Raw genomic sequence first — 54,472 nt, 5'->3', positions numbered from 1 at the left:
TAACCCCTAAACACAGCAGTGGGCTATTCCTTGCGTTCCTGACCCTGATAAATTTAGAGCTGAATTTCTGTGCACCTGCCTGCTGCCTGTCAACATGAAAAACAGATGGCATCAAGTAATGAAAGTAAGGGAAAGACCTCACACAGTAGCTGAAAACACAGCTCAAGGAGGGCTGATACAAAAATACTGACAACAACCCTGTACAACCCTTTACACTTTAATGTGTTTCAATGGATTCTTAAATTTACAACTACTGATTCAAAACTACTGGAAGCCTCAGTATATAACTGAATATACAGCATATATTATCAGGATTCACTCAAGTCTTTTACAGTTTATCATTCCCTCATCAGTGTCAATATTAAGGCAAAACTAAGTCCTAAAACTATACCTTATATTGCAGCAAGATGATTTTTTTGGAAGATATATGGCGGCATGACGTAAGCCATATCATGTGACCAGGCCCCACAGGACACTCACCTAAGCACTGACTCTTCAGGACCTGCAGCTGCATGTAGAAGCATCCGCCCTTTTCTGTACACAACAAGAAAGACGTGTTTCTGTTTATGGTTGATCTCTAACACTGTCCCAATATTCCACGTCAAACATGTCCAATTTAATCGTTGTTTCAAAGCGATTTCACTTTAGATTATTAATCAATCCAACTCATAGTGTATATGACGGTAGCATTGAGACCAAGGGAATCACTGGATTTACGCGGTTCGGTTGACGGTTTTTCATCATAACGCGTCTTCATACCAGAATATAGGTTTACAGATTTCCTCTGCATAATGTTTTTGCCTAAAGAGTCCTACTAAAAATGCTGCAAGTGGCTTTTTTAAAGGTTTCACCAAGCTTAAGCCGGGCTGGAAATTAAGGCCGCCCTCTTGCCGGAGGCGAGTAATTTAGACTAAGTGCGAGTACAAAAACTAAACACTAACCTGCTGGCTAGTAAAATAAAATGCATATCGGACTTAATTTTACTGAACTTGTGATTGGAAGACGCCCAGTTTGTTGGTCAGGCGTACATAAGGTGTGAAGTGTGGGAACAAGTTTTTCAAGCATACGCCTTTATACTATATTCTCACATTTCCTTGTTCTTTCCTACTCAGTATTTGTCATGTATTTCATATTGTCATTCGTTATTTATCTAACATTTCATTGTCCTAGTGATATTTGAGGAATTGTTCGAGTTGTACTGTGGTGCCCTGGAAACGCATTACATTTCTTCCCATTTATGATGTGAATATGATGCGAAAATGCAAATATATTTTTTATTTAGTTTTCATCAATTTATGCCGATTTATCAGGGACCAATTTTAGTAAAGGAAAACAAGCAAAGGCTGTAATCATTTTGGTGCTGAACAGCCTTTAATACCCCCAGACTTTAAACACAAGTTAAATAGCCTATTTTATATAGGTTGTTATATTCGGTCTCCACAACTTTCTAGTGACGACAGTGTTGACTGCATGGATGTGACCAATTTAACATGCTGTCTTTATACTGAAGAAGTATGCAGTTATTTTCCAAAGCAGGTGTATAAGAATAGTTATATGAGTTCATGTATAACTAGCATGCACCGTACTGCATTTAAACAGACATGCACTGACTTTATAACTTTTTAACTATATAAAAGTAATGATGTATACAGCAATATCATAGTTTGGCAGCTGCAGGTTACAGATCGACATTATTACTGTATAATTTATATAATGGCTAGTAACGGCAAAAAAAAGTTTTCTGCCCTCTAGTGGATCAAAAAGCAACTTTCAAGATGCAGTTCCAGTTTATGACTAAAAATTAGTAGGAGAGGCAAGTTTCCATCAACTTCCATCAACTGCAACGTGACACAGTCAGTATGTTTAGATGCACAGCTAAGTCAACCTACAGTATGGTTATAGCTTCACTATGTCTTTTAATCAGACTACTGTCTTTGTCCCAGTATTCATGCACGGGAGGGGAATCGATTTATTGACTGAAGTATGTACAACTCTGCTACAATAGGTGGTGTTATGGCTCCTTTCAGCTTGTTAGTATTGGGCTTTATCTGGTTGACCTATGACAACTGACCTATTAGGCAGAGTGGTGGCTCTGAGGCTAGGGTTCTGTGCTAGTAATCAGAAGGTTGCTGGTTCAAATTCTGTGAATGCCAGGAATGATCCTACTCTGTTGGGCACTTGAGCAAGGCCCTTAACCTGTAATTGCTTTGTCCTGGGTATGACATTAATTTACATTTACAGCATTTGGCAGACGCCCTTAGCCAGAGCGACTTACATAAGTGCTTTAAGACTCTACAATGAATTAATTAATTAATGTACATCCAGCCCTGCAAGGACGTCCTCCAACTTACACAGAAATTTGGGGGTTGGTGGCAGGATAGGTACTCCAGCCACTGGGGGAAAAAAAACCTCACCCTGGTCCATTTGGACTAGTGTGGTGCTGAGGTATCACCTGCCACATGGCTGCTCTCAGGTTCTCATCCCTGAGGTGGTTTGTTGTACAGTGGGTGCAGCAACGTGCTGTCAGCGCATGCTCCTTACCACTCTCTGCTGTCACAGATGGAAAAATAAATAAAAAGATAACTGCAAGCAGTGACAATCGGGTCCAAAGCTAATGGAAAGAAGAAATGAAGAGGAAAGAAGTGAATGGCATAAAATTAGAAGTTCACTAATTATTTGAAATGAAGTACAGACTGTAATTGATGAGCAATGCATTTAAATTGGCAGAAAATATGAAATGCTACTATGAGATGATATCTAACATTTAAACATTACCTTGGAAATGTTTATTAAGGTACGATAAAGGGAAAAAGGTAGATGAGAAACAGAAGGGAAATGTGGTGACTAGCTGTTGGAGAAATATTGCAATTGCTGCAGTGTACACAGACTGAAGTAACATTGAAGATTGATAGATTTCTAAAAGTGAAATGGCAGTAATTTATAAGCAGATTAAAAATATGGACTTAGATGAAGGGAAAGGTGAATAATATTAATAATAAGGTTGTTGTTAGACATATTAGGACAGTGGCTAAATTGTAAAAGAAGTATAGACTGTAACTGATGGCCAATGCATTTAAATAGTCAGAAAATATAAAATGCTACTATGAGATGATAGCTAACATTTAAACATTATTGTGGAAATGTTTATCAAGGTATGATAAAGGAAAATGGTAGATGAGAAACGGAAGGGAAATGTGGTGACTAGCTGTTGGAGAAATATTGCAATTGCTGCAGTGTACACAGGCTAAAGTAACATTGAAGTTTGATAGATTTCTAAAAGTGAAATGGCATGATTCTATAAGCATATTAAAAATATGGACTTTGAAGAAGGGAAATGTGAATAATATTTAAATGTTTAAAAAAACAATAAGGAGATGTCAGCTGCATTAATCAAGGTTAGTCTTAGACATATTAAGACAGTGGCTAAATTTTAAATCAAGTACGGACTGTAACTGATGGCCAATGCATTTAAATAGTCAGAAAGTAGGAAATGCTTCTATGATAAGATAATACCTGACATTTTGAACATTGACTTTGATATGTTGATTAAGGTACGATAAAGGGAATATGGTAGATGAGAAACAGAAGGGACATGTGGTGACTAGCTGTTGGAAGAAATTGCAATTGTTGCACTGTACACAGCCTGAAGTATCTCTGAACTTTGATACATTTCTAAAAGTGAAATGAAATGAAAATGTCAATAATCTTTGAAGGTTTGATGAAAAATAAAGAAATTTCAGCTGCATTAACTATTAGTATTTTTTGACAGTGGCAGAAGCGCCCCCGTTTAACCGAATGTCACCAAAGTTAGATGGTCTATTCATAGTCCAGTGCTACAGAAGTGAGTCAAATTTTGTGAGAATTCGATGAAGTATGAATGAGGTTTAGCAGACTTAATGAATTCGGTATGGAAATAGTGAGGCCAGCAGGTGGAGTTAGCGCTACATTTGATAATTGGTATCATGCAGTCCCTGGAGTGGCAGTTTGACTACGGCCATTAGCAGAAGCAGCCATAGTACAATATAAGATACAATATATAACCATTTGCTGAAGTGCCTCAGCCCAAAAGAATTTGTTTTTTGTGTCAGATGGTCTAAGTAGATGGTAGAAATAGGCACCTGCATACCTAATATTTTAAGTCTGGATCATACAAGTTAAGCTTACTTTATACTACCTCAGTGAACACATGCTGTCTTGTATATTAAAAAAAACAACAGTGGCTTACTGCATTTGTAAAGTATTCTTCTAGACATAAGAAGCCCTGAAATAATTTAATGCCATTAATGAAATACAGGACAAACTACACCTGCTGGCTAATCCATAAAAAAAAATCCAAAAAACTTCAATATAAATAGAGCACCATCTCCACCTACTGGCCAATTTAATCAAAAAAGCCAAAAATCTGCAATATATACTGCCTGGCTTATAAATAAAATCTGATAATTTTCTATAAGTCAAATAGCAGAAAAATGAAAGGAGCTTAATAATATGGACTGAGGTGAAGGGAAAGTTAATTCCTTTAAAGTATTATGAAGGATATTTCAGCTGAATTAGCCAAGGTAGGTATTAGACATACTAGGAAAGTGGCTGTACCGCTCCAGATTGACTGATCGCCACCAAACTTGGAAGATATGTCTGTAGTCCAGTCATACAGAAGTGAATCAAATTTTGTAAGGATCAGATGAAGCATGCCTGAGATTTAGCTGCTTGAATGAAATGGGAATGGAAATGGTGTGGCCAGAAGGTGTAGTCAGCGCTCCATTTTAGAAATGATATTAAATGCTTTCTGACCTTCTCATTTGTAAATGAAGTCTGATAATGTTGTTTTAGGCAAATTGGTGAAAAATGAAAGGAAATTAAAAATATGGACTAAGGTGAAGGGAAAGGTAACAATTCTTTGAAGGTTTCATGAGGAATAAGGACATTTCAGCTGAATCTGTTAAGGTGGCTCTTAGACATAATACAACATTGGCTGTAGTGCCCACATTTGCCCGATCACCACCAAACTTAGATGGTCTGTCTGTAGTCCACTCCTGCAGGAGAGAGTCAAATTTTGTGAAGATTGGGAGAAGCATGCCTGAGATTTAGCTGTTTGAATGAAATGGAAATGGTGTGGCCAGCAGGTGGAGTCAACGCTCCATTTTAGAAATGCTATTTAATACTTTTAGGCCTTCTCATGTTTAAATTAATTCTGATAATGTTCTATGAGGCAAATAGGTGAAAAATGAACAGAAATTAAAATATGGACCTAGTTGAAGGGAAAGCAAACAATTCTTTGAATGTTTGAAGAGAAATAAGGACATTTCAACTGAATTTGCTAAGGTGGGTCTTAGAAATATATAGACAGTGGCTGTAGCTCCCCCATTTGACCGATCGGCACCAAAGTTGGAGGGTCTGTCTGTGGTCCATGGTTACATTAGCTGGTCAAATTTTATGAGGATTGGATGAAGAATGCCTCAGATTTAGCTGTTTGATTGAAATGAGCATGGAAATGGTGCAGGTTTGGTGTAGTTGGTGGCCATAGCATACAGATAGGTCAAGTTATTTTTATAAATTTTCCATAAGGGCCGTGTCATGATTGATCTACTACCAGAATTACCTTCTTGGGCTGGACATTGTAGTAGTTATAGCAATATGTTATTTATTAAGTTTTTAAATGTCACAAGGGAATGCAAATGACAATCATTAGGCATTGCATATTTCTTGATTTGGCATAACTAAGAGAACTTGCAATACAAACGATTTCAACCAGTCATATGTTACTGGAACAGAAATGAGATAAATGTAAGTTGTACTGATTTTGCAGGTTTATAAAGACATGTTATATTGCTGTAGCGCCCCCGTTTGACTGATTGGCACCAAATTTGGAGGGCCCTTCTCCAGTAATATCCTACATTACATATTTAAGTTTGGTGATGATTGGTTGAGGCACGCCTGAGATATAGCTGTCTGATTGAAATGGGTGTGGCACCACTATGGTTTGGGTGTGGCTGGTGGCTGTACCTCATGGAAAGTTTATGATTTTTTTAATAATTTTATATATGGACTGTCTCCTGATTTAAATGATACCAGATTTGTGTAGGTTTGGTGAAAATCCTAGGAGGATAAGAAAAAACCATGTTTTCAGACTGTTACAAAATAGGCAAAAACGGCAAGAGATATGATGAAGTTCATTATAACATTAAATTTGCCATGAGCGAGTAGATAGGATTCGCAACAATTCTAAATTCTATCTTTATCAGTTCAAGAGAAATAGACAGAAATGCAAAACTTGTTGCTGTAGCGCCCCCATCTGGCTGATTGCGGTGTCCTTAACATGGTATGCTAAGGGTAAGGAATCAAATGTGACAGCCTGTTTTGGTTGAGATTCGGTATTGTTTAGCCTGTCAAATGGCTGCTTCATTTTGATTGGCTGATGATGACCATGATTTTATGATCAATGACTGCTATGATACATGTCTGATCTCAGAATTGGTTGTAGTACATATCTGCCAAATATCAATTAGATTGGTCAATGCAGTCAGGAGATATTGGCAGTTTTTAGTTGTAGCGCCCCCTATTGATGAAATGGGGCCAGCTTTATAAATAGTCCCCAGAATGGCGCTGGGAGGAAGGATTTCAAATTTGGTTAAGATTGGTTAAAGCAGAGCCAAGTTATAGCAATCAGACTGAAACTGGCCAAATTTATGCAAAGTTTGGGCCTGGCTGAAGACCGTATGATACAGAAATTTCATGATTATTTTTGTAAGTCTTGATCAGCTCAGAGAACTGATTGGTTTGACACCTCATTTGTCTGATTTGGACAGACGGGGTAGGACTTGAAGGCAGAGGTCAGTTTTGCAAATTATGCAAATTAGCAAAAAATCTAAGTAGGCGGAGCTTCATAGTCCAAATGGCAAGTTGGTAGAGCAATGCTGTCTGTATCAGCAGAAAAAAAAAATTCAATTGTAGGACTAATAGGACAGGAGATATGGACTGAAACGCGTTGGGGGGCGCTGGAGCGCCCCCATCTGGCTGAAAGGCCTGGGTCGGAGAATCTGAGTAGCGGGTAGGAATTGACATCATATTACCAAGTTTGGTTGGTCTAGCTCTTACGGTTTAGGCTGTACATTCAGTTTTAGGGCAGGAAAAAAATAATAATAATAATAATAATCCTAAGAAAAACAATAATGGTCCATAAGCATTTCATGCTTTGGACCCTTAATTAAGGAAGAAAATGATTGTTTCAGAGAGCTCATGCAAAAGCAGTGGAGGTAAACTTTAAACTGGTTTTTAAACATATACTAGACAATCTTGAAAAGGGATAATCATTAAAATTGCTAAATTTGCTAGCCAGACTAAAACTCCTTGTGCTATAATATCCGTACCAAATTGAAGGTAAAAAAAAAAGCCTGATCTTAACTAGCTGACAAGTGGTGTAAGAATTGGATGTGCATAACGTGCAATATTTGTATTAATATTGTATGTGTCATATCCCGCTCCGTACGATCCCGATGTGTGCCACGCCCCCCTCATTACCTCGTGTTCAGCCCTGATGGTTCTCACCTGTTGCCTGTTCCGTTTACCAAGTCTTGTGTATATCAGTCCGCGTCTCCCCATGTCTGGCAGATCCGGCATTGTATTGTCATGTGCTGTGCTTCGTCCGTCAGTCTGCCTGCCTTGAATAAACCCCGTTTGCCCGTCAGTCCGGCTGCTTTCGTCTGCTTCCGTCTGCTTCCCTGCTCGCCTCCCTGGCGAGCGTGACAGAATGCCGGATCTCTCAAACAGCACATCGCGGGAGACCGAGCACCACCGGCTCGGTCTCCTGCAAGACTTTGTGTTCTGGCGCTCCCAACCAACAGTACTGGAGGATCCTGTAGCCCTGGAGCTGGCCACCCGGGGCGCGGACCTCCTCGCGGAAGAGCGCCCTCCCGGACAGCAGTACCCGCTCGAGCGGGCACGCAAGCTCCTACGCCGTCTCAGCAAGCGCCTCGCCCGGCTGAGAGGCGAACGCATCGCCCAGAGCCTGGACGAAGCGTTCGCGGTGGCTCCGCTTTTGCCTGACAGCGGCAAGAAGCGGAGGAACAGAGGGAGAGTGCATCAGGAGGAGGCTCCGTCGCTCTACCTGGGGGCTTGCACTCTGCTCCCAGCCTGGGAGTTAGCCAGGGAGCATGAGGGCTCACCGCTGCCCTGGGATGACTTCGCCGCTACCCGCCTGCTCGGCGTCCATGGTGAGCTGCCGCCACCGCGGTGGGCAGATCCGTACCGGCCGGAACGCCTGCACGGAAAAGGGATAAGCCCGGTGAGAGACGCGATTCCCCGGGTCTCTAGAGCCGGTTTTCCCGCGGCTGCGCTGCCGGCTGCAGCTGCCGCCGACCTGCCCGCGGCACCGCCTGTCCTGCCTGACCCGCCTGTCCTGCCTGTCTCGCCTGTCCTGCCGGACCCGCCTGTCCCATCTGACCCGCCTGCAGTCCCGGTGGCTGGTCGCGTGGAGGCTGCGCCCGCCGAGGCGCCCCCTGCTGGCCGCGTGCTGGTGGCGCCCGCCGAGGCGCCCCCTGCTGGCCGCGTGCTGGCGGCGCCCGCCGAGGCGCCCCCTGCTGGCCGCGGGGTGGCGACGCCCGCCGAGACGCCCCCTGCTGACCACGGGACGGCGGCGCCCGTCCTGCCGGCACTGGAACTGCCTGTCTTGCCTGTCCTGCCGGCACCTGAACTGCCTGTCCAGCCGGCACCTGAACTGCCCGTCTTGCCTGTCCTGCCGGCGCCTACACTGCCTGAGGCGGCCGCGGTTGCGCCCCCTGTTGGCCGCGTGCTGGCGGCGCCCGCCGAGGCGCCCCCTGTTGGCCGCGTGCTGGCGGCGCCCGCCGAGGCGCCCCCTGTTGGCCGCGTGCTGGTGGCGCCCGCCGAGGCGCCTGCAGTGGCCCCTGCTCTGCCTGCAGCGCCCCCTGCTGGTCGCGTGCTGGCGGCGCCCGCCGAGGCGCCCCCTGCTGACCGTACGCCCGCTGCGGCACTTCCTGCTGGTCGCGTGCTGGCGGCGCCCGCTGAGGCGCCCCCTGCTGACCGTATGCCCGAGGAGCCTACAGCGGTCCCTGCTCTGCCTGCAGCACCCCCTGCGGGCCACGTACCTGACTTGCCCTGCTCGCCTGTCCAGCCGGCTCAGCCTTGCTCGCCTGTCCAGCCGGCTCCGCCCACGGCCCCGCCTGAGGCCGCCGCTCCGGCTGCCCCGCCGGAGGCCGCCGCTCCGGCTGCCCCGCCGGAGGCCGCCGCTCTGCCCGCGGCCCCGCCTGAGGCCGCCGCTCTGCCCGCGGCCCCGCCTGAGGCCGCCGCTCTGCCCGCGGCCCCGCCTGAGGCCGCCGCTCTGCCCGCGGCCCCGCCTGCGGCCACGCCAACGGCTCTGACTGTCCCGCCTGCGGCCACGCCCGCGGCTCTGACTGCCCTGCCTGTCGCCTCTGTGAAGGCCTTGACTCCCTCACCCTTACCCCGGCAAAGCCGACGCCCCTTAGGACCCCGCCTGTCAGTGTCCCGAAAGGGACGGGGCCATAGGCGTGGGGCCCGGTTCCCGCCCGCCCTGCCCCCTGGCTCGCCCTCGCTCGCCTTGGCTGGGGCTCCGGGGCCGCCTGCGGGTCCTCCGGCTCGGGGTCGGCGGTCGCCGTCGGGTCCTCCCCTGGATCCTCGGTGCCGGTCCTCGGTCCCTCCTCCGGCTCCATGTCGGTCGCCTCCGGGCCCCCCTGCGCCGGCTGTGCGTCGGACGGCGCCTTCGCCGGCTCCGGCTGCGCCTCTGCCTGCCGCGGCTTCCCCCTCCTGCCCGCCTGCACTGGTGTTCCCTCCTGCTCCCTCCGTGTCCCCTCTGTCACTCCCTCGTCCCGTTCCCTTGGCCCCTGGGTGGTCCCCTCCTGCTCCCTCCTCCCTCTCCCCTGCGGCCCCTCCGGCTGCTGCCTGTCGCCCGCCTGGGCTCCCTCGTGCTCCCCTTGTTCCTCCTCCCTTTCCGTTGGTCCCGCCTGTCTCTGCTCCTCGTCCCTCTCTGTCTCCTCCGTTCACTCCTGGCCCTTTTGTTCCGCCTGTCTCTCCTTCTGTGTCTCCCTTCCTGGTTTGTCTGTCCGCCTTCCCTGTTCTGTGTCGTCTCTTGTCTTTCGTCTCGTCCCTGTTCTTGTTCTGTGTCTCCGTTCTGTTCCCTGGTTTTGGTTGTTCTGTTTTGTTTTCCAGGTCCTGTTTTCCCGGTTCGTCTCGTCCGTCGCCTCTCCTCTGGCGCGCCCGGTGTGCGCGCCTTTGGGGGGGGGTTCTGTCATATCCCGCTCCGTACGATCCCGATGTGTGCCACGCCCCCCTCATTACCTCGTGTTCAGCCCTGATGGTTCTCACCTGTTGCCTGTTCCGTTTACCAAGTCTTGTGTATATCAGTCCGCGTCTCCCCATGTCTGGCAGATCCGGCATTGTATTGTCATGTGCTGTGCTTCGTCCGTCAGTCTGCCTGCCTTGAATAAACCCCGTTTGCCCGTCAGTCCGGCTGCTTTCGTCTGCTTCCGTCTGCTTCCCTGCTCGCCTCCCTGGCGAGCGTGACAGTATGTCATCCAGTCATCGAACAGTCATTTTTCGAATTCAGTCCAAAATATCCCGACTTGCGTTATCATATAATTTGATGCAGGTACAAGTTTCTACGCCATTAGAAAACCAACACATTGAAGTACCGTCCTTTTAGTACATTCTTTAAGTACCAAAAGTACGGTACCTGGTGCGGTGGAAGAGCACCCTTCAGTTTTCCTACGTGCTGTATGTCCGCTGCTATGCTCCATGCTTCTAGCAGTGTGAAGCTGACAAGAAAAAGGGAGACTTCCGGTTGCTGTTTCCGCTGATTTCTTACGTGATTCATGTACATGTATTTAAATGTTAATTATATGCACAAATAATAGAAATTTCCGTAATATATCAATGTAAAACTGTGTTGCCACTAGGTGGCAATTATTGCACCCGTACCATTCGTGCTCACAACGTAAAAGATCTGTAAAAGATAACGCTTACTCCTAATACGCACAGTGGGCACACACACACACACACACACCGAAATGCTATATATTGTAATAGGAATTTATTGGCCCCAGCCGACAGAGCCCACACCCCAAACCCACCCACCCCAGGACAGCGGCACAGGCAAAACCCAGTTTTAATTAAAATTTTCAGTTCTAGATCTGTCTCAAGTGCTTTATCCTTTTTCTTTTTGCTGAATATGAAATTATTCTACCTCGTATTACAGCCTTTGCCGTCTCCCAGAATGTTGTCCAATCATTTTTAATAACTTCTAGAAATTCTGAGTCCATTAGTAATGATGTATTCAGTCTCCACCATTTAAAAGGTGGTGCACTAGCTTTTACAGTGACCGTCATAGTGACAGGTGCGTGGTTACTTATTGTGATAGGGCGAATTTGTGTGTCACATTCATAACTGAATTGCTGGTAAGAAAAAAGTCTATCCGGGAGTAGGAATGGTGGACTGGCGAGAAAAATGTGTATTCTCTGAGCATGGCATGAAAAGTACGCCAGACATCGCATAGGCCAAAATCATTCATATATTGCTTTAATGTTTTGGATGACTGGCAAGTACGGCAACTAGCTGCTGTGCTACATCTGTCAGATTCTGTATTACGTACTAAGTTGAAGTCCCCTCCCGATATAAGTTCTGTGTCTGAGTGCATTGATATTGCAGCAAAAAAGGTGGTGGAAGAAGGAGGAGTCATCACTATTTGGACCATATATATGGCAATACATACAGTCATGTGAGAAAATTAGGACACCCCATGAAATAATCAGCTCTTTATTAAGAAGTGTTCACATATCAATGTCCAATCATGTTTTTATGTATTTCTGGAAAAGAAAGTGACTTAATTGCAATTAAACAACAAAAATTCAAATTTTTTTTACACATCAAAAAAAGATATGAACAAAAATGCGTATTTTTCAGTGTAGCCTTTTACCAGTCTCTGATATCGATCAGAAGAAAGTTTTCCCCACTCCTCAACGCAGAATTCTTTCAGCTGTGAGATGTTTGAGGGTTTTCCTGCATGTACAGCCTGTTTCAAGTCATCCCACAGCATCTCAATAGGATTAAGATCAGGGCTCTGGCTTGGCCATTCCAGGACTCTCCACTTCTTAGTTTTTAGCCAGTCCTTGGTGGATTTACTGGTATGCTTTGGGTCATTGTCATGTTGCAGTGTCCAGTTCTGCTTCAGCTTTAATTTTTTTACAGATGGTTTCACATGTTCTTCAAGCACCCTCTGATACACAGTAGAATTCATGATGGATTCTATGATGGTGAGCTGGCCAGATCCTGCTGCAGCAAAGCATCCCAAAACCAAGATACTGCCACCCCCATGCTTCACAGTTGGTATGAGGTTCTTTTCTTGGAAGGCTGTATTTGTCTTCTGTTCTGGTGTCCAAATAATTTAATTTTAGACTCAACAGTCCAAAGAACATTATTCCAGAAGTCATGGTCTTTGTCTACATTCACTCTGGCAAACTTCAGTCTGGCCTTAATGTTTCTCTTAGAGAGCAAAGGTTTCCTCCTTGCACACCTCCCATGAAAGTCAAACTTGTGTAGTCTCTTTCTGATAGTAGAGTCATGCACATTCACATCGACAGTAGCCAGAGCCTGCTGCAGTTCCCGTGATGACATTTTAGGATTTTTGATGACTTTGAGCATCTTTCGCTCTGCTCTGAGGGTGAATTTACTTGGACGGCCAGACCTGGGCATGGTGGCAGTTGTTTTGAATGTCCTCCACTTGTAAACAATTTTCCAGATGGTGGAATGGCTGATGTCAAATTCTTTTGAGATCTTTTTAAATCCCTTACCAGACTCTTAAGCGGCCACAATCTTCTTTCTGAGGGCATCAGACAACTCTTTAGATCTCACCATAGCGCTCACTTCAATACTTCAACAGTCAGGAGCACACCAAACTAAATCTGAGGTTTAAATAGGACAAGGCTCCTTTAAAATGCTGGGTAACGATGTACTGATCATGTGCACCTGACGTGATACACCTGTGTGTGATTTTAACCATTTTAAGTGGGATAATTATTTTTTAATTGTTTAGTTATATTATTTGGATCCCACAGTATCATTAAAATTGATATTAAATATCCATATGTCCAAATATATTTTAAAATATACAGGCTTTCATAGGGTGTCCTAATTTTCTCACATGACTGTATCTCTTTGTTATATGTTGAAATTTTTATAATTATGAATCTTCCTTCTGGGACTATGATGGTGTCTTTACAGTTGAAACATATTCTTTTCTTAATTAAAATTGCTACACCTCTTTGTTTTGAATTATAACTAGTTAAATATACATGCGGAAATTCTGGTGAATTTACAGTTTTTTACAATCACTTTTGCACTAATAACAGAACCTTCATGTATTTTTTCAAAACTTTAGACATATAAATCACAACCAATGATCAAAATGCACATTTTTCAAAACACTTAACTCTTTTTTTCAAATGCTTGGATACAATACATATAAGCCAAAGATCATTTGTTCATTGAACTAAAATCACTGGTTCAAAATGACACAACTTAACATCAAAGTATTACTATTTCAAAATGCAAATCACACATCACATCTGAGTTTGGTGTGTATTAATTTCATTATAAAGATCCAACTATCAATTGATACAACTGCTTAAAATGATAAGTAACTGTTGCCTTACTCTTGAAGCATAGCTTTTATGAAAATTTAGTAATAATAGTCTATGTTTAGATTATGACAGTTTCAGGAAGGATGATTTGATACCAATTAGCACAGAATATGACCCCAGGTGGACTACATTATCTATGAATGTCATATTTCATTCTTTACCAGATATAGTGTCTATGGTCCCATGTACCACTTTTACAGAACACATTTTCATATTCAACATTACTGTATACATAATTGCTTTTGTGGCTTTAATGAGTTAATGGCCACTCATTACTGCTGATTGATTTCACATATTTGTATGTATATATAAGTAAGATGAGTGGTATCCCACTGTAGTAGCCTACTCAACATAGTGAGGACATGGAGCCAGAAGTGGAAGGTGAAAGGCTAGAAATACATAGTGGTCCAAGGAATAGAAGGGGACAAGCACCCCTTTTGAGAGGTGGCTGTGGGCCTCGTCATAGAGGAGGGCTTAGGCCTCACCATAGAGTTGGCCGTGGGCCTCGTTTGAGAGGTGTGGGTGAACGTGGTAGAGGACAAGACCATAGACCTAGACACCGGCAGCAGCAGCAAAGGGTGTCGAATGAAATCAGGGCTATGGTTATAGACTATGTCATAAATCATGGCATGACGATGACAGCAGCAGCTACAATGTTTCAACCAAACCTCAGAAGATCTTCTGTGGCCTCCATTATCAGAACTTTCCGCAATGAAACTGAATAAGTCTTCAGAATCTACTCAAATTTAAGATACTTCAAACTGTTGCAGTGAATTAGTGTATACAGCATGGCAGTGTGTACCAAAGAGTGTGATGTGATTTTTTTTTTTTTGTAAATTTGTTCTTACTATGACTTTCTCCCTGCAGAATAGAGATTAGGCCAAATAGGGGAGGTAGAAGCAAAATTCTGACTGACCAACAAGAGCAGGCTGTTGTCAATATGGTTCGGGTCAGAAATGATATTCACCTTAGAGAGATCCAGCAGCACATCTTGGACAATGATGACTTATTCAGCAATGTGAATGCCATAAGTTTGCCCACTATTGCACGGGTGCTGAAAAGACATCAGGTGTCTTTAAAACAACTATATCATGTGCCTTTTGAAAGAAATACAGATCGAGTGAAGCAACTGAGGTCTGAGTATGTTCAGGTATGATCAATTTGCCTGTTTTAGGGGGTGAAAAAATCTCCAAACATTCTATGTCATTGTAATCAGGGTAGCGTTTATCTGGGTAGCAAGTGTACTTTGGCTTAGAACAAAAAACACAATTTAACATTAGCATATATGCAAATTAAGAGTAACAATAAAAACTAGTAATAATTTCTTCTGTTTTCTAAAAAGTTACTGCTATCTAGTTGGATGGCTAGATGAACACCGCTTCAGTTCCCAAGCCTCTCCTCAGGGGCACCTAATTTCACCAACAGCTCAATTAGATAATTAATAAATTGGTTTAAAAGTCAGTCACAGATTGACTAGCTGTATGAGGTGTGCTAGTGGCCAAGTTAAAAAATACATGGCTGCACTGGATGGTCGCTGCAAATACTGGGGTGATTTTATTTGAGGTTCTGAAATGGCTACGCTGACACACTTTGACAGGAATAATATCAGTTTTACACCAACACGAGGATAATTTAAACATTTTCTTTGCCTGCCTAAGACTCTTGCACATAGTACTGTATACATGTACAGTATGATATGAGGGGGTGTGTGCTTGTTTGAGTGGGCGTCTGTGTATGCGAGTGTGTGTGTGAGTGTGTGACTGCCTACGTGTATGTGTGGGTGTCTAGTATGTGGTAGGCTACTTCCAGATAAAACTTTTTTGAGCATCAATACTGACATGATATAATTACCGTAACAAGCAAAATGACAATGATGGTAATAACAACAACAACAACAAGTGCGACTGTGGTGAAACGTTAAACAAGGGGGTTGAGATGCAGTAAGGGATAGAAAATGTCCCCGGCATTAATAACCCTTATACAAAGCTGTCTAGTGTACAGCGTGCGCTAGAAACCTGTATTAAATGCCAAACTTTTAAAGTTAGTTTGTTTAATGCTTGTTACTTTAGTTGGAAGTGACTTCAGTAGAGCCAAGCGGTGGTGTTCTGGTCGCGAAACAGTTGACCATTAACATAAAGTCTGTCTACCGTGATGATAGCCTGGGATCCCTCCGCAATTAATTTTTTCCTGAGCGGGAACAGGATTTTGCGACGATCCAGGAATTCTTTGGGAAATTGGTTGTTGATGCTGAAATCCGTCCCAACTTTTCACCAGTTCCTTTTGCTAAAATTGTTCGAACTTGGCCACAATAGGTCTTGGATGCTGAGCTTCTTTCCTCATCCCTCCTATGCGGTGGATGAAACGTGATGTTGTTGATGGTGTCCAGAGGAAGTTTAAGTTGTTGTTGTGTGAAGTTTCTGATGGTGACTTCTGCGTTTTCCTCTGCGTGCTCCGGAATTCCAGCGAACACTAGATTGTCCCGCATACTTTGTGCTTGAATATCGAGGAGGGACTCTTTCATGTGTTTATTTTCCATTGAGAGTTTCGCCATACCTTCCGTGAGGGATTTTATGGAGTCTCTGAGAATCGTATTTTCAGATGCGAGCGATTATACCTGCTGCTAACTGTACTCCAGAGATTCCTGTAGCGCTTGATGAGCGTAGGATCACTTGGTTCTTCTTCATCATGAATTGCTCGTAACACTCGTCCACGTAATCCTGTAGATCTTCTAAGGTTTCTTCTTCCAGGATGTAATGAGTGAACGTATCTATCCGATAAAGTACTAAAAGGTGGTTGCCCTCACCTTTTCTTCTCCAGACAATCTTTTTTCCAGATCCCCCCAAACAATCGGAAAGGGGATTTATCAGAGAAAATGACTTTACCCCAGTCCTCAGCAGTCCAATCCCTGTAGTTTTTGCAGAATATCAGTCTGTCCCTGATGTTTTTCTTGGAGAGAAGTGGCTTCTTTGCTGCTCTTTGGTTGGTATGGTCACTACCAATGCTAACTGGGTACTGGCTGGCCTAATTGGTGGGGGTCCTGAGGGTAGTTCATTGATTGAACGTGGTGCTGGAGTTTTGGGGGTTGGTGTGGCCTTCCCTGCACTGCATGGAGTGATTGCGGGGTGAATTAAGAAGCACTAGTTCTATGCTGTGATTTGCTGTGATTTTTTGTGTGTGTAACTTGCACCTGAATATGTGAGCTCATAGTGTGTGTGCTGTGGTGTTTCCTTTCCCCTCTCTCTCCAGGTAATCACTCTCCCTGGCTGGTTTACTGGTCAAGGTGAAACCATAGCATTGGACTGCCAGTACCTGGGTTTTGACCTAAACCCCTCCTTCCTGTTCAGTGTTCTGGTTTTAGTCATGCTGTGACATGCTGGTAATTGTTTATAAGCTGGGTTGTTTTAAAGGATTGTGTCAATAAATTGTTTTAGTACTGGGATATGAGTCTCTGCGTGTTTATGCAACGTAGCTGCGTGTGGAAATTCTGGGGATAACATCATATATCCTAAGAGGCAGGGCCTTCGGTGGCGTACTCTGGAGCCGTGAGGTTGCACTAAGTATTAATTTTTTTTTGGTGCATGGCGTAAAGAAACTGAACAACTGTGTTTGGATGTATAAAACATTTTTGTAAACCCTCCTTGCATTAGCTGAGCAATGCATCATTACAAAGTTGAAAACGTGTTTCTGAACTCACAAATGTCATACATGTTTCTCATAGCCAAGCTACGACAATGAGCTAACATACACAGCCGTACATAAGGTAGACTGGTTAAAAACACTTTAATCTCAATTTGCACGTGTCTGCACAATGAGTTTTGAATAGAGGACTTTTCCTTTTAGTGGAGTATTTTCATAGTCTGGTATAATTTCTTTAACGTAAAGGAGCTGAGAACTTCTTGTACCAGTGGTTATTTGCCTTTGAAAAGAGGAGTTAGTGAAGATATAAAGTTTTCCTATGATTCAGGTTGTCTAGTGCAGGTAAAAATACACATTTAAAGTGTCTTTAAATTTAAACTGTAAGCAAAGATTCTACATTTGACCAGCTGCATAACTTAATTTGAATTGAAGTTCATGTGCTGTGATGCAAACGTGTATAATGCATTTTATATCTTTTGTAGATGCATCATTCAATAATTTGTGAAAAGCCTGCAGTAACACACTACACAAAATGCTGCAGTCTGTACCACTGCCCCCTTTGCCCCAAATACAATCCAAGCCCAGTAGTAGTATTTTGCTGTTCCAGCAGCCCAAGAACAGAAATAGCAATGAAATTAATGGTGGCTAAAAATAAGAATACAGAATAATACAACAGAAAATGTAAAATAGAATAAATAAGTTGGAATACAACAAAAGTGCAATACAGTTAAATTAAATGATAATGATGTGGCCTCAAAGTACACTTTATGTTGTCCACAATGAAATAATGTACAACCTATAACATTGTATGGGATGTTGGATGATGAATATAAGTTAAGAAAATAAGTATACCGACTAACGTTATTCCTGCTCTCTATGTATGCTGATTGCTGTCATTTTTAAAATATTTTACCTAAACCTCTTTTAAAGATCCTCGATTTACAGTAGTAACAGAGCCTCGAGTCATATCAGCCACCATTATCTGTTTTCCATAATGACTTAAGTCATAAGATCCCGCAGTACACTATTCTTAACACATCAATCATAAATTATACGTATTTTGGAAAAGACGAGAAGAGAGACTCATTCATATCATTAGGCTAAACATCGGCTTTTTGTTCTATTTGGACAAAATAAATAAATATCGCATGTAAGATACTGTCACTAGCAAAATAGTTGCTTCACGGGCATAAATATCCACATTTGCTATTGACGAAAAGGTAAAAACAATAAATACTTCTTAAAAATATATAAATGACAAAATAAACACAAAACAAAAACAACAAAATAAGTAAATTCTAACTACACTACTCACAATAAGTTAGGGATATTGTGAGAGATTTAGTGGATGTCATACATACGGTGTTTGTGTCACTTCAGACATTTTTGGGATAGGGAGGCAATTGTATTGGGGTGATAGACACACCTCATTTTGTGTTTTCCATGTAATGGTCTCATTGTGTACAGGTGTGCCTTAAATTGGGGCCAATGCCAAAAGAAAACCCTTTTCAATGTAGCATCAATTTCAACATTCTGTGGGTATAAAAAGCTGTCAGTAAGTCATTCCAAGTTCATCATTCAAACAGCCATGAACACACGACGTCACTGAATGGACGAGCAGCGCCACCTGGCCATGGTCGCGCCTTCGGGTCGGTGGCAGGCAGTCAGATGTTGCTTGTGAACTTGCTGTGTTTCAAAGTGTCATCAGCAGACTTGCATCAAGACACAGAACTACTGGCAGAGTTCATGACTGACCCAGGAGTGGAGCCCCACGAGTGACAGACCGCAACTATGATCAGTACCTAAGGACCTATGCACTCAGACATCGTCATGCAACTGCCACACAGCTGCAGGCCCGTTTACAAGATGCGAGGGGTACTAGGGTTTCCAGACAAGCCATTCACAACCGACTCCACCGCTTTGGCTGACACCAAGACACCGCTGTGAACGTTTGCAGTGGGCACAAGACCATGTGACCTGGACAATGCAGCAGTGGTCTACCGTCATGTTCACTGATGAGTGTCGGGTCACCTTGCACAGAAATGATTGTCGTCAGCGTTGCTGGAGAAGGCGAGGTGAGCGATACACTGAGGACAACATGGTCCCCAGGGTTTGCTTTGGTGGAGGAGGTGCAACAGTCTGGGCAGGCATCACCAGTCAGCGCAAAACAGATTTGGTTATTGTACATGGCTTAGTCACTGCACTTTCTTACCTCAGAGACATCATAGAACCCATCATCATCCCCCAATTCTGCCAGCACACCCCAAACTTTCTGTTCATGGATGATAATGCTCCACCACATCGTGGCAGAATTGTCACAGCTCGACTTCAGGAGGTTGGTGTGCCTCATATGGTATGGCCATCAATGTCCCCTGACCTGAACCCCATAGAGCACGTCTGGGACCAGTTGAAGCAGAGACTGGATGATCATACCCCACCCCCACGTGACCTGGCAGAACTGCGTGTAGCACTTGTGGAAGAGTGGAACACATTGCCTCAGGACAACATCATGAGGCTAGTGAGGAGCATGAGACGTCGCTGTCAAGCTGTCATTGCGGCAAATGGTGGAAAAACCCGCTACTGACATTGTCAATTTTTGTTATTTGGGGCTATCCCTGTTATTGTCTAAATTTTTGGGGTAATAAATATTAAACTAATGAAAATGGTGTTTCTTCTCATACATTATTAGTAATATCAAAGGGAACTTTTACTTATTTCATTAAAATTCAGAGCAAATAGGAAAAGCACTCATGTAAATAACAATCTCCCTAACTTATTGTGAGTAGTGTATATACAACCAGGTACATAAAACGATATATACTATAGAAGAGGAATGAAGAGATTGCCGTTATATTGTTTAGTACTGAATGCGGAAGTGACTCCACAGTGGAGGTCTGCAGCCAGGTGCTCTTGGGATTAAATACATTTTCATGGTAAAGAAGGACTTTGCAATTAATTGCAATTCAACTGATCACTCTTCATAACATTCTGGACATTATGCAAATTACCATCATAAAAACTGAGGCAGCAGACTTAGTGAAAATTAATATTTGCGTCATTCTCAAAATTTTTGGCTACAACTGTACATTGGATCAGATCACATTCTCCTCAGCCCTCAAAAAAGTGTATTGTGTATGGAAATAAGATTTTAAAAACTGATGTTCAAATATTTTCTTAATAATATTCTAAACTGTAGAATAACAATAGAAAATTGATTTACATTTTTAAAATAACTGATCAAAACGTTTTTTTTTCTGGTTGCAGAACACTACACCACAAACACTAAATGTAAGTGTCTCATATACATTAAATGTACATGCATAACACACGAAAAAAAATTCTGCCAGCTTCATACCTACTTAAATACATTTCAGTAACTAAGCTAAAATAGAAACAAGTGTCAGATATATCAAATAAGCGTCATCAAAAAGTTTGCTTAGTTTGCAACATTCATCCCAACACGAATTTAGGCCTGATTTTATATTGGCAAAATGCATATGCATAAGACTAACCAAAACAATCACTTCAAATCTACTCAGATACATTTTAGGACCTCTCCTGGAATAGAAACAAGTGCCAGACAAATCAGATAAGCATCATCAAAAAGATTGCTGAGGCATATAGAGGGGATATATATAGATATACAGTGAGGTCAATAAGTATTTGATCACCCTGTGATTTTGCAAGTTCTCTTACTTAGAAATCATGGAGGGGTCTACAATTTCCAGCATAGGTGCATTTCCACTGTGAGAGACAGAATCTAAAAAGAAAAATCCAGAAATCACATTGTATGATTTTTTAACAATTTATTTGTGAATTACTGTGTCAAATAAGTATTTGATCACTTGAGTAAAAAAAAATATATATATTTGGCACAGAAGCCTTTGTTAACAATTACAGAGGTCAAACGGTTCCTGTAGTTCTTCACCAGGTTTGTACACACTGCAGGAGGGATTTTGGCCCACTCCTCCATACAGATCTTCTCTAGATCTGTCAGGTTTCGGGGCTGTCGCTGAGCAACATGGAGTTTCAGTTCCCTCCAAAGATTTTCTATTGGATTTAGGTCTGGAGACTGGCTAGGCCACTCCAGAACCTTGATATGCTTCTTACGGAGCCACTCCTTGGTTTTCCTGGCTGTGTGCTTTGGGTCATTGTCATGTTGGAAGTAGGATAGAAAACCTACTGGATAGTAGCTCTATAGGACCGGAGTTGGAAACCCCTGGACTAGGGTATACTACCTTTAGAGAAAGAAACAAATCTGGTGAAACTTATTTTGTTTTCTGTAATTATATAATATAATATATGTCCTCGCATTCGTTTTCCACCCTGTGAGCCTCTACTTTCTTGTCTCCCTAAAAAGATTACAAATCCATACAGCCATTTCCATGAAGTGACATCATTTGTTTTTGGGGGGAAATTCAACTGGAAGACTAAGGTAAGCTTTAACTGTCACTCTCTCCTGTATTTTTCTCAAATTTATATTACACACCGGTTTGAGGCACCCTTAAAGTTCCACCCTGTTAGTATATATTATGAGAAATATTTATTGGAAAAAATATTTTTTAAAACATGCTAAAAATAGCTATTTAAATGCTGATAAACTGTAGAGTGTGTGCTAGCTAAATGTTGCTCACTCAAAGAGCTAGAGCTAAATTAGCTAGAAATATTCCACCCTGTTAGGCTATGTATGGGATATGCAGCCTACTGAGTAGAAATTGTACAAGAATATTTATTATTTTCATTAAAATGACTTGTAGATTTATTATTTGAGTGTATTTCTTGTGTATGATAATGAATAACAATGGTATAATCAAAAAGTATTATTATTATTATTATTTTATGAATGTATTTCTTAATTATTTATGTTACTACAGTGGTATTATTATTATTATGATTACTATTATTATTAGTTGTAGTAGTAGTATTGTTGTTGTGAATCTGAATCTACTTGTTAAGAGGCCTACTCGGTTCCACCCTATTATATTCTATTCCACCCTGTTAGGCAATGATTTAAAAAAATATTCTAATAACAACAGTAAGTGTTTGGTATATTTGTATATTGTTTTGTTAAATGAGGTACATATAATGCATCTACATATACTTTTATTTCTAATTAATAAAATTACTCATACAAGACAACAAAATGGGGACAAAAATGCACAGATTCCATTATTCTGACATTGTACTCTACATAAAATTAAAACTGTTAATGCTACAAGAATGAAAATTTTATCATAGCAAAAGGGAAACATTGTATCCCAGAAAAGTTCAGTATTGTTTGACTTTTACATTATTTAAACTCTGTGATTACCACGTACATGTCCCTAACAGGGTGGAAAACATCTGGAGAAATATATACAAAAAACATCCCATAATTAGACTTGTAGTCAAGACCGCCTAAACCAAGACCAAGACACTACCAAGACCAGAGGGTATCGAGACCAATACAAGACCAAGACTAAGACCAAGACAGACCGAGTCAAGACCAAGACAAAGTCGAGACGAGACCGAGACCAAGACCGAGACCAAAAAAAAAAGACTCCCTTAACTCTTGTGTGCTGTTGAGGACTGACATGGGTACTGACTGGTCCCAAAGTCATCTGACAAAACAACTAACACCTCCAACAACTGTCTAAAGAACGGGAAATATGTAACTGATTTCAATTATATTTAATTTGTAGATGAAATTGTAACATCAAATTGAAGATACACAATTATAAACTTGAAATTGCATCATGTCCCATTGTAATAGTACTAGCAAAATGACACTGTATGATATCAACTTCCCTGAAATGGATTAGGCCTGTTAAGTCAACACAACATGATATACAGATGTTATTTAAAAGTTAGTGGTCACATTTATTTAGTCAACATAATTTTAAGTAAAATACTGTAATCAAACAATGTGCACACGTCACATGAATCAAATGCAAACTACAAATACTATATACCAATACAAACTGCACATCAAATTGTGCATTAATAAGAATAAGGACAACTGCTTAAAAGATTCTGACATCTTGATGTCTGCAGTGGCATGTGATTACAACACACTGCCAATGATATCAAGCCTGTTGTTCAGTAGGGCAAGAAGAATAGAACACAGACATTATGGACAAATAACAGATTGATAAACTAGTACAGTTAGATGAAATACTTAAAAATATATATATATATATATATAGAGAGAGAGAGAGAGAGAGAGAAAGAGAGAGAATGAGAGCATCACTGTTAATAGGCATATTTTCAGAGAGGACGGAGAGAGAGAAAACAGTTCACAATTTAAAATAGTGGTTGATTGTACTTCAGGAAAACTAAACATTGCAACATCTAGCCTGTGATGCTGGATCTAATGTTTGAATAGCGCTACACTTATTTTGCGTGTATAACGTGCATTTTGATTGGATGAGCGCCAATGTCTGAATCACAACAAAATGCATCTATGTCACTGATTGGTTGCATTTGAAGGGCGCGAAAGGTGAAATAATAATAATGTTGCATTATCGAATGTTACATTGTGTGTCATGGATACTTTTCACTCCAAATCTCCTGACCACTATGTCGATCTGAGACAGCAAGACCAAGACAGCGAGAACCAACACAAGACCAAGGGATCCAAGACCAAGACCAAAGACCGTTGAGACTGTGACAAGACCAAGACCATGTAAAAGTGGTCTTGAGACCGGTTTCGAGACCAAGACCGGTCTTGAGACATCCAACTCTACCCATAATTATAATATTTTCAACCCCTGAGCTTGGCAAACATGCATTCCTCATAGCTAAGTATGGTATAGTCCTGACAAAATGTTTAAACCATAAAATACAATCATTCCAATTTTCAGAAAACAGACAGCCAAATATTTGGTCCAAAACAGGAATCACCCTTTTAAACTTTTGCTATGTATAACATAGTTTTGTCAGCAGGGGTGTAGCTAGAAATTCTGGGTCCCCTGATAAAATGTCACCTTGCCCTCAATTTTCCGGGTAATTTCTTATATTCAAAATCCCCTGTCAACTGCAGGGTCCTCAAAATGTGCCAGCATGTCCATGCCTCTTCCAAGCCCCATTTGCTGCTCTTTTACATGTTTTAAATACCTATTACCTCTGAGTCCAGAAGAGTCAAAGCACACACATGATTAATGGACTGTGGAAGAGATGAACTGGGTACGTAAGGCTGGGGGCTCCTCTGTGATGGAGGGGGAGATTGTGGAGATATGCATCGTGTATTGGGGCACCTCCACTATGTCAATGCTGTCTTCCTGATTTCCTGGAGACAGAGAGCTTTCACTGAGAACCAGCTCATCCATGTCGACCCCCATCAGTGGCCCCTCCCGAGGACCATTGACAAGGCGGACTAGGCTGCGTATCTGTGGGAGGTCCCAGATGGTCTCCATCACCACCAGGAGCACCACCAGGCCAACCAGCAAGTAACCTACAAAGAAAAGTTTTATATACTATGATTCCATGTTTCCATACAAATTTACCCCAGCACTAAACATCTTCTATCATTAGCACACATCATGCCCAGAAAAAGTGGATGGCTTGCTTTACACATTGTGGCATATTTGGTTTCTGCCTTTGGATTAGTAAATCTATATGTTGATATCATATTTAGATTAAACTTGCAGTATATTAGTACCATGAATAACCACTGATTTATACATAAAAATGATTTAAAAACTTGTATCTGCTTTTAGCCCTGGCCACTGGAAGGTGTTTCTCAGTAAATTTGCAGTAAAGGTAATGTGCATGTAACAATGAGGCACGGCATCCCCACAGGAGGTGGCGAATTCCAGGCCCTGTCGCACAGCCAGGCTGCGGGTCCTTCCCGGCAGGTAGTCCCCCAGACCGATGGTACTGAGGGAGATGAAGCAGAAGTACAGGGACTCCAGGAAGCTCCAATCACGCTCCAGCAAGCAGAGCCCAGCGGCAGGCAACAAGAAGAAGAGCAGTGCAGTGCAGGTGAGTAACAGACCGACATGGAGCAGGGCAGCCTGGTGATAGGACATCCCCCAGCGCTCCTGCAAGTGGCGCACTGGAGCGTGGGTGACAGAAGGCAGAAGGCGTTGGGTGGAGGATGACATCAGCAGCATGGTAAGTGGCATGCCCGCCAGGCAGTACAGCACACAGAAGACCTTGCCTTCATCGGAGAGGGGGACAGTGTTGCCATAACCTGCATTCAAACAGAATGTGTAATATTGGTCACGCAGTAACCTCAAAAGTTTTAGTTAGGTATGTGAGCTTTCAAGGGGATCGACATACAGCAATTTACAAAGGTGAACTGAGAAAAATGAAAACTAACCAGAGGCTCTCAGTAAAATCGTAATTTAGACCCTCCACTGATTTATTTAGGTCACTACCCTCCACTAAAACTTTGTGAATAATTGGTTGTTTCTGAACGAATCAATGAAGAAAATGGATAATTTTGGTCACCATGCTGATTTCTTCTTCTTGCTGACTGAGTACATCATGCCGTTCATGTCAAAGACGCCCTCTTTTTCGTTTGCAATCCAGGAGGGGCCAAGAACAGCATTTTTCAATTATTATTACTTGTAAAATTTAGTGTGATATGCCCACAAAATACTAAATCGAGCTCATAAATCCCTCACTTTTTCATGCTCTTCAACTAATTATGCTGTGCTCACATTTTGGTTATTAGTGTATTTGCCTGAAGATGTGCCTGCAATGCTAGAAGATGTACCAGAGAAGGAAATGCAGCCAGTGAGTATATACACACACACACGTCATTTTAGAGCTGTGATGTCTTCATTCTAAAATGAAAAATATCAAATAGTACAAATAAACTTTTGACTGGTACTGTACGTACTTACCTATCAACTATTTTTTAAATGAAATTGCCTTTTATTATAATTCAGTAACAATGTATTTACAACTAGCATTCACGCATTAAACTATAAACGGAGGGACTATCCTCCAGGTTGGAGACCACTTTCAATGGAGACCACTGTTCTATATAGTTAAACTAAATAAAAACGAAAGTTTAGTGCGCATGAAAGTTACAAATAAAATAGGGCTTTAAGCTATAAGTCAAAATATGGTACAAAAATAATAAAAGTGACGGCCGGAATATCAAGTGATGGCACCAACCTGTGGTCGTTAAATAAGTAGTGACGAAGAACAGGGATGAAGTAAAATCATTGTTTAACTCGTCAGTGTCGGCATCCAGGACAGCTATCCGTCGCTTGCCGGCAAACAGCGCCTTCTTCAGCAGCTGGTCCAGGCGCTTTTCCTGGAGGCATCGGTTTTGTTCCAGAAAGAGCAGTCGGAGCCGCCGGACCTCGTCTAACAGAGCGCTCTCCTGTGGCTTTTCGAGGACCACGAAGACCAAGCCGCCGAAGATAATGTATAGCACATAGCTGACCACCATAATGGAAAACGCTCTAACCCGACAAAAGCGCGGACACACATAATACCTATTAACCATGATATTTATACTCGAAAATACCAGCGACAAGGTGCAATGTGAGCGAGCTGATCACCTGTGCTTGGCGTCTTGTAAACAAATATGCCGTCTCATATTTCCTAGGCAATTGTATTTAATAATTTAATGGGAAAGCATAAAACCGTAAGTATAATATGTATAACTTTATTTTTAAAAGCTTAAGGTACTAAACACTATATTTTACTATGCGGATAACCATACTGGGTATAAGGGCAGGCTAAAAGCCCAAAATGAACTTGTATGGAATGTTTGTAGCCGGTGTATAATAATCATGATCGGTGGAAGATTGATTATACATATTCATTAAGCAACTCTATAAATTACAAATTTACCATACATTGTTTCTCCATTCAGGTTTGTCTGTCATCCGTGGATATGAAATGGAATATATTTTTTTATGAATATTTTAATTAGTTACAGTTTTGAGGTTAGCGAGTATGAACGTGTTTCAGTGATAAAATATTGAACATGGATTTTCACTTTATACACTCACCTAAAGGATTATTAGGAACACCATACTAATACGGTGTTTGACCCCCCTTTCGCCTTCAGAACTGCCTTAATTCTATGTGGCATTGATTCAACAAGGTGCTGAAAGCATTCTTTAGAAATGTTGGCCCATATTGATAGGATAGCATCTTGCAGTTGATGGAGATTTGTGGGATGCACATCCAGTTGCACGAAGCTCCCGTTCCACCACATCCCAAAGATGCTCTATTGGGTTGAGATCTGGTGACTGTGGGGGCCATTTTAGTACAGTGAACTCATTGTCATGTTCAAGAAACCAATTTGAAATGATTCGAGCTTTGTGACATGGTGCATTATCCTGCTGGAAGTAGCCATCAGAGGATGGGTACATGGTGGTCATAAAGGGATGGACATGGTCAGAAACAATGCTCAGGTAGGCCGTGGCATTTAAACGATGCCCAATTTGCACTAAGGGGCCTAAAGTGTGCCAAGAAAACATCCCCCACACCATTACACCACCACCACCAGCCTGCACAGTGGTAACAAGGCATGATGGATCCATGTTCTCATTCTGTTTACGCCAAATTCTGACTCTACCATTTGAATGTTTCAACAGAAATCGAGACTCATCAGACCAGGCAACATTTTTCCAGTCTTCAACTGTCCAATTTTGGAGAGCTCGTGCAAATTGTAGCCTCTTTTTCCTATTTGTAGTGGAGATGAGTGGTACCCGGTGGGGTCTTCTGCTGTTGTAGCCCATCCGCCTCAAGGTTGTGCGTGTTGTGGCTTCACAAATGCTTTGCTGCATACCTCGGTTATTTCAGTCAAAGTTGCTCTTCTATCAGCTTGAATCAGTCGGCCCATTCTCCTCTGACCTCTAGCATCAACAAGGCATTTTCGCCCACAGGACTGCCGCATACTGGATGTTTTTCCCTTTGCACACCATTCTTTGTAAACCCTAGAAATGGTTGTGCCTGAAAATCCCAGTAACTGAGCAGATTGTGAAATACTCAGACCGGCCCGTCTGGCACCAACAACCATGCCACGCTCAAAATTGCTTAAATCACCTTTCTTTCCCATTCTGACATTCAGTTTGGAGTTCAGGAGATTGTCTTGACCAGGACCACACCCCTAAATGCATTGAAGCAACTGCCATGTGATTGGTTGATTAGATAATTGCATTAATGAGAAATTGAACAGGTGTTCCTAATAATCCTTTAGGTGAGTGTATATAATGTGTTAATTAGGGATGAGCGAGTACAGCATTATCTGTATCTGTATCCGTATCTGTTAACCATATGAATTATCTGTATCTGTACTCGGAAGTGGGCGGGGCCTAACCCGGAAGTGGGCGGGGTTTGACCTGGAAGTGGGTCGGGTTGTCTTTAAATGGGTGGGGCTTTAACCGGTTTGTTATTTTAACCATGCAATTGATATGGGTTGATCAGAAATTGTTATATTTATTGCTGATTAGAAAACTATTTACATGACAGCATCAGCATTGAGCTTCAGATCAGTGGTTTTGATCACGATAACAAACGAACTATATACAGAACAAGTTTTGCAACAATGAATACAACACATGCGGTTGCAATTATGAAGTAAAATGTAATGAACAAGAGTTTTCATCTCAACATAACTTTCTTTTTTTAACTTTTAATTTTTTTATGATCAGTGTGATTTCTTTTTTTTGGTTCTTTTTTATTTTTTTTATTTCCACACCAGGTATGTGTGAGTGTGTGTGAGTGAGTGAGTGAGTAAGAGAGAGACAGAGAGAGAGAGAAAGAGAGGGGGGGGGGGGGGGAGTGTGTGTGTGTGTGTGTTTGTGTGTGTAGCTTAATTTGTAATATTAATTATACCACAACTACCTTTATTTTTTTTTTATAAAATACAGCAAGAAAGTGTCAGACACTCAGTGCGTGAAGTAAAAAAAAACTGGCTAGAGCCAGCTGACGGTTTAAAAAAGAAAAAAAAAACTCCGACAGGCAGAGACGCGAGTCGCATTCTACAAACAAACCTGAAGTGAAGAAACCCTAAACGTTAACGGAAAAAAGCCCGCGATCCAGAGTGACTGAGGGAGCGACAGAGAGAGAGAGAGAGAGCGCTGTTCTCTTCTCTTCTCAGTGTTCTATGTGTGAGTGAGCAGAGCGGGACACAGCAACACAATAAATCTGTATGTGTGTAGGGGAGGGGCGCTGTGACTAGTCTATCACAGAACGCAGACACAGTCAGCTACCCAATGAGAATTTTTATTCAATCCGAGCACAGATATTGACTTGTATTACTCGTATGATACTCGTACTCGTCAAAAGTGCTTTATCCGTACCGGATACTCGTTTCAGCCGAGTATCCGGCTCAACTCTAGTGTTAATAGAGAAAATTTGTAATGTGTAATTAATGCTTCATTAGGAAATGAATACACAAAGCATATCAGCTTGTCCAAAAGACCCTCCCATTTCTGCCGATATGGAAATAATTTTACATTCATACTACAGTGAACAAGTATTGATAGCATTTTTCATCTTTATGTGAATTAACATCAACCCACAGAAACACAAATCATAAAAACCACAATATTTACTATAAATTCACATGGGTACATATGTTACATGTAATACACATGTATAAAGGGAAGGACAATGACAATATCTTTTAAGTCTAATTTAGCATTAAAATGCTATATTAGACAATATGATGTAAGATTTATATGTGAAGGCTGCATTCCCTACAAACAGAAGCAAATACAGCCTTCTTTCCAAAAAGTGTCTACTTGGTGTGAGTTGAACATCCTGTGTCCTACTCTAATTCCATGCATATCACCCTTGGCACTCTGGTATGCAACAAAGTCCACAAAAAATGAACAAGAAAGGATGAGAAAAAAGTACTACTGTACAACTGCAAATGTTACCTGTAAGTGTGAGGCACAGTATGGGTTTCCTTACTGAAATGTTACCTCCCCAGTAACAGTCCAAAGAAATAGGAAATTGTTTATATTCTCCAGACAGTGAGGGGCAAGGGGACTCACGCCAGGCCAGAGGTCAGGCCGGCTGATCTGGGCCAGGGATGCACTGGCGAGCCCCTTTCAGCTTTAGTCTGGCTGCTGTTTGCAGTGGAGGTGGCTCACAGAGGCAGGTGCAGAGAGTAGTGGGAGCAGGCCCAGCGGCGCAGTGGCTTGCTGACCCTGCCGATGACAGGCAGCTTGTGGGCGTAGCCCCGAGGCGGCAGAGCCGATAAGGCTGCTGACGGAGTAAAGCTCGTCTGGAAGCGGCGGGCCTGGCACCGGCGACCCATCTGCCGTCCGCCAATGAGGAAGGAGAAGGCAGGGGGCCTGGTCAGCAGGGGGGCAAAGCGGGCCTTAGGGAAGACGTCACGGGATGGACCCAGTGGCCGCTGGCCTGGCCGAGCAGATGACGAGCGGGAGCGCTGCACTGATGACGAGCAGGAAGAGGAACGAGGCAAGGATCTGGGGGGAGGCAGAGAGGCAGGGGGCGTCTGAGGGCACGCATACACTGCCTCTGTGTCTGTCACCTTCGTGTCACCTCAAATAACCAGCAAATTCAAACAGCATAAAAAGCTAAACAGCCTAATGAAGCATATATTTAGAGGGAAAGTCATCAGACCCATCCAAAAATATTTCAAATGTCCCATTAAAAAGTCCGAAAGGCTAAAGCAAAGCCTCAACTGACTCAGTCGGAGGCAGACGTGGCCTACCTTCCAGGGGCTGGCAGGCTGGGCGGCGCTGGCTCGCCATTGGGGCTGCCGTCCTGCCGCGGGCTGATGCTGAGGCTGGCTGTCAGCTGGGGCATCTTGCGCGTGGTGTCCAGGCTGGCAGTGCCGCCGCTCCCAGCGCTGCCACTGCCAGGAGTGTCCTTCCTAGGGCCAGGGGGTTGCAGTGAGGCCACCGGGGGGCTGCCCCCGACGCTGGGACCAGCACTGAAGCGCACTGCCAGGCTGTCCCCAAAGAAGGAGTAGAGCTCGCAGTACATGGCAGGAAGGGGCACAGGTGTCCACTCCTCCCAGGGCAAGCCTGCGCCGCCCGCCTGTAGGTGGCTGGCGATACCCAAGCCCGGCTCGGATTGCGGCTCAGGGGGTGGGCTCAGCCCGGGGGAGCTCTCACGGCCTCCGATGGTCCCCCCAGCACCCGACATCCCATCAACCCTTACTTCTGTTGACCCAGACAGAGACAGGGCCTTCATCTTCAGCAGACGTTCCACTGCCACCTGCAGGGGGAAATGTGCGATGACAAGCGCACATCAGTGGCTGAAACTTTAAGAACCATGGCCGACACACGGCAGTAGTGTGCACACGCACCAAGATGGCCCCATAAACCTTGTGCCCGTCAGCCTTGACCTGGGCGTTGGACACAGAATAGTCATCCAACACGGCCTGGAGGTTGGCCCAGTAGGCCGGGAGGTGGGGGTATAAAACACGTTCTACAGCCTGAAACACACAAGCAGGGGAATAAAACTCTGGTTAAAACAAACAGAAGCAAAAAGAAAAGCACTTCAATAACAACACACATGACACGGGGTGGGACTAAACTCAGCAGATGCCCGTGATGTCTTCACTGACCACAAATGGCAATCAGAGGGCAGTACCTTCCAGCCCAGCGCGTGCAGCCCCACCACAGCCCCATAGTGCGAGCAGAGCGGCCGCACGGGGTCCGACAACACCTTCTGAAGGGACAGCAGGATCTGGTGGTACAGGCCACTCACCAGGTCCCCATGGGTCCTGCCAGAGGCAGAGAGTGCATTTGGTCACATAAAACTGACCGCTGAGGGAGTCTATTTTTACTTGCCGGTAGTCTGTCATTGTGCAGAGAAGTTAAAAGAATCAAAAGAAACAAGGAGAGCTACTGTAATGGCAAACAGGTGAGCATCAGTCCAGAAACAATCTAAGCCCACAAGTCCCAGGATAATCTCTGCATATCTGCCATCTTCACTGGCCATCAGAGAGGCACCATAACGTTCGGCTTTGAGGCAGATTATATGTATATTTGTGAGGCTACATGCCCACCAGAAGATGTGGCTGAGCAGCAAGGCGGCATAGTCACGCAGGGTCCAGTGGTCATTCAGGGGGTTAATGGAGGCGGCCAGAGGCTCCAGGATGCAGTACATGACACTGGACACCAGGCTGCGCACGTAAGAGCCCAGGTACAGGTAGGGGTTCTGCACCAGGCTCTTCACCATGTGCAGCAAGCGGTTCAGCTGCTCCAGGTCATGGCTGACAGACTTCACCTGGGGGGTGGAAGGGGCGGGACACTAATCAGCTCAGGCTGATTCTTCACATTAGTAAGCACCGCTGGGCCTTTCCTCTGTCTGGCTGGCAGCCCATTCCAGGGCACCGGTTTGACGTAGCTGCTCTTTGTGACCATAAGCACTTGCATTCTATATGTTCTACTGGAAGGCGATGCTTTAGCTGCTGGTGTATTTCCAGTTTTAGCTGGCAGAAGTTTATTAGTACACAGTACCAATAGCCTACAACCACTGACATCCTTTTAAGATTAAGGCTTTACTTTTTTTTTTTTTTTTTTTTACTTTGCTTATCCACAGTATCTTAACAGACTTTTTTTACCTGGTAATTTAAATGTTTTTAGGATTACTCCCCCTCACATACAACTGTCTCAATAAAATTATATAAGACAATAAGTGTGTACATCATTCATACCGCCCAGCCCAAACCCCTTTCCTTTCACCAACATCAATTTATAATTATGACATAAGTTATCATACTCATGATGAGAAGCCAATCCCCAGAAGAACATGTGCACACAGACATGTGAAGAAAAGATCTCTACAGGTTTGAGGTGTAGCGTTTGCTCGGCCTTGGTAAGTCCCTATAAAAACAGACAATGTCTTGCTTGCCTCCTCAGATTTCTTATGTACAAACAGGATCTTACCCCACTGATGACATACACGAAGTATGGAAGGAGTGCAGCAATCTTCGAGTTTGACTGGAGATCTAACAGAGCCACCTAAAGCAGAGGACTTAATGTAAACATTACCACTGTCTAGATCAGTGGTTCTCAAACTTCTTCTGTCATGCTCCCCTTTGGAAGCAGTATATTTTGTTTCGCTGCCTGAAGGGAAGGGAAGGAAAGGAAAGGAAAAAAAAAAATAAAAAAAAACACACAGAAAGGCACTGATTGCTATTGCTCCCATTTGAAAAACATACATTCAGCTTTGGTTCCGCTCAGAGCACGTGAGCAGAGCGGAAGCGACCGCAAAGTGGCATATTTGAAAAAATATGGAGCATCCCCTTATCTCTCGCTCCGTCTTGCTCTTGCAGGGTTCCCAACTCTCATGCATCTGCCGTGACACACAAGAAATCTTACGGCAAACCTATATTATTCCATTATAAATGTAAAAATAGTCATATCAAAAGTGTTGGGGTAGTTTGCAAACCCTACAATCTATTTACAAGGTAATAAAAGTAAACGTGCGTGCAGACTTGTATCAAATTGTATCAAAATCCCACGCCAAAGTTGGCAACCCGCTCACATCTTGAATTAATTAATTTCTGCTTAAATGTGGATTTGGGTGCTCAGTTATTTTGATGCCAGGAAATAATTCAAGCTAAAATTAAAATACAATGCGGATTGTTTTCTTTTTGGGAGCGAATGCTTAGCAATGAGTGTGAGCGATGAGTGTAAATTCTCACTGCTTCGCTCCGCTGACATGCTCTGGTTCCGCTACACATTTTAGAGCACTCTCTCAACCTGGATTTGTTGTGCCATACACTTTGAGAATCACTGGACTAGACCCTCCCCAGCAAAGAAGCGAATAATGTGTGCTACCAACTGCCATTATGGAAACTGCTGATAAGGAGAAGTGTCAGGTTTGACCTTCATGAGGTGTGGGTCCTCCCCCAGGATGGAGCGAGTGATCTGCTGGTAGTACTTGTACAAGTCATCTGACAGAGACTGCACCGCAGTAGGTACTGCAAGGAATACGACAGTCACTTAAAGCTCATGTACAGCTGAAACACAGGAAGAGGTGATTTTACCCAGATTATGGTGAAGCTAGATGCCTAATCTTACCTGTGCCCTGAGGCTCTAGGTTTCCCTTCCCGTCAAGGTAGGACACTTGGACTGCCAAAAATAAAACCAGCATTTAATCTTAACAAGTTACTTATACACTGACATGCAGTATGACAAGATACAACCCAAGATGTGAGACACAATGGCGATACCACACACAGATGAGAGATGGTCAGAGACGGAGCCACACTATGCCTGGACACAGAGAGGGCTTCGGACACAGAGGCTATACCTCGCACCATGGTCTCCGCACAGCCCTTGGGAATATTTGTGGCCAGTGCCAGCTCCACCAGGTTAACGTCTCGGTCCTCCACAAAAAACAGCTCCCCTTCCTTTATTGGCCTGAAGGGCAGCACATCTTGGGCCCCATACCCACAGACCACCTGTGAGATGCATCACCAAAAAATGTTCAAACCCATCCACCCATCAAAGGACTACCCACTGGACTGAGCAACCAATGGCAACTGCTACCTGAGGATCAGCACACAGCTGTGTGTCTGCTCACCTCCACGTTGCTCCACCGAAGCGCCCTGTTGAAGTCCTCGACTGTCAGTTTGCGCCGTTTGGCATGTCTCATGAATTGAGAGCTACTCTGTGAAAGTCAAAGTCAACAGTTGATCAATTAGCACCAAGGTTCCGGTGAGGCTGCTTACAGTGCAACAGAGCAGGCAGATACACGAGAAAACATAGAATTCTGCTAAAAACAGGCATGGGACACACAGATTACACCCACCCTAAGCAGTTAGAAAACACTCAGCTGAAAACAACATCTCCTGAGTTACTTTCAATAGAAATAACACATATTAATAGGGCAATTGGACACAACACACACACTGAACCAACACCCTCTGCTTACCTGTGTAGCTTCTCTCAGGCGGTAGCACACATCCTCAGCCAGCAAGGCGGCAACTTCATCAGTGAGCTCCACTCCAGCGCTTTCGGCCATGAGCCTGACGGACTCCCGTGATACCTCGGCAAAGCGTCGCTCTTCTCTGTCGGCCATCGCTGTGGCGCTGCCCCCGTGGCCAGAAATGTATATGAATATAAAATAACTACAGAGGCAACACTGCCTTCAGGGTTGGAGCTTTGAATCCTGTCTCTCTCTGCTGGGTCTGTGGAGTTTGCATATTCCCCATGTGTGCCCTGCGATGGACTGGGATCCCATCCAGGGAATACCCTAGTTTGAATTCTATGCTACCTGGGCCAGGCTACAGCACCCCAGACCTCTACCCCCAAAAACATAATTTTGACGTTGTTAAAAACGACTGCGAAAAAATTGCTAGTAGATTTTTTTAAAGATGTTTTTAATTTCGTAAAACTCTCGTCTTGTGGTGGCCATTACCTAATATCGTTTGACTGACAAGTAAATCAACAGTTAGCTGTAAAACGTAATTAAAACGGACCGAAAGACAGTTCTGCCCTGCATACACCTAGTATATTTCCTCTGTCCATAATAAAAGGCAAAGTCATAGCAAACCTGGTAGCTTTGTAGCGGTTAATGTTACCGATCAGTCTATTCAGTCGAGATAACGCGCTGAAGCACTGAGTTAATGTTACTCAGTACTTAAGTTTGCTACAATTTTTAAACAAGCAATTTCAGTAATGCTTAACCTACTTAAGGCTACTTCACCGTACCAATCGAGAACTCGACACTGTACAGCTCCATACGCATACCCTTCCCCCAAAACCATAAGTTTTCCATGCAGAATCGATTGCGCATTTTTAACGTTTAGGCAAAGCCGGCTCCTACCTGCTAGACCAAGACGGTTATGCCCCAGCGAGCAGCCCGCGGATGTACCAGCACTTTCTGCCCTCCGACAAAAAAAAAAAAAACGAATCAACTTCCGGTGTTGAACACACCGCCTGGCGCGATGATTCGTCGAATAGTAACCCGCATTCACTTACGACATTCGGCATGGAGTCGACCGGAAGTTGGTCTGGCTCTCCTACTTTGCTTTCACTTGAAATACTGCTTAACGAATAGTTTTTAATAGGGAAGGAAACGTTTCCAACTTTACTCCTAGAAATGTTACGCAAAGTACAGTTCTAGCAGATTGAATGCTTCAAAGTAACCCTTATGACGCGAATTGCGTCTTTTTCGAGTAGAGACGACATATCAATTTGATCACGTTATTTACTTTGATGGACCGCCTGTGTTCTGGTGGATTCACCACAATTACCCACCAGAGCACAACTAACATGCAAGACTTGTTCTTGCACCACACTAAAGGGGACACTTAAGTAACAGCTATCCACAAATTGAATGCACAAGAGTTTGGCTTAAGATTGAATGGTTTATTATCCAGGAGTGGAGAGGTTAGTCTCAAAATAAATTAGTCAAACACCTTAAATTACACAAGGATTAAATACCAACATTCAACGTTGACTTGTGTCATCTGAGAAATATGTACAAAGATTAAAAACAAATAAAATATTAGTTCACACTAAAGGCTCCATTTAAATATTCATGTGCTGATAATGGCAAGTCCAGTGACTCAAACCTCTCAGGTTCCAGTAGCAGGTCCCAGATACACATACTATCCTAGCACACATGGCACAGCAGAGGCTGTAATGATCATGCAAAAAAAAAAAAAAAGTTGCACGTGGAGATACTGTTCAGAAAACCCCCAAAGTCTGAGAAACACTGACTCAAGCAATATAGAACAGCAATCAGCATCTAGATGTAAAGGAAACCACACTTCGAATGGTAGAAAAAATATCCAGGCTCAGACTGACACACATTAAATAAGCATGCTAAACGCAACTGTGCCATCAAAATACTACCTCTTAAGTTGGTTTTAGAACAAAAACACCCCCCTTCCAAAATTAAGATTGCATACATGGAGGTTTAAAAACAGGACCATCATCCACTTAGACTAAATGCTTTTACCCTCCACACCTGGGGAGCTATTGACCTTTGCAGGAGTACTTTCCAGCTGCTTCAACCTCCAGGCCAGAGGCAGGAGGAGGTCACTCAGGTGTTGGCTGGAGAAAGTGAATGCATTGTGGCCCAGTGGAACAGAAGAGGCTATTGGTGGGGTGAGGGTACAAGAGTCATCCAAGTATACAGGTGAAGTGAGAGCAGATTGAGGAGGGGAAGAGGATGAATCAGACGAAGACAGCAAATCTGAGGCTAGGGACAGGGCTCTCCCAGCCAGCTGCTGTGCACAGGAAACACCCAGGCTGCAGTCCGGGCCTCCAGCAGAGTTGGCTGCTGGAACTCTGTGCTGGAAGCGACAGCGAGTCCCATACAGGCAGAAGCCAAAGGAGCTGAAAGTGCGGCACAGAGTGCCAGGCTGGCGGCCCCCTTTATGCTTACCATTCTCATCCTCATCACCAACATCAACATGCAGAAAGTTGCAGCGGGCACCAAACGGACACACACCGAAGGAGCGGAAGGTACGGCAGGGGATATTGCGGCGCCGCGGCCTGACCTGCCTCTGCTCCTCAGGTCCGTGCACAAAGAGGCAGCGTGCACCATAAGCACAGTAGCCAACAGTGTGGAAAGCATGACACAGCTCTGTCTTGTACTTGGGGTGACGGGAGGGCACGCGTAGGTCATGGAGACCGTGGGCAAACTGACAGCGCTCAGCATACTTGCAGGAACCGGTCTCAGCATAGCGGCTACACAACTCCGTCTTGTAGCGCGTTGAGCACAGCCATGGTGACTGGGGCACATGGGAGGACATGGGGGATTCCACCAGCGGCAGCAGAGCCTCTGCCAAGGACAGGCCAGACCAGTGCAGAGGTTCAACCGGAAACAGGGACTCCTCACTGTCCTCATCTTCTGGGTAAGGGGTGAGCAACAGGTCTGCAATAGACTAGGAGTAATGGAAGGCAAACAACCTAAATGAAATGAAAATCTGTTTGGAGTATGTCTATGGCGTTTTCACTTTTTGAAGTACTGTATACATGTGTGTTCACAATTACATACCTTTTTGAAATTCCACCAGAATTATACTTACATTACTTTAGCAGACATTTTTATACAAAGCGACACATTTGAGAAAGCAGGTGTTAGCCTTACTTAAGATTTGGAAACTAGCAACCTTCCAAACCACTTCTCTCCTAAAACAGGAACAAATTGATGTACTAATATACCAATAGAGGTGTTCTGCAGGCACAACATACCAAAACATAATTTATGCACATTAAAACATATAAAAAATAACCCACCTCCTCCTCAGACATAACTGAAATCAAGTCCACTCTGAATTATCGGCCAAAAGAGATCTTCAGTAGCTGCTCCACACTCAATTCCCAGCAGGTCTTACTAATTAACTAAAACTCCCCTAAAGCAACTGAAAAAAGCACCATTGACGTATTACGTACATCGAAAGGCAATTTTGTATAAACCGCGCTCAGCTGCTGTACTTGATACGTCAAGAGGAGCGTCTGATAGCCAGCAAGATTAGGAGCGCCAGGTGAATTACCTTAATTGGTTCGCACGGCATAGATAGTGCTGTAATAAACATTTGCCGCTATATGGGGGAAAACACTAAGGTCTATTCTTTGTTAATGTCGCGCCTGGATAATTTAATTAAACAGTTAATGTTTATTAGAATATTCAACTTGCATGTACTTCATGTGAATGATATTAGCACAATTAAAACTGCATCTTTTACGGAAGTTTGAAAATTTAGATTTTTTGTAGACAAACACCGTATGTCTTTCAAATTGTGTCAAATAAAAGGTTGATCAATTCTTTAAAATTAAATTATCTACTGAAAGTATCAACACGTTGATTGAGCCTCATGGTTCAATAAATACTTATTATGGTATTGTAAATGGGCACTTTAAAATGTGCAATTTTTATTGAAGAGCATAATAGTTCAAATGTCTCAAGTTTTGTGGGACTGTGCCATTGGCATGTCGGTGGCTTGTCGGTGGGGGTCTATTGCCGGAGTTATTTCTCTTCCATACGCCATTTTCAATAGCCTTTTATAGATTCTGGCTGTACGCACAACCTGATACATATACTACATGCGCTGGATCGGCCCGTATAAAGCGTGAACAGTGGGACATTCCAGAAGCCGCAATCGGCAACGTGATCAACGCTCCGTGTCTCACTGCTACTGGCGGGGAGACGGTGATAGCAGCAGATAGGAAGATGGGGATTGTGTTCTACGACCCACCTGATTTTCGGGTTGGCATTGAACAAAAGAGCCGAATGAATCGAATTTCAGCGATTGGAAATCTATTTAATTTCTTTTTTTTATCAAAAACGTGGTTGAAATGGTTGTGTTGCATTTATGTTTTGTTTAATATAGAAGAAACAAATTGTCTGACGCATTTAAGACTAAGTTCAGGCAAAGTTAGGCGTCCATGTTGACGTTAGACAAAGCCGTGAGACTTGACTGATCCAGAACGGAATTACTGGCTATCAACTACATTTTTTATAGCTGAAACATTAAGACATGCACATGGACTTGTGAAAAGTATGAGAGAAACTTACAACAATTTTCACAAAAAAATGCACAAGGAAAATTTGCACGTCAAGAACAAAAAAACCTTTATTTCTTATCTCAAGATACATTAATGGGGTACATAGACACTGGAATTTAAAAAAAAAAAAAAAATTGTAGCATATTTCTCTAGCGTACAAAATCCACTCCCCGTTTCCGAACCCATACCCAGTCCCCACATCTGGTAATGCAGACCAATTACAAGTTCCATATATTAAACTCCTCCACAATTAAAAGAACAGAATACTCCAGATTCCACTTTCTTCCTAAACGGTCTGTCCTGCCAATTTACCTTCAGCTGGCTTCTGTCTGCGCAGATTAATCTCAAAAAACACTTTAGGTTAATTTTCCAAAGAAATTCCTAACCTACCTCTGGATGCTTGAGTCAAAAGTGCAAAATGGACCATGAAATAGCAACCTTAACCAATTAATCCTTTTAAATTTGTCACCTGCTGATGAAGAAACAAGCCAACCATAATCCAGGTCAGCCGCTGGGGGGAGGGGGGGCGTATCCCTGAGGAAGACAACCAGGGCCTGGTTCAGCTCCTTTCACCGCTCTAGCAATAATGGACAATCTCCTCTGCAGGCTGTCTTGGTCCAAGTGGAAATCTCAATGCTCAGCGGTGTATCTGCAGTCATTAATTGGCCAGCGATTCACTTCAGGTGTGAAGGTATGCTTAGGCTTTCACCCGATCCTCAAACAGCATGGTCCATCTTCAAACTTCTGCCATTAGCCTTGCAGGCAGGTGCGTTTCCTTCTGCAAAGGCTGACACCCCCCGGACATTAGCATAAGTGCATCCAATGGGATGGTTTTACACGTTTATGCAGCCATACCACACCAGTGTCCTCATCTTCACCCGCTGCCACAAATCTTCATGTTTCTCTGTGAATTTCAGCTGGCTGTTCAGTACTGAGCACATTACCGTTTGCCAGCATCAGACGCCGTGTTCCTTCCACATGTCCACTGAACCCAGTAGCACTTGCTGGTCAATCTTTCCCACAGGGAACAAACTTCCGCCCATAGGTGGTGGAAAATCCATAGCCCGAGTTTCACCCACTAGATACACTTTCACACATTATAAAGTCATTCAACTTGAGACTGAACAGATTCCATAAGAGGAAAATTATCCAACTGGACCTGGAAGTCAAACTAATTATGAGGAGAATTAACCTTAAACGGTCCATAGCAAAACTGCTACAATAGGACCCTTTTCAATATAAACACCTGGTTTCATATCCACAATAGGGATAATACAGCCAATTTACAAATTTTAAGAATGCCAACAGATTTTGCCACATCTGTTAACAAGATTCCAATACCAGTGAGGGCTAAGAGTATGATTGTTTGGATGTTGGAGGTTTAAAATGACCAGAATATGGCATCTTTACAAGTCATACTCACAGTGTATTTTCTAACCCAAAACCTGGGGGAGGAGAGTTGTGTTTGTTTTGTTTTTTTTTTTTTTTGGGGGGGGGGGGGATGTTTCATAAAGCCTGCTAAAAACAAATTATTATTAATTATACAGAGATGGTGGCAGTTATTCACTCTTAGTCCACTGAAAAATATGACAGGGAAATAGGGGGGCAAATCCATTGCCACAAAGCATAAAAATTTCATCCAAATGTCAAAATTCCCACCCTCACCACCCACCATCCCAAGTGTAACATCTCAAATTCAGAAAATATTTACACAAAAAAGACCTGAAGGAAAAAGTGTGCTTTAACGATTTGAACATGAGCACAATTCTTTATACACGTGTTAAAATTGTTAAAAATTTCAAATGACAGTAATAAAATGATTTAAAAGCCAAAAAAAACAATACCTATTGGGGTAACGTGTGCAAGTGGGTTGGCGAATGCATTTGGGTTTACGGTTTGCACACTATAGGGTTTTAGAAAGTAGACATATCCCAGGAAGGGTGAATAACAAAAAAAGACAACAACAATATGTATGATGGCAGGCTGCTCAGTCCTCAAGCACAATGGGCTCGTTGGTGCTGGAGGGCAGGATGGAGCCTGGCAGTGGACGAAGGGACGCTGGCAGCTTCACCCGCACGGCAACGTGGGGCTTCCTGGCCGCTCTCCTCATCTCTGCCTGTGTCAGGTGTTTCCTGAGGGCTCTGAAATATCACCATACACACCACTCTATGCTCAGGATTTTGCAACAATGCACTCAGAACTCAGTTGCCTAAGTCCCAAGAACAGTTTAAAAACTGCTCCTCTTGACGTATCAAGTCCAGCAGCTGAGCGCGGTTTATACAAAAAGTTTAAAAAGACAAGAACTGAAAATAATGCTTTAAGAGGTCTCAGTAAACCATACTTACACAAAAGCACTGGCTAGCTGCAATATCACTGTACAATAAAATCCTATACATCAGAGTGCTTTGAGGTATTATACTAACCCTTTTACATACCCGTATGGTGGGAGACCCACCTAGAGCATGTTCTTCAGATGTACTTTTGAGGTCTGCCATGGCCCTGTGAGAACACCCACCTGGTGTCCTTGGTGGCCACAAATACTACAGGGTTGGGAGCATCTCCCTGGTTGACCTTCTGGCGCTTGATGACAGACTGGGAGGTGGTCCTCATGGCAGAAGTGAATGGTCTGCCGTTGGCAGCAAAAGGGAGCCCAGCAACCTGCAAAACACAGAGGGGCATCAGATGATTGTAAAGCCTTTAAGTCATGGCTGGTGAAAGTGACGTAGATGATGTTACAATCAACCTGTTTCTAACAGGCGATGCATACTCAGCTGGTACTTACACTGTCAAAGGTCCTCTTTCCCAGCAGGTTACTGGCTGCCCGAGGCTGCGTCACCTGGTTGCGGTTAATGGGGGTAGGGGCTCCCCTGGGGGCCTTCAGCTTCAAAGGAGCCTGGAGAGCTGACAGTGAAGACAGAGAGTCACCCAGCCTGCATGGGTAAGTCAGACTCCACTGGTCTCCGAAACTGCAGGCGTCACACTGACTGGCTGTCCTAGGTGTCAGTCTTACCCAGCTCTTTAACTATGGTGACCAGAGTGGGCCGAACAACTGGCCGGTTCTTCACAGGAGTTTTAGATGCTTTAGGGAGCCGGATCATGCCTGAAAGAAAAAAAATAAGATTCGACATGAGACAGCTGATTATTGATAGTCGATAGTGTTGAAAATATTGATTTTGATACGCATCGGTTCTGTAATTTTGAAACCGTACCAATATTCATTTTCCAAAGTGTTGAATTTATCCATGTCAAATGCACTTTTCTCTTTGTTCATGCTTTGGACAGTGAGGTGAGGCACGCACACAGACTGTCACAAAGACGCACACAGACTGATACAGGAATGCACAGACTGACACAGAGACACCGACTGACACACACACACAAACACAGACGCACAGAAACAGATTCATAGAAAGACACATTAGAGGATTTGCCCCACCTCCTCTCATTCACATGGCAACTACTGCAGACCCAAGATCCTCCATGACTGATTTTGGTCAATAAGTAGGCCTTCATTGGCTAGTGGAAAAGTGACCATGATTCAGAAAGTAGTTGGACCAAAGATTATATATAAATACCCTGTTTTTTACCATCTTTCATTAGACTGATAACAAAAAAGGCTAGCAGATTTGAAGAATGGTTGACTGAGAAAGAAATGTAAAGATTCCCAAATGGCTACAAACTAAAATAAAATACCTTGGTATTGCAATGCAATATACCATTTTTTTTTTAGTTTTTTTTATTTGGTTTTCTACCATTTTTATTTTCATTTGAAATCTAGTTTAGTTTGATTTGTGGTTTCATTAGTATTTATTTTAAAGATGTAAATCTATTTAGTTATATATTTTACTTTAGGTGTTAGTAAGTTTATTTCTAGGGTCTGACATATCTTATCTTGTATATCTGTGTTGACACCTACATCAAGAGGAATCTCTCACACTTGGTACTTGGTGAACAATAAAGATTCTGAAACTTGTAGGACTTTGCTGGCCACTACAAACTATCACAATGTACTGCCATTGACTATTTGTATGGTTTGTTGTACAATGTATGAGAGGCCCAAAGATAAATCATTACTTTAGCTAAACAATATTTTAAAATGGTATTTGAAGTTTTTATTCCAGTTGGTTTCAGAACCAATATGTATAGTTGTCATTTAGTTCTAGTTTTATTTTTGTATCTTATTTTATTATCAGTTTATGGATTTTTTTTCACTCACAATCATAACCATGTCAAGTGTACTAAGAGCATAATGCACAGTTAGTTTAAGTAAAATTCAAATTTATTCTTATAACATCCATACCACACTTCATAAATGTAACTTAAGAGCAAATTCGCTTTACAGCGCTACCTCAGGGCTGACGTCAAAGTACACAAGTGCCTGGCGCAATTACTCTAAGGATGAACATTCAGGATCGTGGATGGTCTGGCACTACAGCGCACATGCTTTCACATTAAGTATTAATCATGTTATTCATTTCTGAATGTGTATCAGAGACTTTTCCACAGGTACTATACTTTCAGAAATGTACTTTTTGAAACTACTATTAATGTTTAAAGAAGTATTAATCTTGAGTTCAGACTCATGCCAAAAACAATACTGAAAATTATTTGGATCCCATAAAAATCACACAATACATAAATATTAGTGATACATAATATTTGCATAGTACTACTAACAGAAGTGTACACACTACATCCATATTATTAAGTCTTTGCTTTGGGTACGGCACCCATTCTTTGTGACCCTGGAATCTCGTATTCCTGCAGTAACTTTTAAACTTTTCAGTGTCATTATTGTTTCATTTGTAATATTAAGTCCCAGTGAGTACCCTAGTAACTTTGTACATACAGGTGTACAAGTTAGATGGTTTGTATATTAAAAGGCAGGGGTGTCCAATATTATCTGCAAAGAGCCGGTGTGTATGCAGGTTTTTGGGATAACCTTTATGTCAGCTGTTCAAACCCAGGTGTGAGGACTCTTCAGCCAATCAGTCCTCTAATTAGTAATCTAATTAGGGAGTTGCAGCGAAAACCCACATACACACCGGCCCCTTGCGGATAAGTTTGGACACCCCTGTTATAAGGTCTACATAGGAAATGGCAAAGTGTACAGCACAGTACTGTTTGTTTAGAAATTGGTAATAAAGACCATGTCATCACTGAGGCTAGCAGAATGTTATGGGTTGAGGTTAGAGCTGCCTAAATATTATTTGTGAATTTTCACATTTGTAGGAATTTCACGTTCTCTTTCTTAGGCCATTGGGATCTGGGACAGGACCAGAAATTTCTTCTGAATGTTCCATTCAACTATCCATCCGCTAAACAGAACCTTACAAGGCAAATTACAAGAATGCAACTATGACACCACCTTTTAGCACATGCAAAAAGCCCTAAATTATGTCAGAAGAAGATCATTTGTCATCACATAATGACTTCTGACAATCAGAGCAAGCAGGTAATGTACTCCCTGTGGCTCACTAACATTCCTCTTACTATCGAAGGATCAGTAATTTAGTCCTTTACCAGCACCCAAATTATTTGGATGCAAATAAGAACCTTAAACTAAATGAAAGACTGAAAAAGGAGAATAGGTCAACTAAAAATCGAGTGAATGAAGTTCTCCAACTGACTATTCTGCTGGCTGATGAACTGCACCCTTTCCTCAAAATTCAAGCATGGGTTGTTATGAAATGCAGTGAAAATTCAGCAGGCAGTTTCTCTAACTAAATTACGGAAACAAATAGTGTGAAGCAGCTTTTTCAATTGTGTAAAACAGTGGTTCTGAAACTAATGGCATGCAAAGTGTCAAAATGACGGTACGCAGCAAGGGCATGGCTACGGGTCAGCAGTCTGCCCACCCAAACATTGATAATGTGCTGTTGCCTTCCTCCCTCAGGTCCACAACTTTTACTGTAGTCACACCCCCATGCCATCAACCACTTTAAGCATCGTCATATCCTGGTAACGGCACATGTATATCTTACACTCTGCCTTGACGGCATTGGCATTGATGGAGGCGTAGGGGCGGCGAGCGGCACGGCGAGGCTGTAGGATGTCCTGGCACACCCGACGGGCGATTCTGGTTAGCTTGGTGGTCTGCAGGATGAAGGTCTGGCGGTTTTTGGCCAGCAGTTTGGCTCGGCCGGCGCTACTGGTGAAGGGAGACATGCCTTGCACTTCCTGGCGGGTCATATGAACTCGGGGGGCGGCATCCTTGGGAAGGAGGGATGTGAAAATGTGAATCAGGAAAAGTGCATGGCTCCATATTGTGAAAGCAAACTCCATTAACACAACAAATTTGTAGCAAATATATTTGTTCAAGGTTGTTATAATAAAGTGCAAATGAGGTTTATGTTTAGTATTTCTTGCATTTGGAAATTAGGCGTTTGCAAAAAATCTGGAGCTGGCCTTTTCGGCTCTGCAAAGTTGATGTGACAGTCCCATTTCAGGATTAACCTAAACTGTCAGGATTAACCTATACTGTCAGGATTAAAATATATCGTTCATTATGTCTTCATAAATAATAATAATTACCTAATAACAATAATTAGCTAATTAGCTAATAAAGAGTGAAATATATTTTACCCAGAATCATGCAGCCATACTAGAGACCACCCAAAAGATATTGGTGCCCGATGACAATCTTTGCCAATAGATTGATAATGATAAAATTTGTTGGACATTAAGTTGTGTTTTGAAAAATGAGACCTGCAATTCTTAAAATACAAAGAATATGACCCCTTCTCCACAAGACTATAAAGAGCACTATGTAGCTAGAATGCAATAACTAAACTGCCACAAAACTAGTAATGCCATACGTACCGAACTTGCTCTTGTGGCGCCCTCTAGCTGTGTGGGGGTTTTCAGACCTCCATACTTCTTCCAGTAAATCCAGCATGATGCGCACAGTCGGCACTGCATGTTGGGGGGGCCCCAGGCATACCACTGTGGTGACTGAGCAGCTGCAGGATGTACGAGAGCAGGGTGACAAAAGCCCCAGTTATCAAGTACCAACACACCACAGGATTCCAGTCAGCAATGTACTGTGTGTGAAATTTCACAGTAGGTCTACCTCATTTAATAAGGCAGCTGTTCATGCTGCCATGTTCATGCACCAGGTGTTGCACGTCTGGAGAGCAGATACTCACTGTGGCAGCTCTCGCAGCTGAGCCCTTTCTGAAAGCCTGCTGCTCCATTCATGCCAGGCTTGTTGCCTGGGGCCATGATCTGGTTCGGGTTGGGCTTGGTACTGGTAAAGAGAAATAAAGTAATAGGTAAATAACAGAGACACTTCACAATTTTACATAATAATACGACGACAAAAATGTGGAACATTTACATGACACTGCAGTTTCTGTCCAAGCATTTTTATTAAAGGCGTGTGAGCTACAACACTCTACTCAGCAGAGTATGCCATGACCAACTGAACAATGCCTGAAGAACACGTACTCATACAAGATGGACACACAGGGTGAGATGTAAGACAAGAATGTTTACACAAACACAGACATTGAGAACCAGCACAAGCGAACACAGGTTCATATCTGATGAACAATCAGACTAATAGTTAGAACAAAACGTCACCCAAGAGGACCACTTACTAGGTTGGGATGTAAACCTGTTTCAGTTTGCTGTCTGCTTCTGCTGCTTTCAGCCTTTTCTGAACACAGAGAAAGACAGAACAACTAACTATTAGCAAGTTTTAAATACAACAAGCTTGACAATGCATCAGGCATTCTGTTATGGAGGCCGAATACAGCTCAAGAGAAAAATAATGACCATTTCCGTTTGTGAGGACGGAATACAGCTCATCAGTGACACTACACTCACTCCATGGTTAAGCTTCGCTTAGCCTCAAAGACACAGCACAGCAGTTTACTGTTGAGCTAAACAGCAGTTAGTTCAAACTGACAAGTAAAGTGCTAATGTGTTATATTGTGAATGAGACAACGTGTCAGAGCTGTCATATAATCGGCAGAGCAAATGAGCTGTGTATATGTCAGAGAGCTCACCTGCTGGATGTAGCGGTCCGTAGTTTTCCACATGTAGTAGAATTGAACAACACTGGCCAGCGATTTCCAGGGCAGCTGTCAGGGAAATTCAAACATGATGCGTTACCCTAAACCCAGAAGCACACCACCCTCACACTGTCAGCAAGCATCAACAACTCATGTAGGTTACTTACTGTTTTACCTGTTTTGCCTACAGGTGATGCCATAACTACAAAATACCAACATTTAGAGGTGTCAGGATAACTTGAGTAAACTGTATCACTCTATTTATTTTAAAGCATCGATTAAAACTTGCCTTCTCAATCACTCTGCAACAAGGCAGACCAAGCACAGAGGATAAATAAGAGAATGAAAGCAACAGCTGTGTAAGAACACCACTTTAAAAGTGAATGACAAAGTCATTGCAGAACTTCAATGTCACTTCACAGCAGCATGACTGCAAAAGACGACATGACATCCACGTACACACCAAATTAATGCAAGGTTAGCCATAGACAACTATTAGCTATGTACTGTATAGCCTCTTGGGAGTAGCCTGGACTGTCTTTCTCATCACTTTGACTTAAATTATTTAGCTCAGTTTACTTTCCATGAATCCTGCATCTCAAGATAATCACAGCTAAAATGAAGGCTAGCCCCATCACATACATAATATGGCACATAATAAGCATACATTAATAACAGTTGTGTGTGTGTATATATGTGAACATATAATAGTATATTTGTTATATTTATGACAAATATTGCAATATTTAGACTATAAAACGAAGTGAAATGAAATTAAATGAAAATGTATCCAAAATAAACTACAGTCAAGTAAATAATAAATTAGTGTTGTTGCAGAGCATTGTGCCAACAGACACAAAGCAGAGCCAACAAATCCCTTGGTCTTGCTCAAAATCTGCTCTATAGAATACAAAATATTTCCATACAGAAGACAACAAATATCTTCTGGTGACCCGTTCACTGCATGCGTGAGTCACTGTGCACCCTGCGGTGAACTGGCAGCCCATCCAGGGTTGGTTCCTGCCTCGCACCAATTGTCACATGTATCATATATTACTCGATTAAATCGAGCAAATTAATTGGTAGACTATTCAAATTGTTAATGTAATCAATACTGACAGTCCTACTGACATATAACCTAATTTAATCATCGTGATATTGATTCAATGAAAGTTACTTCCTTTGTCAAGTTTCCTAAAGTCCTGGGGGCTGCAACGACTCCTGTCCTTTCCTTCAAGCATCATGTTACCCAGAGCTGCCCCCCCCACCCCCCACCCCCCACGGCTTAATGCTTCCTTGGCCAGACACTCACAAAGTCCTGGCGTATGTCGTTGAAATCCTTGCCGTACTTCTCCAGCGCCTCTTCGAACAGCATGGCCTCGGAGGCACTCCATTCTTCCATCTCATCGCGACACAGCACTGGGCCACCCTGGGGCACCAGCGTGGACATGGCACGTGCCAGGTCGTACTCGTTCTTCTGCAGGGTGTCCATGGCGTGAAACTGCAATGTGGGCATGGGCAGTACTGAGCCATTTTGGCTTGGCATTACTGACTGACACACAACCTCCATATTTAGCTACTTTTCTCAACTTTTCCCCACTAGATTAAAACGCAATTAAAAATCCAGCCTGGTTGGATGCTTCCCAAAGCGTTACTGTATTAGCACTATTGAAGGCTAAGACTAAGGGGACTTGGAACCACCGGTGAATGGATGAGCTCCCTAGTCTACTCGCTGTATAATCTGCAGAGGAGATGAATGCAGCAGACGTGTCCTTCTCACCAGTGTGATGTCTCGCGAGGCGGCAGCAGCGCTCATGTGCAGGCTGGGCTGTCGGATGGAGCTGCTGCAGTCCAGGGCACGGGCGAAGGTCCCCACTGCCCTGCACCCCCCCCCCACACACACACACACACACATTACCATCTGCACATCCAGCACAGGCCTACATACTGCACAGCATGAGTACAGCCCCAAGGTTTCCACCCCCGAGCCCAGTGACCTGCTGCACAGCCTAGCCATGATCAGACTCGAAAGGCCACAGGATAATTTTCATTTCAGGGGATTAAGAATGGGTCTCAGTGCAAAGGTCTGCAAAAATGTCGAAGAACCATCAAAGAAACATCAATCTGTTCTGTGGATAAGGCTTGTAATGCCATTGTCGTCCAGGAGATGGCAACAGCTGCCAATGTAACTGAACACAACAGGCCAAAACACACCAGTCACGGCTAGACAGGGCATTTTGTAATCAACAGACTAGTGCAGATTAGCCATTTTCCATGCAGAACTAGTCCAAGCAGTATCTAGCTAATGGCAGCACACCTGTGTTATGGTATCTATACTCTCAGCATGCATTTTCAAATTGCTGTTACAGTATTTCAATATCATAAACAAAAATCACTTAACAGCTTTGAGTCAGGCTAGATAATAGTAATAATAATAACAACAACAACAATAATAAAACAACAACAATAATAATAATGATGATAATTATGATTGCCGAGCAGTGACAGCCCCTACTGGACTTGGACGTGCAGTGACCGCAGAGCATATGGCAAGTGCTCCTGCAGAGACCCAGCTCATCAGTCCTTCACAGTCCAGTACACAGAACACTACAGTGTCCTTTCAGGCTTTGATCAGCCACTTCCTGTCACTGGGAAGCTTTAATTCTGAGAACCAGCTAGCCCTCCTTAACAGGCTCCACATCCATCCAGCAGCTGACCACAAGACCTCCATGGAGCCAGTATTTCTCCTAAGAGGACAGGATTTAGCAAGGCCAACATACCGTGCCACTACCAGGAACTGGTCAATCTGCTGATCCTTTAACTGGTTGTCTGGGTCCCACACCTTTGTCTCCAGCTTTTCCTGCACACGGTCATCCAAGTCCCCTGCACAGCAGGAGAAGACAGACATGTGGTCATACAGCCACCACAAGCTCCCCGGAGGCTCTGTATGGGGTAGCAGACTCTGTCTTTCTCACAGCTGGCCGCCACACATGCTCCACGTGCTTCTTCACAGCAAGCTACGGCAGGACAACTAGAGCAGGCAGTGATTAATCTCATCTATGCTGCAGCTGTTTCATCATCTTTATAATGAGCCTATTGAACACATTTGCCCTGAGACAGAAAACTGAAATAAAAATGTTGCAGGTGACTAAAAAGGTCAGAGGGGACATTGCACAGTCATTCACGCTCACCATCGGCAAGCTTGTCAGGAATTTCAGCCTGGTACTTGGAGCCAACCCGAATCTCGCCTTGGTCTGCCAGTAGAGTCTTCTGGACTGGGTCAAACACCAGAGAGTAGAAGAAATAGTCCTGGGACAGAATGGGAGATGAACAGGAGTAAACATATGATGTTCATGTAGAGCGGTAGAGCTGCCCGTCCGTGGTAAAGCAGAGCATGAAGCCCCAGCGGGTGGAATAGGATAGGCAGCAGCATCTCACCTCTTTCTCGAGGTAGCCAGTCAGCACATCTGTTTCATTGAGGAGGGTAACATTGCATTTGCCCCTGCAGAGATCAAGCACAGGAAGGAGAGACAGATCAGAGGAGATCGACAGAGGGCTAGATCAATCAGCATCACACAACTCAAGCCTGCTCAGATCATGGCTGGTAGAGTTACGTTAGAATCGGTGCTGTACTTTCAATCATGTTACGTTACAGCTACAGCTGCACAAAATATCTTCAACAGCATCACAGAGCTCACAGCTGATCATAAATTCAAGATACAGCTCTGTGCACTCAGCAATTTTAAAACAAAGTACAGTGGTACCTCGGAACTCGAACTTAATCCGTTCAGAACTCCAGATCGAATCCTAAAAAGTTCGAGATTTGATCGAATTTTCCCCATAAGAAATAATGGAAAACCAATTAATTGGTTCCCGGCCCCAAAAAAATTACACCTAAATATGTTTTTCTTAGCATTTAAACACAAAATGAACCGGATAAAGCAGGAAGAGCATATACTGTACTAAACACATCTAAGCACATTTATCAAAACAGTAATTTGTAAAGTAAGAAAATAAATGTATCCAAACAATGTGTAAAGTTAAATAAATAAAACACTGTGTCTTGCTCCGATGGCCCGCTCCATCCGTGTGCCACGCCCCCTCGTTAACCCCGTGTGGAATCAGCTGTTTCTGGTAGTCATTAGTCTTCTGTATTTCGTCCTCGTTTCAGTTTGTTTCCCCAGTCCGGTCATTGTATTGCCCGTCTGCATTTTGCCTGCCTTACCTGTAATTAAACCCCATATTCCCCGATACCCTCACGTCTGCGCCTTTGTCTCCATTCCGTCCCGCTCGGCATGACAATATTATTATAATTAAATGTATTAATGGTTTATTATTAATATTAAAATAATGAATAAGAAATCCTTATTTTTAAGTGTATTTTATTATATAATATTCACTTTTACTGTCTGTCATTGTCTAAATGTATTTTTACTGTCTAAATATATGTATTCAGTTAGTGTAAACAAGCAGGATGCTATCACAGTGAATGTGAGGCTGAGACTGAAGCTTTACCCTTTGTTTCCGCTGAGAGACGTGCCACGTGACTCATTTCCCCGCAAGTACAAGTTATCTTAGGTCAGCGTTCACAGTTTGACTTCTGAGATTCAGATCGAGCTCCAGGTAATTTTTTTTCAAACTGGTTGGTTCGACTTTTAAGAAATTTGAGTTCTAATGAGTTTGAGAACTGAAGTACCACTGCATTAGGGAGAGGCAAACACTAATGAATGCAGATTTCTAGACAACATGAAAACAGGTCTCTTCACCACCCAATGCAGCTGGCAGCAATGTGCCAAACTGTGGTGTTGGGGTCAAGCCCTGTGACTCCGCGGTGTGAGATTTGAAGAAGGCCGCACCGTATGTGAGTCGCAGGGAGGGACTCAAATTGCCGTGAGAGGAAGAGCTCCCTGTGCTTCAGCTGATGCTTCTGCTGCTCTGAAAGGGAAGGCTGCTTTGACTCCTCCTCAAAGTCTCCTGTGAGAGGAAAAATGTAACAAATCAGACCCCTCCCTGGAAGTATTATTTCAAACGTCGGATCAAGTGGTCCAAAACATCCGGAGCATCACATGTCCCAAAGCCCTTGTTGTAAGCAGTGTTAAAGGACTGAAGCAGGTCACTGGTGGATTAACTGCTGAGCCCAAAACTGAACATGAACTGTTCAATTTTTAAATGCCAGTAAAGGCACTGCACAAGCCTGTGGTTCAGTTACAGTGATGGTGATAACTGCATAAATGCAATTTAAGGGGCCAAATATTCTGCTCAATCCTTTACATTTTTTTTTTTTACTCAAACTAGCACACACACACATACAGTAAGCCAGGAAATGGAACAGTGACATGTAGGAAGTGTAATTATGGGACTTTGCCTGTGGACTCCGCCCCTGCACTCAGCCACAGGAAACCCTGATGGAGGGGGAGGTATTTGAGGCCACACCTCTTTGTTAACCCCTCCTGCCCCCACCCCCATTGGCCAGCCAGCCCCTGCAAGACTCAGCAGGAAACCCCTGTACACTAAACCTAAAGTGCCCATCCCCCAAAATGTACACCTCCTACTAGGGGAAAAAAAAAATTGTGCACGCACACACACGCACACGCACACACACACACCAGCAGACTGACACAGGGACATACACACACCAGGCACACACAGGGGCATGCACGCGCACGCATATACACACTCCTTCACAAAGGCAAATCCAAGTGCGCTGGTTAATGCTGTGTTTGTCGTGGCATCGCTGGACGCACCAAGGGCCTTTTGTTCCAGGCAGTGTGTGAGGGCCGGAGGAGAAGAGAAGAGCAGCATGCCTCATGGGGGGGGGGAGGAGGATGGGGGGGGGGGGGGGGGGGTCTTGTATAACAGGACAGCGCCAAGGCAGCAGAAGAAGAAACAAGCAATCAAAAGCGTGGAAGCTGAAGGGGAAATGGGGAGAAAAGCGAACACTCTAAAGGTTGGTTCATACAAGCACACCAATCGTGTATCCACTCTGCGTATGTGCGCACGGAAACATTCAGAGTTCTCCGGTGAAGCCGCTTTTATATTTTTAATAATAATAATAATAATAATAATATAAATTATTATTCTGATATTCCCAGCAAATGTACCAGAGTACTTAGGTTTGAGTCCGTTTTTCTATGTTTCAGAGAGCCAGCTCACAGGGCTGCGAACTTTGGTCAGCTGGCTGGCGTAAGATTTTCAATTCAAGACAAGTCTGCACACACATTTACAGGTATGGACACAAATTTGGAGTGCAGCAGGTGTTTGTCCGCGGAGGCGCACAATGATGTCAAACGCGTCATAAATGTTCCAGCAGACACGTTTGCTAATTCACGTGCGGAGAAGAATGAACCAGCCTTAAGCGAGCCATTGTGTGTCCAGTATGATGGGATCACAGCCAAAGCCCAAGCCCGGGGGGGTGGGGGGCCAAGGCAGAGTGCGGAGGCCGGAACGGCCACATGCACAGGGCTCTGCTGTCCATCAGTGTGAACAACCTACCCCCCCCCACACCGCCAACCAACAAAGCTGCAGTGGGCAGCCTTTTGTTGGACTTTCACTGTAATGTTTTTACAAACAAAATTATGCAACTGCTTTATGCTCTTCCGTCAGCAAAGGGAAGTGCTGATCTTAGTCTCCCTCCATTGCTGGTGTACTCTTAAGTCTGCCCCCCCCCACCACGCCATTCCATCCAGCATGAAGAACAACACCCGGCAGAAACCCGCTCCACACTACTGCCTTACTGCTT

At 43.3% G+C, this 54,472-nt stretch overlaps 4 protein-coding genes across 4 annotated transcripts; all 4 read right to left on the bottom strand.

The window, feature by feature from the left end:
• Positions 1-7,948: 7,948 nt before the first annotated feature.
• Positions 7,949-26,745, bottom strand: LOC111858517 (potassium channel subfamily K member 1-like). Its single transcript, XM_072708636.1, has 5 exons — positions 26,409-26,745; positions 25,078-25,473; positions 24,536-24,732; positions 8,163-8,257; positions 7,949-8,039 (listed from the first exon to the last, which is right to left on the bottom strand). Exons 1-5 carry the CDS (start codon positions 26,743-26,745, stop codon positions 7,949-7,951), a joined length of 1,116 nt encoding a protein of 371 aa, XP_072564737.1.
• A 3,403-nt stretch (positions 26,746-30,148) lies between these two features.
• Positions 30,149-36,100, bottom strand: LOC140587367 (TAF6-like RNA polymerase II p300/CBP-associated factor-associated factor 65 kDa subunit 6L). Its single transcript, XM_072708633.1, has 12 exons — positions 36,021-36,100; positions 35,127-35,283; positions 34,776-34,862; positions 34,503-34,653; positions 34,271-34,321; positions 34,076-34,170; positions 33,131-33,205; positions 32,248-32,468; positions 31,830-31,962; positions 31,543-31,671; positions 30,943-31,451; positions 30,149-30,694 (listed from the first exon to the last, which is right to left on the bottom strand). Exons 2-12 carry the CDS (start codon positions 35,271-35,273, stop codon positions 30,352-30,354), a joined length of 1,941 nt encoding a protein of 646 aa, XP_072564734.1. The 5' UTR covers positions 35,274-35,283; positions 36,021-36,100; the 3' UTR covers positions 30,149-30,351.
• Positions 36,101-36,550: 450 nt separating this feature from the next.
• Positions 36,551-38,679, bottom strand: LOC140587369 (uncharacterized). The gene is made up of 2 exons (XM_072708635.1): positions 38,447-38,679; positions 36,551-38,091 (listed from the first exon to the last, which is right to left on the bottom strand). Exons 1-2 carry the CDS (start codon positions 38,459-38,461, stop codon positions 37,147-37,149), a joined length of 960 nt encoding a protein of 319 aa, XP_072564736.1. The 5' UTR covers positions 38,462-38,679; the 3' UTR covers positions 36,551-37,146.
• Positions 38,680-39,765: 1,086 nt separating this feature from the next.
• LOC140587368 (metastasis-associated protein MTA2-like) lies at positions 39,766-52,795 on the bottom strand (the record flags this gene model as incomplete). The annotated part of the gene is made up of 15 exons (XM_072708634.1): positions 39,766-41,856; positions 42,231-42,373; positions 42,498-42,616; positions 42,726-42,815; positions 45,700-45,928; positions 46,538-46,677; positions 46,864-46,964; positions 47,317-47,375; positions 47,728-47,802; positions 49,046-49,234; positions 49,514-49,613; positions 50,514-50,616; positions 50,925-51,042; positions 51,172-51,235; positions 52,590-52,795. Coding segments are annotated over 15 exons (1,890 nt in total), but the record flags the coding sequence as incomplete, so codon positions are not given.
• Between the last annotated feature and the right edge of the window lie 1,677 nt (positions 52,796-54,472).

Source organism: Paramormyrops kingsleyae, unplaced genomic scaffold (genome assembly GCF_048594095.1).
Source record: "Paramormyrops kingsleyae isolate MSU_618 unplaced genomic scaffold, PKINGS_0.4 ups190, whole genome shotgun sequence".
In the NCBI taxonomy this organism is placed as follows: Eukaryota; Metazoa; Chordata; class Actinopteri; order Osteoglossiformes; family Mormyridae; genus Paramormyrops; species Paramormyrops kingsleyae.
The sequence above is the reverse complement of the archived record's forward strand: the minus strand, read 5'-3'. Positions and strand labels throughout refer to the sequence as shown.

What these genes read in the sequence shown, in the direction of transcription:
- LOC140587367 (XM_072708633.1), bottom strand. Translation starts at nt 35,273, where the DNA reads ATGGCCGACAGAGAAGAGCGACGCTTTGCCGAGGTATCACGGGAGTCC. An exon ending in GCCTGAGAGAAGCTACACAG is followed by an intron (nt 34,863 to 35,126) that starts GTAAGCAGAGGG and finishes TGACTTTCACAG; the next exon opens with AGTAGCTCTCAATTCATGAG. An exon ending in TGCACGCGCTGGGCTGGAAG is followed by an intron (nt 31,672 to 31,829) that starts GTACTGCCCTCT and finishes TGTGTGTTTCAG; the next exon opens with GCTGTAGAACGTGTTTTATA.
- LOC111858517 (XM_072708636.1), bottom strand. Translation starts at nt 26,745, where the DNA reads ATGGTTAATAGGTATTATGTGTGTCCGCGCTTTTGTCGGGTTAGAGCG. An exon ending in TACTTATTTAACGACCACAG is followed by an intron (nt 25,474 to 26,408) that starts GTTGGTGCCATC and finishes GTTTGAATGCAG; the next exon opens with GTTATGGCAACACTGTCCCC. An exon ending in GAAGTCATCCCAGGGCAGCG is followed by an intron (nt 8,040 to 8,162) that starts GTGAGCCCTCAT and finishes TGCCGCTGTCAG; the next exon opens with GCAAAAGCGGAGCCACCGCG.